The following is a 72,089-nucleotide window of genomic DNA, read 5'->3' on the forward strand; positions in this document are numbered from 1 at the left end:
TTTGTTTAATCCTTTCCTTTAAAATAATCATTAATGTATAGCTGTCTCAAAAATTGAATTGTAAGCTTTTACAAAGGCCTAAAAGCTAATCTACATCAAATTTTAACTTTTACAAGTAAATCAAAGCAAAAAAAAAAGTCATAGCTTCTTTAAAAGTTCCAAATTTAACATTCAATTAAACAAACGCAACAGCTCAAGATACACCGTTTACATAATAAAAACAAAACAAAAATTCAAGTATTCGTTACCTTGACTTTTTCTTTCCCTGCAGACAATCAATGACAGAAAGAGACAGTAGCTCAAGATTTGAAGCTAAAAGTTGAGGTAATGGAGAAATCAGTTGTGGAAGCATAAAAGAAAAAGAGTTTCTGGACTTTGGTCTCCTCTGCAACAATTCTTTTGGCAGCAGTAAACTTTACATATGCTGCAAGACAATTTTGAGTGATTTGCTCAGTTGAAACTTTGTTTTCAGCACAATGTGACAAGTCAACATGTATTGTTTTTCTTAGTGATAAATAATATGTTTTTTTTAAGTAACATCAAGGAATGAGCATGATTTCTATATGCTAATGCCTCATATTTTTGGATTATCCTGGTCTGCTGTCAGCTTGATCTTTACCATGTTGCTTATACTCTATATGTCATCAAATCAATAATATGTTGCTCATATTTTTGAATGGATCAGATTTGTTTTAGATTAGATCAACTCGAGTTTTAAAATTTTTGGATTATTTCTGCTCCAGGTCTTCATTTAAGGTTTGGGAGGCTGAGGTTTTTTTATACCAGGTCAATACAAGTTCGATTATATTAGGTCCAAGCCAGTTTAGGGTTTCAGAGATAAATTCAAAGGTCTAGCTGACAACAACAGCAAGAATAGGACTCTCAAACTTTTGAAAATAATCTAAGCCTACACAGCTACAACTAACAAAGCAAATAATCATGTTGTGATAACAAAGTATTCTAATAGTATGTGCATTCAGATTCTTTAGCAACAACATTCAAAGATATCTCAATCTTAAAATACAATCTCAATAATATTACTCATAGAGAACCAGTAGATCAATGCAATGAAGTTCCTAAATCACATTGACTAACTTAAAAACTATACTAAAATGCAACATTTTCCATTAATTTCTCACTTACTAAGCTGAAGCATTGTCAAAAGACTCACATTTTCAATTCTTTTCCAACTTACCAAGCTTAAGCAAAACACCAAGACTTGCATTATGAAAAAAATACAATATAAAGGACAAACAGAGGATAGAATTAAACATCACAGACATTACCTTATGCAAAATACAACGTGAATAAAACAGCTTAAAAACACAACGAAAAACCATTCTCAGGGCATAGACATTACCTTGATTTTGGAATTGGGAAAAAAAATGGAGGAGGGCACGATAGGGTTAGAGATTTGGAAGATTGTAGGGCAATAAAGCAAAAGTTAAAATTAGCAACATTATTACCTAAAAAATCAAAATACAACGCAAACAAATTATGAACATCAACAAGTAAACAAACGGTCTGCCTTAAATACGAATTTGTTGGCGATTTGGGAATAAACAAACCCTTAAATGCTTGATTCTGGAACTGGGTGGAGGACCGGAGGTAGACCGGAGGTGGACCGGTGGAGGTGGATCGGTGGAGGACGGAGGTAGCTTGATGCCTTGATTTTGGATTTGGGAAAAAAAATGGAGGAGGGGAGATAGGGTTAGGGAAGACTGTCAGCAGTAAAGCAAAACGCAAATGTTGTGGATACAGCTTAAAAATTAGCAACAATAGCAGAGAATATGAGGCAGAGATGATGAGGAGCTGTGGAAATGGTTTCAAGGGTGAATAAATAAGCTGTGGAAAATCTCTTACCGATTTCTAAGGGGTAAGACATTTTCCGGAAATATGGGTTGATTTTCCCGTGTTGCGGAATTGATTTTCCAAAAGGAAAATATTTTCCTCCAATCAAACACTGGAAAATGGGGAAAATCAATTCCGGAAAATATTTTCCCCTATTAAACAAACCCTCAATTGTTTAGTTGAATATAATGGAATAGAACTGTAATAGTATTATTTTGTTTGGTTGAATAGAATATATTTGTAATAGTATAAGGAAAAAAGCTAAAATGACCAGAATACCCTTAGCAAAAAAATTTTAGGTAGATGATTCTTATTATTAAATTTTAATAAGATTATTATTAAATATAATTTAATAAAAATAATATATAATTTAATAGCATTCTTAATATAATTATTTTTATATTAAAATATTTAAAATATTTTATTTATTACATTTTAAAATAATACACTATTATTTAAATCCACTGCTTCTCAAGTTATCTCCATTATAGTTGACACATAATTATGTGTTTATTTTTGTAAAATATTAAAAAACCAAAATATATCCTTTAATTAAATTTAGTGATCATTTTGTAATTTTTTAAAATTAAATGACCAAAATATAAACTTACTAATAATTTAATTACTTGAGTGCAATTTACCCATAAAATCCCACCAAATACCAAAGCCACCGATGCTTCAACCAATGAAACAAAAGCGGGAAACTCTCCTATAAAGCAACAATCAGTAATTAATTTCCTTCGGTTACCTAAATAGTCCCCTTCTCAACCTTCTCCAACCTTTCATTTCCTGCAAAAATGCCCTTTCCAAATCCTACATCCACCCAAGACTCCCGTCCCTTAAATCAGAAAACATATGTTCAAAGCAATAAACATATGCCCTTCTCTGGAAAAATCAAGAACTCCGTCTCACAGGCATTGATGTATCCCTCGTTTTAATCCTTCAATAGCCAACAGATGGGCAACAACATTCTAACATTTTTATTTTATCTAAAATGGTAAAATATGTATCCTTCCATTCTTATCTACTTATTATGCTTAAAAATTTTGAGTGCTTGACATTGAGATGATTGAGTCTCTTTTTTAAAGATAAATGTTAATAAAATTTTGTTTTTTTTTCGGCCATGGTTTACTTACTGCAATGTTTAAATTAAAGTGTTGCTATTTTTTTATTGATTTTCTTTGTTTAACTTTGGAGTTTTTAATTATTTTCTGCATGGGTAAATTGGGTAAAACAAAAAGAAATATATTTCGGGAATTGCAGAATAACCCATTCAAAGGTGGGCGTGCGTAATGGTGATTACGGGACTTTGCCGCTTAGTCCCGGAATGACCATTTGGTTGAATGGTCATTCAGCCAACCAAACACCTGCTTCACTGTGGCGGGGTGAATACACCCGGAATGACTTAGCCATTTAGGTGAACCAAACATTGTGTAAAGCTTCCAGCCTCCACTCTTCGCCATATCAGCAAGCATGCTTCTCGAAGTCCCCTCGCCCCGAGGCCTGCCTTCTCTGCTGCCATTTCACCAAAATGGCAAGGGTATGCTTCTCCCATCGTCGTTGACCACAAACGCCTACAAAGAAAAAAACCAAGACAGATGATAAAAATAGCAGAAACAACAAAAGAAAGAAAAGAAAATATATGTATAATCAACTATAAAAGCTAGAAGATTGAGATGTATTGGTTGCAAAAAGAAAAAATACAAAAAAAACAACAAGTTTTAAAAAAGAGGTAATTTGTTTTTATCTATTTTATTTTTGCGAAAATAAAAATAAAATAATATCTTCTTACCTGCGTCATTTGTTCTTCGCTGTGTGAGGCCAAGGCCGCTGTCTCTGATGAAAGATGTCGAAACCATTTTTTTGAAAAAATAAAAATTTAGTTATCGACTTTAAAAACAAAAATTGGAATCACCACCGATCTGTGATTTAGGTGTGATTGGCCCACCTTAAAAACAAATTTGGTCTACGAAATTTGAGAAAACGGATTCGGGAGTCAGTTACGCACGAGGAAAGGTTAGCACCCTCGTAACGCCCAAAAATCGATACCAAATTGATTATTTAATGTCTTAATGTCGAAGGTTAAAAAGATTTTTGTTAAACTCTAATGTTGAAATCTGAAACGGATAATCAAATGTTCAAGTTAGATAAAGAAATCGAGACCCAATACGTTAGGGTACAATTTCACAACCCCCGAACTTTGAATATCACTTTTGCTTTATAAGTAATTCTTCATTTGGAGGAAGCAATTATGTCATGCCCAATATGTTAGGACATGACAAATTAAGTTCCCAAAAATGATTTTTTACTTATATATTTTAAATAACAAATATTCTCGGTTATTTGGAATTAATAAAGAAAATCGGAACCTAATACGTTAGGGCTCAATTTTCCTCGAAAATTCCTAACCTTGAATATCGTTTTTATTTTTAAAACCTTTGAATCATAAAAGATGATTTTAATGTTTTGACAAAATCAAAATATATTTTAAAAATATATTAAAAATGTTAATGCAGTATAAAACAAATATTTTAATTCAAATTATGCGTATTCATAAGTATGATATATAAACAATTTTAGCAAACATGTATAAGGATGTAAAAAAATGTATAAGTCATAGAAATAAAAACAATGATAAAAAAACATATAAAATATATAAGTATAATGTATTAGTAAATATAAAAATATGGAAAATATTTATAATAGCCTTGAAAAGAATGCAAAAATATATGTACACATTATAAAAATATATAAACATATGAATTATAAAACTTGAAAGTATAAATATTATTATAAAAAAATATGAATGTATATAAAACATATATAAACTATAAAAATAAAATGATATGATAATAAAACATATTTACGTACTGCCTATATATTTGAAACATATATATATATACGCGCACATATATACATATAATAAAGATAATATAGTAATAATTACAATATAAAAAAAAACTAAAAAAAAACAAATTAAGGACTAAATTAAAAAGCCAAACAAAATTTGAGAGCTGAATTTGAAAACAAAAATAAGAAAGGGAGTAATTTAAATACGCGCAACCAGGGGAAGGACCAAAAAACAATTTACCCAAACCACCTAAAGCATTGCGCAATATTGGACCAATTTGAAACAAAAATAAAATGTGCAGTAAAAATTAAAAAAGATAATAAATTTAATTTAAAACACATTATAAAATAGGAAGGATCAAGGAGATAAATATCCCCTCTACTGGAAACGCGCGGATCCAAACTGGTTTATGGGTCGGGTCGCACGGGTCACTAATACGGCGCCGTTTTGATAATATATTAAAACTAAAATTTTCCTTTAAAAAAAATTCATTTTCTGTTTTAAAACAAAAGGAGAGGAAAAAAAGGGGGGGTTGCTCTGCTATGGTTTTGACCCTAGCACCCCCCACGTCGTCGCCGTCAAAGATCCACCGCCACTAGGCCGTCCCTTGGCCTCCGACGACGCTCCGGCAACACCAGGTAAGCCTCCTTTCTCTCCCTCTTCGTTTATCTCTCCCTCTTCGTTTATTTGTTTTAAAGAACAAAGAAGAACATCCAAAAAACAATAAAAGTAAAGAAAAAACAAAATAATCACCTTCAAAAACTCTTTTCTATTTCTTTCTCTTTTGTATTTTCTCTTTTTATTTCAGTACCAAAAATTTCTAACCCTTATACAAAAAATCAATTCGCCTTTTATACAACAAAATTCTCCTATTTTTCGTTTTTCTCTGTCTTATTAGTGCCGTTTGTGATTCCTTTGTTGCAGGTACGTGAGAACAATGAAGTTGCCAGACGTGAGCGACGTGGGCGGTTACTGCAGAGGGAGAACGTGTGCGGCGCGGGGGGAAACTACCTAGGGTTTCTGTTGTTTAGGTTTTTTTGTTCTTTAGGTTAGTGGGTCAGAGTTAAAATGGGATATTGGGCCTTAGTTAGGTCTGTTTTGAGTGGGCCGGGTAAATTTTATTTATTACAAAAGATAGTATCGTCCTCGGATGAGAAACCGAAAGGTTTCTTAAAGATTTCTGATTTTTCATCATTTTTACTTCAAATCAGGGTTAAAAAGGTTTTTAAAAGGTTAAAACGGGGCTAAAACAGGTTGTTTTTTTGGATTCTGGCCATCGGAGGCAGCGGTCGCTGTCGCCGGAACCGATGGCCACAACGGCGGTGACTGCCCTCATGGCCTAACCAAGGAAGCATTGAGAGAAAAAAATAAGAGAGCAAAGTTTTTTTTTTCAGAAACAAGTAAAAATAATTTTTTTAATAAGTTTTTGGTTTATATAGCCCTATAAAACGACGTTGTTTTGGGTTTAACTTTCAGACGCCAAAACGGCGTCATTTCAAGCCAGACCTGTAGACCCAACCCGGATCCCCTAGGATCCACATGTTTTCACAACAAGGGCCTAATTGCGGCCATAGTTCTTCTGCTTTTTAAACACTTATCAATACAGTTCTATTTCTGGTCTTTTTTCTTTTTTTAAATTTATACCATTTAATTTTGGATTTTTTAAATTTTGGTCCCTCTGGGAAATGGTGCGTTTAATGGGTTTGAGAATAATTTCTCATTTGATCCCTACTCCTTTTCACACGTTCTGTTTTGGTCCTTTATTCTGCCTTATTAATTTATTTATTTATTTTATTATAATTTATGCTTTTAATTTCATTTAAATTCCAATTTAATTCTTCATTTATTTAATTTCACCTTTTTATGAATTATTTTTTATTTAATTATCTATTTATTTATTATTTCCTTACCTCTGTTAATACTTAAAGTTCATTTTATTTATATTTCATTTTTATTATGCATTTTTATCCTCTAAATTAAACAATTTTTACTTTATCCTTAATTCATTACTACTATATTTTATTATTATTAAAAATGACATTAATTAAATCATTATCGTCACTATCATTATTATCATCACCAATTTATTGTTAATGGTACCTACTATTATTTTATTCTTATATTATTATTTTACAATACTCATTTCAAATTTTATCTATGTTTTATTTATTTTTATGTAATTATTTTATTTTATTATTATTTTGTTCTTATATTATTATTTTAACCATTTTGCTTAGATATATTTATTCATTCCTGTATTATGCTCAATCGCATATCATATCAAGTGATGCATTCGTTTTTACATAATTCATGAGAAGAAATTAAAACTAATGTGATATTCTTTATTTTGAGGATTTGATAAATTGTGCCCCTAACTTATGGGGTAAGATTTTTTCTTGAACTAAAATAATTGAATACCCCTCCCTTTTTTTAAAAAATAAATAAGATTGTAAGATTTGGGCTATAATTAAACGGAGAGCGTCCTTATTTTCGAGAATTCGAGATTTTGTGCCCCAACTTACAGGACATGATTTTTCGTCTTGATCGGCTCAAAATGAAAACGCATCCTCATTAAAAATTCAATTTAGATCGGATTTCTTTCAATACCATCAAGTAACACGATGCAAAGAAAGATCGTATTTTAAATTTCCTTCGAATTTTCAATTTTCGACATCAGAACATTAAGTAATCAACTAGGTACTAATTTTGGGCGTTATGAGAGTGTTAATCCTTCCTCACACGTAACCAACTCCCGAACCTATTTTCTTAGATTTTGTGGGCCAAAAATCATTGTTTCAGTAAACCTAACTTTTAAGATTAAATTTTAAGGTGATCCAATCATACCTAAATAAAAAAGATTGGTAGCGACTCCATTTTTGTTTTCAAAATAAAGTCGATTTAAAAAAAAAAGGTTTCGACAAAAGTGTATAAAATTAGTTTAGTTATATATTAGTGTAAGTAGATCCCTCCCCTTATAAAACACATTGAAAAATTATGTTCTTATATTGATATAATTAAATTTAGGATAAATTGCACTAAACGTCACTAAACTATTAGTAAGTTTATGCTTTGGTCACTCAACTTCAAAAAGTTATAAAATGATTAGTGGATTATTTAAAAATTTTCATTTAAGTCATTGGGTTGTTAAGATCATTGTTATATGGCCTTATTTGTTTGCACTGCCAACATCAATTGAAAGATCTCCTTCTCATTTTCTTTTATATCTCAGTTTTTTTTTCATGAAATAATTTTGAATGTCATGAATTTATGAACCAAAATCCAAATAGATTTCTTCTTCGATCCCTGACATTAGCCTTCAGATCAACTTGGATATAAGGTGTGTTCTACTCCTCGATAGGTACTGGTCCACTGTACTGATCATCGAACTGTCGCTCGGAGCTCGCTAGCAAGACTTTTTAAAACAAAAAACCTTAACAACCTAATGACTTAAATAAAAACTTTTGAATAGTTCAGTGACTTCAATGAAAAGTTTGAATAATTCAATGACTATTTTGTAACTTTTTGAAGTTGAGTGATCAAAACGTAAACTTACTGATATTTTAGTATCCTTGGGTGCAATTTTCCCTTAAATTTAAATAAAAAGTTTATTATTTAATTTGAATTCTAGTTTACCCAAAGTAAAAGTTTTTCTTATCAAATTTAGCGTAGATTGAGTCAGGCCGACCAGGTCACCCAAAGTAAATCCAAAAGACGCATGCATTCTGTTTTTTGTAAGAAAGTTGCGACCTCTCAACTATCAAGTCATGGCGGAAACCTTTGTTCACTTTCAGCATTTCAGGTATGCCCTTTTACATGCTAGAATTCAATAGTTACATAATCATAGGTGGTTATTTATTAGGTTTATGTCACGATTTGGCATCCGAACTATATCCGTTTTTCTATACGGTGATACTTAAAACTTTTTTTTTGTATTTAAACTATCATTTCGTTATAGTTTTTGTTCCTACAACCAGCTAAAGAGAATGTGTCAACTGGTGTTCTTTTACATATAGCAATTGGTGTTGTGTCATTGATGGGTGTCGAATCCACCAATATAAACCTACGCCTAATTTGTGATTTAAGCAGTATAGGAAGTAGGGTCAATCCCTCAGAGACTGGGTTTACTGCAAATTGTTCCTCTTTTGACCAGATTTATGTCAGGGCAGTTGTTGTGCCCAAGAAGTTCGGGGGGATAAAATTTGAAGACCTGAAATAAATAAATAAAATGCGTGAAAAGAAAAAGTTGAAAACAGAATAATAAAAACAGTTAAATAAATATGAAGAAAAATTAATTAGAATAAGCTCAACTTTAGGCACGAATTTTCCTCGTCTTTGAACCGATCCTCGAAATTAGATGAACTCCTCTTTTCTAATAAGCTAGTTATAGCTACCAAGGACGCCTCGGACACCAACTCTTCCTTGTGTAAATTAGTTATGGAACGTCCAATAACTAACCCTTACCGATCGAACAACCACGAAACGTTCGTGATTTAGAACTCCGGCAGCCTTGCGTTCTAGAAGAGCCTAGCTCGAACCAATGTCCTCAACCGCGCGGGACATTTAAATCCGGTTACTACTTCCCTTGACGGAACCAAACAACTATCTCCACTTGGCACGCCAATGTGTTCACAGAAAACCGATTAGAAACGTTCATTCCGGAATTTCAACTGTACGTCTAACCACACTAACTCAAACGACGTATTTTTTGACTTAGTGTTGATCTGATTTTATGAGCTGACAAAATCATACTCTTAATCTGGAGAAATAATAAGTACTGGAATTTAGGAGTTAATTTGCTCAGGTTCGTAACTCACGGGTTTTAACGAGGCTAACTCCGACCTAAAGCTGAAAATGGATTTAGTTGGCTAAGGTTTGGGGTATGTTGGTATTGGATAAATTAAATAAGGTCAAATGGGTAAAAGAAATGGGTGGCGTGATTTAGTTTGGGGGGCTGGAATTTTGGTGGTGTAATAAAGTGAATTAGCTACTGGAGATGGAAAGAAAGTTTGAAAAGGAAATTGAAAATGGTTTAAGTGGTAACAAGCTGGAAATTAATGGATTGAAAGTAAAGGAAACTAAAAACAACAAATAAATTCGTGAGTAGAAAAGAGAGAATGTATTGAAAGATGAAAGCTTGATATTTCAATTGATTGATCGATTAAAATGAACAATGTAGCCTCTATTTATACTAGTGGCCTTGCTAAATTAAGAGCCAACTAGTATAGAAAATCAAAGAAAAATATTCCACGATATAAAAAAATATCTCAAAATAATCTCCCACTAAGTCAACAATTTCAGCTAATTATTCTTGGAAAAATTCTGCTTTGGCCCTCCTTTTTTGCTTCTTTCTTCAATCTAGCCCAATTGTTTCCTTTTTCTTCTATTTAGCCCCAAATTGTACCCCTGCACAAAATTCAACAAAAACATGGAAAAATTAGTGGTGCACTCTTATAAATTAACCAATTTAATTACATAAAATATGTAACTTTGGAATTTAATCAGTCATTCATTAAAAACATTCAAATTTTTAAAAGAATATATAAAAATATTAAATAAAAATGTAAATTTTAATAAAATATATATATAAAAATATTCTGATCCATAAGGCATTGCAGTTTGAAGTATAAAGTTTCGCTTTCTTTCCACATTTCTTCTGGTTTTTGCATAATTCATGGTGAGCTTTCGCTTCAGTGTTGTATGGATGAGGTCCTGCACTTACTTTCTGAGATATGGTTTTGGGGTATCTGGTGTTTTGCCATTGCTATTAAAGAAAAAGTAAATCATATTTTTTAAGCACACCTTCATGGTATTTCCTGCTACCACTTTTGTCACATTTATCACATTGATTTTGCTGATGAAATCTATAACTCCCCGGCAGAGTAACTGCTGAAGACTTCGGTGTTATGGGATTGAGATATGGATCAGGATGGTTATCAGCTGGAGTCACAGTTATGCCCTTTGCCAGTATGTGTTTTGGATTCATTGTAGTTACTAATAAATCCCTGCTTTTAAATTTGGATTGTTATTATCAGACAAGGTTCCTTATGTTACGAGTTTCTTCATAAGGAATGAAAGTGTATGGAAACAAACTTATATTTCAAAAATTTCTACCATCTGCAGTTAAAGACCAATTGCCAAGGAGTGCATGGCTCGTAAGCAAGTTGGGAAGGTTGACTTTTGGGATTCAGTACGAGCCACAATGTAAGTTGCTCGTAATCATATGCATTTTGCAAATTGAGGGCTTAGCTCATAAAAACTTATGATGCACTGCTAAATCACTCCTTGAATTTGAGAGCTTGTGTGCTTGTTTGTCTTTTTGATAAACTTTAACAAATGTATATCAGGTTTTCTTCTGCATACCTAGTTTTCAAATAAAATAAGTTTAGGGGAGTATTGATTGGTAGATTTAGTGAGATGTAAAATCTCTTACTAGGGAGTTAAAATTGGGAAGACTGCGGTTTTTACTTATACTGACAAAATCTGGATATCAGCCATTAGTATATGCTGTAGTTTGCAGCCATGAGAATTTGCACTACACCAAAACAGGTTTTTAGCGGTGTTTTTTAGGCCTTTAGCGGCACTTTTTAACGCCACTAAAGGTATTTCAAGCGCCACAAAAAATGCCGCTAACGACAACGTCGCTAACTTTTGCGGCGCTTACAGAAAAAAATGCCGCTAAAGATCATGTTCTTTAGCGGCGGTAAGGAAATAAAAGCCGCTAAAGATCATGTTCTTTAGCGGCGCTTAGGAAAAAACGCCGCTAAAGATTATGTTCTTTAGCGGCGCTTGGGAAAAAACGCCGCGAAAAATCATGTTCTTTAGCGGCACTTAGGAAGAAAACGCCGCTAAAAGTAATGTTCTATAGCGGCGCTTGGTCACAAACGCCACTATTTGATATGACTTTTAGTGGCGCTTTTTAAAAAAATGCCACTAATTTTGGGATTTTTTTAAAATAAATTTTTTTGTTTTTTTCAGCCCTCCTGCAACAACAAATCAAAAGCAACCAGGTCTAAACTAACCAAAAACAATAAATTTATATAATATTTCAAATTAAATGACTAAAATAATATTAATTGATATAAATAAAAGTGAATTCATACTTTTCTTTACAAAAACGTTAAAAGTTAAAATGATAAAAATATTTATGCAATATACACTATGACGGCGGAAGTTGCGACTGCTGAAACATCTTCATCATCATCTGAAGCTGCTATTGAAGTTCGTCGTACTTTTTGCTCTGCTCTACTTCTCTCGATGCCGCATCTTTTTGAAGTCGTAGCTGTAGTTCTTCATATTTCTTTTGAACTTCTGTTTCTATCGCTGCTTCTCTCGCTGCTTCTCTCGCTGCGGCCTCTGCTTCTCTCGCTGTAGTATCTGCTTCCCTCGCTGCTGCCTCTACTTTAAGTTGTTGCTAAAGTTCTTCATATTTCCTTTGAACCTCAAATGTGGTCGCTTGCATCTGAGCCATCTGGTCTTTTAACCTCTGAACTTCAGCTTGAGATTGACTCCCCGAAGCCATATATTGGTGCGAGCTGGATCCAAAATATTGGGTTGGGCTGATAAAAGATCCTTGAAATCGAACCCGACCATACTTTTCAGGACCCAAAACTTCAGTAATAATCCAGTTATCAATGTCTTCAAGATAAACAAAACTATCACTAGAAGCAATCGCTTCGTACTCTATCTCTTTTTCCTTTAGTTTTTCCTAATAAATAAATCACATAGTTAGGAACGCAATATATATTAAAAAAAACAAATGCAATATAACAATAGTCGCATTACAAGCAATGAATTCAACCATTAGAAAATAAACACTATAAATAACTAAAACAAGTCAAATCGTATTAAGTAAACGTACCATAATTTCACCAGCTTCAGGAGTCATAGCAGATCCATCTTTCTTCTTATGTGTAATTTCAAAAAGTTGAAGGTGTCCAACTTTTTGAACGGACGACCGTTCCTACAATATAGTAGTAAAAATATTATTTAATAGAAAGTTATACATATTTGAGAATATTAAAAAATTAAAAATACCTCCGCCTCAGCTACACATGCAAAACTTCTCGACCCGGCTGTGTGAGTGAATTTTTGTTGCTGCCGACTGCTTTTTCCAACTCGTTTACGATCCTACGTTATAAAATTTTTACTACGTAAATAGTAAATACTATAAACCAAAATAATTACAATTGTTTGGAAGTACGTCGTACATCGCCTTTCTGAGAATGCCAAAATCTAACCGCATCTTCCTATTTGTACCTCAACATACCCGGCGGGACATTTTGCAATTTCTCATTGAGGGTTGTTTTTGTCTTATAATATTTTTTCTTCAAAGTACTTTTATTGTCTCTCCATCTTTTTCCCAATGCCTTCTTTACAAAAGCATCCGAGACCTCTAAAGCAAACCTCGCCTACAAAAAACACAAGTTAATAAAGTAAATATAAATGAAACTATTTCCCAAGCATTACAGATGACATTAACATTTTGTTACCTTAATATTATCGAGGGCTTGGTTTTTGTTGCTATCGGGCATTTGACGCCATGACTCGTAGTTGATAGGCAACATATTCGCATTTCATGCTAAAATGCCCATGTATCCTGCTAAAAGTCAAGCTTCTGATCCAACAGGCTGACCAAAACTGTTTCTGTATACCTTGACACGCTCGACTGGATCTAACTCGTATAACTCTCTAAGTAGCGTACGTCCTCGACCTCTGCGCGTCCCACTATTTTCAGCTACAAATGGTACATTATAATATAAGAATTTGAAAAATAAATCAATTATAAGTCAACATGCATGTAAATTAAATGTAAAATTACTTTGAACTTCCGTAGGATCCTCAGGTGTAATCGGAACATTCGAAGATCCAATTGCTGTCTGTTGTTTAGTACTATTTGTTTCTGTCGAGTTTGGATCATTTTGAACAATGCTTTCCCTTATAATTTTTCTTCTAGGCATTTTATCTGCAATACACATAAAATGTAATTAAACTTAATAACTAATTACAACAATAACAGCACATATAAAATAGTTGAAATATATAATAAGACCAAGATTTAATACTAATGTAAGTTACATATAATTAAACAATCGTAAAATCTTACTACATCATTATTCGTAAATATATTCATCCGTATCTTGACGAACCCATTGAAATTGTGCACTAGTACTAGGGATATTATCGTTTAAGTTTTGTTCTGGAAATGACAAAGTTTCTGATCTGTCGTCGATGTTATCTCTACTTCCACTGCCCATGTCAAACAAGTCTCTAGGGATGTTACGGAGTACAACGTACCAACCCTCATCAGTTGGATCTTTTGAGTAAAAAACTTGTTTAACTTGAGATGAGAATACATACGGCTCATCTATCAGTTGTTGTCCTGTGTGAATCAATCGGTCAAAGTTCACCATTGTAAAACCAAATTGATATTGCTTGATTCCACGAGCTGTATTAACATCGGCCCAATCACCTCGAAATAAGACAACTTTCCATTTGCCGTAGTAATCCAACTCAATTATGTCAGTAAGATGTCTGAAATATTCCTCATTTCCCTCGACAGGATTATTGTCCCTAGCACTAGCATAACTTGTAATTGCAGAATTAACAACTATTCCACAATTTTGCGTTCTCCTCAACCTCTCGCAATATTTTGTATGAAATCTGAATCCGTTGATGAGGAACGCACTATATCTTTTAACCACTCGATTTGGACCTTGGGAGAGCCATTTAACTTCGTCGTCTACGTTCTTCCCACTCCAAACCTATTGAATGGAAAGTAAACTGAGTAATTAAAAATGTTATGAAAAAATATTATTATTTGTAAGCGGAAGCTGCAACTGCATACCGTTTGGCTTAACCATTCATAAAAAGATTCTGTAAACAACTTATTGATATCTCGATGTTGTGTTCTTCGGGAGCGCGAACGAGATCTCAATATTTGTTTGTACTCACTGTGTTAAAAAAATGTTCACTTTGTTAGAAGATAAATAATTATTAGTTTGATAAATATTTATCAAATTTGTAGAACTTACTTCCGTAAAGGTTCCAATGATTCGTGGTGAAACAAAACATATCGATGTGCTTGTACCCACGATAAATGATCTAATTCTGCAATTTCAACTTTGCCGATTGGTTCTCCAAAACTTTGGAACAAATAAGTATCGGCTAAGTTATGGTCCGCGAGTCCAGCATTCCTATTTGGTATGTTCAACCTTGTTTCAACATCTTCCAAATATCTTGAACAGAAGGTCATACATTCTTCTACCAAGTAGCCTTCAGCAATCGATCCTTCTGGATATCACTTGTTGCGGCAGTACGACTTTAATTTGGATAGGAACCTAAACACAATATACAACATTATCAAAAGTTGTAACTAAAGGCATAGAGGTGAATGAAGGAAAATTTTAAAAATTTTAATTAACACCTTTCTATGGGATACTTCCATCGATAGAAAACGGGTCCGCCAAGAATTGCTTCGTGCGGGAGATGGATTATCAAGTGAACCATAATGGTGAAGAAGGAAGGTGGGAAGATTTTCTCCATGTTGCATAAAGTCAAAACGGCTCGATCCTGTACCTTCTAAAGTTATTGAACATCCAAAACTTTGCCACAAATGGCTTTCATTATATTGGATAATTCAATTATACAAGACGTCACCTTCTTAGACATACAATATCGTAGAGCAACTGGCAGTAAATCTTGCATTAAGATGTGATAGTCATGTGATTTCAGCGAATATAATCTTCGATCTTTAACACTAACACATCGAGATATATTTGATACATACGCATCTGGAACCTTTATATCCTTCAGCACCATGCAAAACAGTTCTTTCTCCGTCTTGGACATTGAGAAAATAGAAGGCGGCAACCGATATTTCCCATTCGGAAGTGGAATGGGATGAAGATCAGGCCGAATTCCCATTTGGACTAAATCAAGTCGACTCTGAAGATTTTTTTTTAATTTTCCGTCGACATTCAAAATTGTACCCACAATATTCTCGCAGACATTTTTCTCAATGTGCATAACATCAAGATTGTGTCGTAAAAGGTGATGCTCCCAATAAGGCAACTGAAAAAAAATACTTCTTTTTTTCCACAAGTCCACCTCATTAGGATCGTCCTCTTCGTCGGAGTCATCATCAGCTTCATCATTTGATCTTCTGTTTCTTTGCATGTTTGGCGGTTGGTTCATCTTCCCATAAATGAAATTCATATCTTCCAACATGAACAAGATTTCAGAGCCACTGGTCTGCGAAGGAGCTTCTCTAAACTCTTCAGTACCGTCAAATACAGAACTCTGAAATCTAAATCTATGATTTTCCGGTAACCACCGACGATGCCCCATGTAAGAGAACTTCTTCCCATTGTACAACCATTGCGAACATGTTTGTGCAGCACAACAAGGACACGCGTAACGACCCTTGGTACTCCAACCGGATAAATTGGCATAAACGAGAAAGTCATTAATGGTCACATCAAAGTTGCACGTAAATTAAAGTTCTCTTTTCTCAGCACATCGTATGTTTCGACACCAGCCCATAATTGTTTTAACTCTTTAATAAGTAGCTGTAAATAAATGTCGATATCATTCCTAGGCCCTTTCTCCCTAGGGATAATCATAGATAAAATAAGGGAAGATTGCTTCATGCAAATCCACGGAGGCAGATTGTAAGGAACAAGCACTACTGGCCAAGTACTGTACGCAGTACTCATGATCTTGAAAAGATTAAATCCATCAGATGCTAGCCCAAGCCTCACACTCCTAGGATCACTTGCAAAGTTTAGAAATTTATTGTCAAATGATTTCCAAGCTAAAGAATCTGCCGGATGCCTCATCTTCCTATCATCGGTTCGTCATCATGGTGCCACGTCATATACTCCGCTGTCTTCGACGACATGAAAAGCCTTTGAAGCCTTGGTATCAGCAGAAAATATCGTAAAATCTTGACCGACTTCTGTCTTGGGTGTGCAACATTTTCATCGTCGTTCCCATCTTCTGTGTTTCTATTTATCCAATGTGATTGGCCGCATATATGACAGCACTGTTGGTTTCTCCGATCGCCCCAATACAACATGCAGTCATTCAGGCAACTATGAATTTTGGTGTACCCAAGACCTAAATCTTTTATCATTTTCTTCATATCTTTGCATGATTGAGAGATTTTTGCAAACGGAAACATTTCTCTCAAAAACTCTAACAGCATTGTCAAAGAGTTCCTGGTCCACCCTCCCAAACATTTTAACTGAAAAAGACGAATACAGAAAGACAATTTTGAGAATTTTTATCCCTCATACAGTTCTTCGTTCATGTCATTAAGTAGCGCGTAGAACTTTGCCGCTTCTCCATTCGGCTTTTCATGATGTACACTTCTTCCAGGTTTAGTAAAAGCATTTCCACCGAGATTACAATCATCAGATGTCACAAAGTCGGGTGGGAACGACTGTAAACCATGACTGTGAATATTAAATGCTTCCCGCAACATCCCTTCCATGTCATCCCCTTTAACAGACTGATGGTAAGCAGTACTATCATAAGATACATCCATCCTTGAAGAGGAAGTACTAGGCGGGCATTCTCCATGAAAAAACCATTGTTTATAACCCCGAACAAACCCATCAACAATTAGATGCTTGTATACAACTTCACAATAATGCCAGTTTATGTTGACACACTTCTTACACGGGCAAAGAATCATGTTCTCTTGGCTTGCATATTGAAATGCAAAATTTAGAAAAGTTTGTACTCCATTTCGATAACCGTCGCTTACCCTTGACAAATTCATCCAAGACCGGTCCATTTCTGTATAATATTAATTAATTAAGTTATGTAAGTTGTAAGTTATGTAAGTTATGTATAATATTAATTAATTAAGTTATGTGATTTATGTATAATATTAATGTAAGTTATGTAATTTATGAATAATTAAAAAAAATGTAAGTTATGTAAGTTGTAAGTCATGTAAGTTGTAAGTTATGTAAGTTATGTATAATATTAATTAATTAAGTTATGTAATTTATGTATTGCATTAATGTAAGTTATGTAATTTATGAATAATTAAAAAATGTAAGTTATGTAAGTTATGTATAATATTAATTAATTAAGTTATGTAATTTATGTATAATATTAATGTAAGTTATGTAATTTATGAATAATTAAAAAAATGTAAGTTATGTAAGTTGTAAGTTATGTATAATATTAATTAATTAAGTTATGTAATTTATGTATTGCATTAATGTAAGTTATGTGATTTATGAATAATTAAAAAAAATGTAAGTTATGTAAGTTGTAAGTTATGTAAGTTATGTATAATATTAATTTATTAAGTTATGTAATTTATGTATAATATTAATGTAAGTTATGTAATTTATGAATAATTAAAAAATGTAAGTTATGTAAGTTATGTATAATATTAATTAATTAAGTTATGTAATTTATGTATAATATTAATGTAAGTTATGTAATTTATTAATTAATTAAGTTATGTAATTTATGTATAATATTAATGTAAGTTATGTAATTTATGTATAATATTAAGTAATTAAGTTATGTAATTTATGTATAATATTAATGTAAGTTATGTAATTTATGTATATTAATTAATTAAGTTATGTAATTTATGTTTAATATTAATGTAAGTTATGTAATTTATGTTTAATATTAATGTAAGTTATGTAAGTTATGTATAATATTAATTAATTAAGTTATATAAGTTATGTATAATACTAATGTAAGTTATGTATTATATAATAACAGCGTCGCTAACTTTGTTTGCTTTTAAACTAATCTAAATTTACAAAATGTACTATATAATTTTAAAAATATTTTTATCTCTTTATATCTTTTATATAAAAATAGAAAATACACACATAGCTTTTAACATCTCTATTTTTCCATTTCAACTAGAACCTCATTTATTTTTTATATTAATTTTTTATAAATATAGTTGTTACATAATTTTATTTTTATTCATATATGACACAATTTAATTATATTTATAATTCCAAGATAATTATGATTTTAAAAGGAAATTTGAAAATTATCCATCGAGAACAGGGACTAGAACATTTGAACTAGCTTTTTCTCACAGTTTTGGTCCTTCTATTATACTTAAATTTAAAATTTAGTCATTAGACTCAAGTTTAAAGTAACTTGGTTCCTTATTTTTATAATGTTTCTAGTTAGTTCAAACAATTAACTAACAGTCAACTCCGTTAGTTAACTATTTTAATACAAAAAGTGGTAAACGAGTTTAATTAAGTTCAAACTCAAGTAACTCAATTATATCTTGAGTGAAGCTAGAACTTAAAAATAAACATTCGATCGAGTTCGAGCTTGACAGTATTGGCTAATTTGCTTTTAAACTAATCTTCCACTGAATTAGGGGTGGAAAGGTACATGTCTTACTCATTTGACAACAAAAGAAACACTACTTTCTGCAGTATATGTTTGCTGACTTTGTTTGCAGAGAAAAGATAAATCTAAATCTAATATAAAAGCATAAAAACCCTGGATTCTAAAGTTGCATGCTTTTCTTTTTTATTTCTACAAGTTTACCACTAAGGTATTTTCATCATTTTCAAACTTATTTATCTTCAAACTTATTTCTACATGATTAACTGACGCTGATACTTTACAACAGAAGAATGAAAATTTACCTTCCACGCCAAAGAATAGACGATTTATGCAGCGAAAGAGGCAGCAAGCTAGCGGGAAGAAATTGACTGCATATGACCAATGAATTTTGTCATATAAACAAATAAGATGTTTCATTAATGAAATGCACTGGATTAAGCATTTCTATATTATTTGACTGCATATGACCAATGAATTTTGTCATCTAACTAAATATTCAACGTTGTTTTAGTGAGGGAGAGCTGAAGGAGGGGCAGGACCAGATTTTTTTTATTTTATTTCATTTAAGCTATATACATATTTTAATTATGCTATATTTTTGGTGATCACAACACGAAACCAAATTTCCAATAATTTCGGTCAAGACTTGACTGAAAACGTGGCTTCTACGTCTCTCAAGTCAAATTTAACAACATCATAAATGATAGGCACTAACATTAATTTCAATTAATTAACTACTTCATACTATAAGAATCAATTTATAGTTAAAAAATTTCGGAGAAGAATCTATCAAATATAAGGGAGGTTAGGTCATTTGGCATGAAAATTTTAAATCTAAAGTTTGATATATTTAATTCAATTGGTGCTCTAAGAATTTAAAAACTGTAATTTCAAACATTATCTACTATTTCAATTTTGTATCCATTTTATCAGTACCATATGATGGTTTCATATTAAATTTTTATTTCATGGTATAAGCTCAAGAAAAGCTTATATTAAACGCAAATTGAAGGTGTATATAATGCTCAAATTCTTCACTAATAGTGCCATCAAAGTATAATGACAAAACAACTATGCATATAAAACGCAGTTTAATTAATCCAGTACTACAAGCCTGCAAATCCTGTAATACAAACAGTTTCAAACTTATGAACCTTAATATTAAGAAAATTATGAACAAACAGTATTACAAGCCTGCAAATTCATTTTCTTATTTACAACAGGATAGTCAAAATTATGAACAAATTTATGAAAAGTTTCAAACTTCTTTTTAAAATACAAACAGGAAATAAACAAATAATGAACTAAATCATGCAACGAGTATAGATAAAATTCTAAGAACAAATTCCCAATTTTTTCTATCCAAAACATGATACTGAAAATTTGTCTAAAACCCATCAACAATTTGCGCATTCAGTTATCAATGAAGGTGTAAAACAATGTATGTGAGGTTGTAAGACAAACGGAACCAGGTGCAAAACTATTTCAGTGAAGGAGAGAAGGAGGAAAACCTTATCTTTTGTTGTACCCTAGCGACGGCAGAAGACTGCGGTGGTATAGGACTGTGACGGACGACGGTTGACGAGCGGCAACAAAAGGGTCGACGAGCAATGTAGCAGAGATGGTTGGGGCGCAGCAGCCTAGGGTTCTAGAATTGGGGGATTTTTGGGGGGAAAATCGGGGGCAATTTTGGGGAGAAATTTGGGGGGAATTTCGGCTAAGTGTTGGGAGTAATTGGGATGAAAGACACGAATTAAAAAACGACAGCGTCTTACCAGAATGAACTCTTGCGGCGTTTTTAACATAGCGCCACTAATGCTGTTAATTTGGCAGATAAAACGACACCGTTTACTTAAAATCGGAAATTTTGCGGCGTTTTCCACATAGCGCCGCTAAATCCAACCTTTAGTGGCTTTTCTACACTTGCGCCGCAAAAGCCATTCAATTCTCAAACAAAACTACACCGTTTTCACCAAATATTTAATAACTTTTTACGGCATTTTTGCTGAAAACGCCGCTAAATCTCACATCTTTTATTTATTTATTTATTTCTTAATTGTATCTTTTATTAATTGTATCTTTTAATTACTTTTGACAATGATAATACAATAATAATAAAAATTTATTAATTATTAAAACATTTGTACACTACTAAAAGTTTACTTTTATATACGTAATTAAATTTTAATATTTTAGACTAAATTGTTATAATTTTTTCTTTTGCTTTTCTAGTTCTTATTTATTATTATACAAATACATAACGAATCAAGTATTATATTTTTGTGATTTAACCCATTTTGATATATTTTTTAAAATATTAATTTATATTTATATTAATCTAGAATATCCAAGCTTAAACACAAAAGTGCTTAATTAATTGTTAAAAGCTAGCCCCAATCTGAAACCCTAAAATCATCAACCATATTATTTATCTGTAACCATCAAACCCCAAACTATAAACCACTATATTGTAAGCCTTAATTAATTGTAAATCCTAAACCCCAAACTATAAACCATTAACCATAAACACCAAACCACAAAATCCAAACCACAATATATCGTAGACATTAACCGTAGATCTTAAACCCTAAATTAACCATAAACATTAAACCCGTAAACCATAAACAACAACCATCAAATCATAAACTCTAAACCCTAAAGTTGGCCAAACCCCTAAAGTCTAAGCCGTAAGTCATAAACCATAATCCTAAACCATATCATTAGAAATTCGGGTGGCCAATGTGTTAGTTTAGTACAGAACATATATTTTGTATTATTTAATTATTTAATATAGGTGTGTTACAACGTGGCATGGATCCCAGTAAAATTAAAATGTTATTCTTTAATTAGTTTTCAAATAGTAGTATATATATCTTTAAACCTTGAACATCAAACCTTCAATCCCTAGCCCAAAATAAAAAATAGTATATATACCATAAACCTTAAAACTCTATAGCAAAAATAAATCCTAAAATAATGGAAAAATAAATTTTCTTGCGGCGTTTTTAATATAAAGCGCCACTAAAAGTTACTCTATAGCAGCGTTTCCAAATAAGCGCCGCTAATGAATCTATACGTGAAGCCGAAACGATACGTTTTGGTCAAATTTTTTGCGGCGCTTAAGCAGAAGCGCCACTAAAAGCTGATCTATAGCGGCGTTTATGGGTAAGCGCCACTAAAGGCGCTATAGCTCAAGACGAAACGTTGAGTTTCGGTTTAAAATTTTTCGGCGTTTGTTAGTTAAACGCCACTATTTATGGGATATAACGGCGTTTTTTGGTAAGCGCCACTAATGCCTTTATACGTCAAACTCGAACGATCATTTTGTTCAAAATATTTGCGGCGATTCAGGAATAGCGCCACGAAAAGCTGATATATAGCGGCGTTTTCAGCTAAGCGCCGCTAAAGGCGCTATAGCTCAAGATGAAACGTTGCGTTTCAGTTTCAAATGTTCCGGCGTTTTTCGTTTACGCGCCGCTAATAGCGGGCTATAGCGGCGTTTTACACAAGCGCCACTATTGGCTCTATGCCTCATTTCTAAACACTGCGTTTTGATTCACATATTTTGTGGCGCTTGTACTATAGCGCCGCTAATTCTGTGCTTCAGCGGCGTTTTTACAGAAGCGCCACTAATTGTACTATACATCAATATTGTACGCTGCGTATTGTTTAACATTTTTTGCGGCGCTTACAGACAAACGCCGCTAATTGTGCTCTATAGTGGTGTTTTTATAATGCGCCGCTACTGCCACTATTCCTGAATATTAAACGATGCGTTTTGTCAGATTTATTACAGCGTTTTTGTTTAAAAATGCCACTAATTATGCTCTTTTGCGGCGTTTTCCTAGAAGCGCCGCTATTGCGGGATCTTTACCGGCGTTTTAGGATTAACGCCGCGAATGCCTGATTTTTAGAGGCGTTTTACCTACAAACGCCACAAAAAATGCCGCTAAAGCCCTCTTTTGGTGTAGTGTTGGAAGGATTTAACATGTCCCTTATATGAGAATGCTTTAAGTAGTGTGGTCGTTTATATGAAAAATCTGTAACATCTTGCTATCATCTGCATAACTTCTTGATTGTTCCGAATATGCTGATTCTTGAATGTCAGCATGTGTTTCTTCTTTTGCATAATTCATGTGTGATTATATTATAAATGAAATTAAATGTTACTTTTGAGTCTTCTATATTCAGATGGAAGCGAAGATGAGATGAGATATAAAAATAAATTAAACTGGAGGCTGTGCCATTGGTTATGGAGTAGGATCAGGCTGTCCCTTGGGTGCCATCATTTACTTTTGGCCTTGAACTTGCCAAAACTTCTTGGGTTTGTTCACAGTTTAATATTCTGACAGATGCCTCTCATGGGGAACTGGCAATTGCTTCATTCCCTAAAGCTTTTAGATTACTATTTAGGGTGGAAGGCCTTTTGATGGACCTGTTTTGTAAATTTAGTCAGATTTCATTTTCTGTTTTTAGAGCCAAGATTGCTGCACATCCAGTCACTAATTTGGTCATATTATAGGAACTTAAACCTTCGAACCATTTCACTGTAAAACTGTTTGATCAGTAAGGACATTATGCTTGAATTGCAGAAAAATACATTGGGCATTGCACGTTGACAACTTGGCATCTGTCCTTTTCTAACAATATGTATTCGTGTTAAACGTAGAAAGCAAGATTAAGATAATGTCACTTAAAGCAAAGGGAATATCTAAGCAAAAAGACAACCACGGCCCAAAGGGGGCCAGCAAATTGGTTGTTATTATTTAAAAAATATAAATAAAAAAGAAAAGGATAAACTTGTTATGTTTAAAGAATTTAATTGTTAGGGTAAATTGCAAAAATAGTCACTTTTGTTTGTCTCAGATTACATTTTAGTCACTTATGTTTGAAGTGTTATGTTTTAATCACTTACATTATCGTTTTGTTACGAAGTGGTCACTCTACGTTAAACTCTGTTACCTCCCTAACGGCGGTCCTACGTGGAAGTCCAAATGGGTTTTAAATGCTAATTTGGATGTCCTATATGGCAGTCCAAATTAAATTTATTTAATTAAAAATATATTTTTATCCCAGCAACTAGATATCCAAGATGGCATTTAAAACCTATTTGGACTGCTACGTAGGACTGCCATTAGAGAGGTAACGGAGTTTAATGGTAGAGTAACCACTTCGTAACAAAACGATAACGTAAGTGACTAAAACGTAACATTTTCAAACATAAATGACTAAAATATAGTTTGAGGCAAATAAAAGTAACTATTTTTATAATTTACCTAATTGTTAATATGAATTGGTGATGAGATATTATCAATTTCGAAGTGAATATAAGTATCAAAGTTACATCCACTTTAAGTATTCTCAGCTTTGAATGTGAATATAGTTATCGAATTGTATTAGTGATTAGATTTTTTGCTTCAAAGGTTAGGACCATCCTCGTAAATATTATTCTTTTGAAAAATTAGAAAAAATGTGACTCTTATTATATAGACACGGTTAGACTTGATAATAGGTCGGGTTGAATCAGATTCAGATCAGGTTAACGTAAAATTTTAGATTCATTTTTTAGGCTTGAGCTTGGCTCAGCTTGAAAATGGAACTAAATTTTGTCCAAGTTTGATTTAGATTAAAAATGCTAAACTCGAGCCCAATCCGCCCGCTCTTATTAATTTTTTATATATAAAAATAAATTTAAAAAATATAATACATACACTACAAACATTAAAATAAATGTTTTCCAACAAATTGAAAAATCTTTATACTTAAAAAACATTAAGATAGTTACAACTTAGCAAATAAATACCTCTAAAATAGTAGCAAAATTAACAATAAAATAAGAGTTATATAATATTCAAACAATAACAACAAAATAATAGCAATATAATAATAAAATAACAACAAACAACAGCAGAAAAGAAAGTTTAGGCTAATTTGAGTCGGGCCGAGCCTAAAAAATCTTACTCGAGGCTCGACTTGTTTAAAAAATAGACATTAATTTTTTTATCTAAACATATTTTTCAAGCCTATATTTTTATCCAAACCCTTTCACTTTTTGAGTGAACTTCCGAACCTGATCAAGTAACTAGACCCAATTGTAACGATATTCGAATCTTTGGTTAATAACTTTTTCACTTTAACACTTCCCTAAGCAAATCGCTTGGTTGTATTTTTTGAGGGTCAAACATATTTATAACGTGTTTACACAATAATTGTAGGTTTACACACGATAATCCTTAGGTAATCAAGTATACAATAAATTGAAATAATGTTATAATAATAACGGGCCATTTTACTTATAAAGGCCCATTTCCAACTTTATTTACGGAAATGGGTCAATTTTTTCATTATTTACCGAAAAGGGCCGAAAATGACAAAATGCGTCCACGTAGGAGCGTTTTTCGGGTGAAATTTCAGCAAATCGCACCTCTAGAAGAGCGATTTTGCCATGTCAGCACAAAACGCGCTGACATGGAAGCGTTTTGATGATGTGGCAAAATCGCTCCCCTAGGGGCGCGATTTGCTCCATGTTTTTCTAGGTTAGGGCTTTTTGCATGTTTAGTCCCTAAGGTTTTTTAGTTTAGGGTCTTAGGGTTTAGGGTTAGGGTTTAGGAATTTTAAAAAATAAATTAAGGTTTAGTATTTTTTTTAAAAATTAATTAAATTAGGGTTTAGGGGTTTTAAATAAATAAATAAAATTAGGGTTTAGAGTTTTTAAGAAAATTATTTAAATTAGGGTTTAGTTTTTTAAAAAAATAAATTTGTGTTTAGGTTTAGGGTTTAGGGAAAATTATATTGACAATAAGGATTTTGTTTTTTTTTCTACAGTTGTTTCAGGAAAATTAATTTTGAGAAGACAGTTCTGAAAAGATAATGTTAAAAACGCTTCAAGCAGGATGCACTGTCACAAAAATTACTAAAAAAAGCTCCCACGTGGATGCTCTTTTTCTACAGTAGTTCTTGAAAAAATAATTTTGAGAAGACGGTTTTAAACAAATAGTATCAAAAATGCTTCAAGCAGGATGCATTGTCAGCAAAATTACTGAAAAAAGCTCCCACGTGGACGCTCTTTTTCTACAATAGTTTCTGAAAAAATAATTTTGAGAAGACGGTTCTGAACAAATAGTGTCAAAAATGCTTCAAGCAGGATGCACTGTCAGCAAAATTGATGAAAAAAGCTCCCATGTGGACGCTCTTTTTCTACAGTAGTTCCTGTTTGGCCTTAGGCTATAAATGAGCCAAATTTCATTCTCAGATTGCATAAGTTACAGTAAGAAAAATTAGAGAGGCTAAGCAGAATAGAAATTGAAGATAAGTAAAGGTATTAATAGAGTTATTTACTATGATGGTAAGGTCCGTGACACCGAGAATGGCGTTGTTATTTTATCGGAGAACACAACGCGTCTGGTTTTTAACCAGAACATAGATTTGACAGAACTTCGTAAAAGAATTAGGCGTAAAATATTCAGAACGATGCCAATGAGGGTTTATTCTATTAAGAATTAATTTTGTGCTTCGATTGATCTCGTGACATATGACTTATTCGATATCAAAGGTGGTCATAGCTTGGAGGCAATGGTGCAGACTCATCTCGCTAGTGGATCACCCTATCTTGAGTTATATATATAATTTTCATTATCAAATAAAGCATTTGTGACTTCAACATTTATTGTTGTTTGAGAGGAATACACGACCTCTACCCGACACTCCATTAGTGGGAGGCAAAACACGGAAGCGTCCGTGTTTAGTGGCAGTATAGAATACACAACTCCTACACATCACTCGGTTAGTGGATGGGACATACACATCGGTGGGTGAATGCTCGATGCTGAAAATATGTATTGGGGAATGACATCAACTTCTAATGGTTAGCAATCCACATCTGATTGGGGACGTTATGAAACATCCACAAGAAAGGATGATGTACTCCCTACAACATCCACCGGTGAGGAGACCCCGTACGTTACAAATGATGGTGGGTTAAATAATAAGTCTGATATGGATCCACCTCGAGAGCCCAGCCCCGATGGTGCAGAAGTAGCATTATTTTCTGAACCAGAGTCTGTTCCATCCGAACCTGAAGACGTTGAAGGGGGTTCAGATGAAGAAGAAGAAGATCCATGATTCAGGGCGTACTCGCCTCTAGACCACATACATAATGTTGATATATTGACAGATGATGCATTGGAGTTTCCAGATCTACCACACAAAAGGCGTGACCGTACAAGTTCGTCATTGGATTCTGGTGAATTGGAAGGGTGTTTAGGGTTTTTGAATAATAATGTTATTACTTAATGTTGCATTATTTAACGTATTTTATTGACAGGTGTTTCACAAGATCATCCCAAGATGAATTTAGGTATAATAGCTAGCTTAATGCTATCGATGGTGAAAGCGGATCCCAAGACTTCTATGTCGGTCTTAATTGCCAATATTCGTAGCTAATTGAGATACACGCCCTCTTACTGCAAAGCTTGGATAGCTAAGCAGAAGGCGTTGGAAAAGATGCATAGTGGATGGGATGCTTCATATAATGAGATGTGCCAGTGGTGTCAGGTGCTGGAGAGGTACGTCCTAGGTTGCATAATAGACCTTGAAATGGTCTCTGCGTACTACAATGACTGATTGCTCCATGGATGCCAAGTGTTCAAGCGTCTGTTCTGGAGCTTTAAGCAATGTCGGAACGCATTTGTGTACTACAAGTCATTGGTACAAATTGACTATACATTTATGTATGGTAGGTATATTCAATTTATTTTGAATGGAATAGTGGTATGTAATTTTCGCTATCAACTTATTTTGGCAAGGTACGAGATTAATAAGGATCGTTTTCATGAGATGTTAGGGATTTTGCGTTCAGTTAACGAACAAGGCTCAGACTACTTCTGTAACATACCTTTCGAACAGTGGACACAAGCATACGACGGCGGCCTACGATATGGTTATACGACCACAAACCTGGCTGAATGCATAAATTCTATTCTAAAAGGAACACATCGTTTGCCGATAACCTCGGTTATGCTAGAGACATATTTTTTTTGCGGTACTATTTCCAAAGCGAGCAGCAAGTTATAAAGGCCAAATACAAGGAGGCCATGTACGGTTCCGGAAGGTATTGTAAGAAATTAACAAAGGTAAAGGCATGGGCCAACACTATGCACACAGTGTGTCACGATTGCAACAACCTATAGTTTCGTGTAACGGTGTTTGACAAACTGAACCAAGGTATTACCGGTGGGCAATATCGTGTACACCTAAGAAATAAGACTTGCAACTGTGGGACGTTTGACGCACTTCGTTATCCATGCGCTCATGCAATTGCAGCTTGTCAGAATCTCCGTTTGGATCCCATGAGATATGTTGAAGAATTGTATAAAATAGAATACATGTACAATGTGTGGAGACACATATTCCCACCGGTCTTAGATGAGCGTAAGTGGTCGTCTATATCGCTTGCTTTGTTTAAGTTGTTACCAGATAGAGAATTGCGTTGTAAGTTAAAAGGTCGACTTTACTCGAGTAGAATACGTAATAATATGGATATCTGAGAAAGAATGAACCAACAAAAGTTGTGCGAATGGTGTAGGAACCTAGGTCATACAATTAGATCATGTCCAAACTGAAATAGTTGATAATTGCTATAATGAAACTATGTTGCATTATTTCTATTACCTTGTTCAAAAAGAATTTCTATTTTATTAAAAACATAAAAATAATTTACTATTAAAATATTAAAAATAACTTTTATTTTATTAAATAAAATAATATAAAAAACAATTTGTACAAATATATTAAAAAGAATCAATGTATGTGCCGGTCGGAATTAGTGCCACATAGAGGTGGTCGACGATTACGCGCTAGATTCCTTCTTGGTTCAGCTTCCGGCAGGGGTTGTGGTTGCTCCGGTTGTGGGTGTTGGGAGGATGACCCACATTAATAGAATAAAGTATGTGGAGGTGTTTGTATCACCCACGACAAATGTATTTGAATTCCGTAAGGTGATGGGGATTGGTAATGAGATGAGCTCCCCGACGGTGCCTCGTGTGATCCCTCCGGTGACAATGGCCTATATATCATCGGTTGAGTCGAAGTTATCGAAAAATGATATGCACTAGGCCATGCATTCTAACTTGGCATAAGATTGGAAAAAAGAAACATATAAGGGTTAAGATACATATAAGGGCTAGGATACGCACCTGGTATAATCCAAAGGGGCTGTGGTGTGAGTGTCGTCGGTTGAGGCGTTGGGCCCGGTGATTATATGGGCACTGTTGATGGGCCCAAGCCGTCATCCCTTTGTCATGGATCTTAAACCATGACATATAATTCGGCACGCACACTAACTGTAGAACAATGACCGGTTTGTGAGTAGCTACATGATCATACTGATTTTCCCAATTTTTGATATATTCTGAGAAGAATACCGACCAATTCGTATTCAATTGTCGTAAGTCAGTTTTGTGCTCATCATCGAGCACCTTAAGTGACTCGAGAATTGGCTATCAAAATCCAAATTGCCGCAACACTTTATCCGTTTGGTTCATCTCGATAGTAGTATAGTTGACCAATGAGACCTTAACATGCCAAATGTTCGGATTTTGAAAGAATTCATCCGGAATTACTGCCCGAATTGCCATATCCTCGTATGATGTCCATTTAAACTATATGAATGTGATAAAAATATTAGTTATATACATAATACTGAATACTAAATATGAAACGACTATTTTATGTATATATATTATTTAATACTTACTTGCGCTTCCGACCGTTGGTTTAATAGAAGCTGTATATCTTCAAGAGCGGTAGGTATTCTAACATAACTTACTGAATGGGTCCACCTAATTAAATAAATTTTTAGTATACAATTTTATTTTAAATTTATGTAACAATTGTAAAATCAAATATAAATTTTACTTCGTTATGAGTGAGAATGTATATGGGTGGTTCACTCGATGACGTAAAAATGAAAAGCGAAATCGAGCCCATGATTGTAGTAGTGATAGGCAACCTTCGATTTTGGCTTTATTTGGTGGCGTCGCCCCGCACATCTCCCGGTGCAATGTTGCCAACATGGTAGACCCCTAACAAAATTCATCAGCTGCTCTAAAATCAACAAGTTTCAGCAGCCACCTCAAATGTATGAGGTTTCGTGACAAGTCCAGTATCAAATAACCTTCAATCATCTCAAGGATGTATGCCCGAGCATATCGTATTCTTACTACTTCAGTCAAACCATTCTCCGGCTTCAGAAATATGTCTCGTAACCAGCCTATCTCGATCCGACCTCCGTAAATATTATCCAAAATCGTACCCAAAAGATCGTAGCATATGGCTTATCAATCAGCAGATTGAACGGACTCGGTGAGTGCGGACCCATCCACCAGCAATCTCAATTGTAACTGCACGTCCTCCGAAGTGATGATACACTCTCCGCATGGAAGATGAAGTGTGTGCGTCTTGGGTCTCCACCTCTCTATTAATGCGCTGATGAGTTTCGGGTCCAACTTGCACCCCCGGCTTATAGTGGTCACGTGCCAAAAACTCGCTTCCCTCAAGTAATTTTCTATCAACGGTGATGAAGGACTAGACATATTACGAATATAACATTGTAACACTCGATCTACAGACTGTTATAAAAAATATAAAATAAAAATTAATTAAAATTACATAAATGAAAAAAATATTGAATAATATTCAAAAAATTAAAATTAACCCTTACCATTTTCATTTGTTCGACGGAGATATGTTTATGATTGAGACGAATTAATTCCCCGACCATTGCTAACACGATCAAATATTTTTGAAAGTATAAAAAAATAATACTATTTTAGAAAAAAAATTAAAGGAAATAATTAATTAAAGAAAGATTTGAGAAATTTAGGGAGAAATTTGAGAGATTTTTTGCCAAATTTTGAAGAAATATTGTGTGAAAAATATAGGAAGGGGTTTTATAGTTTTTTTTTAATCGTTGGAGGGTCCAACGGTCAAAAAATCAAATAGCCGTTGGGAAAAAAATGGAGCAAAATGCGCCACTGGGAAATGATTTTGCCACATCAGCAAAATCCTGCCACGTCAGCGCGTTTTGTGCTGACATGGCAAAATTGCTCCTTCAAAGGCACGTTTTGCTGAAATTTCACCCAAAAATGAAATGCTCCTACATGGACGCATTTTGTCATTTTCGACCATTTTCAGTAAATAATGAAAAAAATGACCCATTTTCGTAAATAAAGTTAGAAATGGACTTTCATAGATAAAATAGTTATAATAACGCTCTCATTTGTTTGCGAAAAGTAAATTAAAAATAAAAATTAATGTTTATATAAAATCAAAATGTATATATTATATTATGAATTAAAAGGGTAAACAAGTTTTTTTTAATTTATAAGATTTTTTTTAATGTTAAAATTAATATATATTTATTTAGATTGGTATCTAAATTGGATGATGTTAACCGATCATGGTGTTAATTGTGACAATTGCATTAACAAATAATGTGACACATGTGTAACATTTATAAACTCGGTTGTCCATGTTATCTAATTTTAATAGAGTTACAATTAGATCTGTTCATGGGTTTAACATTTATAAACTCGGTTGTCCGTGTTATCTAATTTTAATAGAGTTATAATTAGACCTGCTCATGGATCGGGCCATCTGGCCAGTTTTGAAAGTTTGTCCGAAAAGTGAGAGGGTTCCGGTAAAAACATAGGCCCGAAAAATGAGCTTAAAAAAAGTCTGTTTAAATGGGCTAGACCTCAAGTAAGGCTTTTTCGGCCTGACCTGCCTAAATATGTAAAAAAAAAACCTGCAGTTTTTTAAATATTTTTACTATTTTCTTATTGTTTTTTTAGGCAATTTACCAATAAAGCCCTTTTTTTAAAAAATTACCGAAATGGGCCCATTTTTTAATTATTTACCGGAATGGTCCTTTTTCGGGAAATCGCGTCCACGTCAGCGCGATGTCAGTGTACGCGTCGCGATGTCAGCTCGATTTCGGCCTGCGCTTGAACAGTACCCAACAGTCAAAAAAGATTCAAAATTGTTACCAACAAGATTTGAACCAAGGTACTAAGGGAAAAAAGCAAGTATCTTAACCAACTAAGCTAAACTAATTAATTGACATATTATAGATATACTGTTATTATCTTAATTATATTACTTACGTTTTAACGATTTATCGGACATATTCGATACACGTGTCAAATCAGAAAAAATAATACAATAATTCTGTAAAAAAATTCGGTGTTTACTTTAAATAAATAAGGAAAATAATGATTTGAATGTTTCAAAATTCAATTCTAAACCGAAAAAATCGAAATTTAGGGGCAAAAAAGGATCTTTTTCGAAGAAAACTGCGGCAAACCGCCTTCGGCTATTTGTCAGCGCGTATATCTCGAAAAGTTATTCGAAATAAAAAAAATCGTCTCAATCGAACAATCGAGCCAAAAGTTATGGCCTTTCAAAGTTTTCCAAGCTAAAAAACATAAATTGTTCATCCACGTTAGCAAATCGCGTCCTCGTAGGCGCGATTTGTGTCCACATAAGCAAAGCACGCTGACGTGGACGCGATGTTCTGACACGTCCCCTGGCATTGCGCTGACGTGGATGCGATTTCGGGGAAAATGGCCCATTCCGATAACTAATAAAATACCGGGCCCATTTCGGTAAATTTTAAAAAAATAGGGCTTTTTTTGGTGATTTGCCCGTTTTTTTCACTATTTTACTTCCATTTCACTATTATGTTGTTACTATTTTGTGGTTATTGTATAACTCTTATTTTATTGTTAATTTTGTGACTATTTTAGTGTATTTATTTAATTTAATTTAATTTCAATTTGTTGGGAAACATTAATTTTAATATTTTTAACTTTTTTGATGTACTATATAATTTTTTAAAATTTTATATTAAATATAATATAAAAATTAATATTGACCAGGTCGAGCCTGAATTTAACATTTTTATTCGGATCGGGCCTAAATCTAACAAATGAGCCTAAAATTTTAATTGAACTTAACCCGGTCTATGAGCACCTTTAATTATAATATCAATATCCGACTAAACATTCAGGTACTAATCTAAATAAAAATATATATAGACAACAATTTAAAATATAATTAGGAAATTTATAAAAAAAATGAAAAAGAAAATGCCAAAAGTGAGGAATGCAGACAAACAATTCTGGACTCTCCATTTTCTATTCTTAGAATAATAAATTTAAATCGCTGGATTCAATCTTCTTTCTTATCCATCCAAACCCAAAAAATAAGAAAAATAAGAAAAAGCTAGGAATATACTTCCTTCAGTATTTATTCAACCATGAAAGCAGCTGAACCTAAATTTTGAAGTGCCGCTTACATCTATTAAAAATTTTTAATTATTGGAAAAAGAAAAGAGAGAGGCGAATTGAATGGGGACGGGAACATCGAGGAACGCCGATGGAGGGTTGCATGGAGGTGAAGAACGAGAGGAGAGCCTTGACCAAGCCGGTGGCCAACTCTACGTTTCGTTGAAGATGGAGAATTACAAGAAGAAAGGAGACCTTATCCCTCATATTTATGGCTCTGTTCCTCTCGTTGGTTCTTGGGATTCAACCAAAGCTGTAATCTCTCTCTCTCTAGTTTCTTTTTTTTTTTGAATTAATTTTTAGTTATGTAATTGTAATTTTGTTTTTTCTTTTTAAATGGTGATAGCTTTCAATGGAGCGAGAATCGGCTTCGATGTGGGAGCTGAGCTTCGTTGTTCCTCCTAATCATGGTAAAGTGTGTTGCTAGGGTTGCTACTCTTTTTTTTTTTTGTTCTTTCATTTTTGGATATGGTTTTGTTTGGTTACTGGGAAAACTAAATAGAATATGGGTGTTGGGAAAAATAAGATTATCCTTTAACTTACCAACTTTTTAGAAGATGTTATCATTAAATTTTTTATTGAAGCTGAAAAAAACTCCATTGCACTATTGAATTAATACTGTACAGTCTACTAGTCCTCCTTTACGTTTTTAAGAATCAGGTTTCCAAATTTAGAGATTACCTTTGGGGTTTCTGATGTAAAATTTTAAGGCTCTGTTTGGGTTTCTGCTTTTGCTACTTCTATTTTTATTTTTTGATTTTTGTTGGATTCAAAAATAGTAGCTAAAGTGAATCTTAGGAATTCATTGGAGTTTTCTACTTATTTGTGTGTTTTACCTGTTTAAATTTAGAAACTTTGGATTTCAAGTTCTTGTTGAAGCCTAAGCATGGTTACATGCCTTGTATTGTCGAGGAGGGTCCAAACCGGTTGCTTACTGGGGGTACTTTACAAGGGGATGCTAGACATGCTAGACTGGCACTATTTAAGCTAGATAATGAGGAGGTTCTTGAGTATCGGGTGTTCATTAAAGCGGACAGGGTATCGCCCTTTGATCTTGCGGCAAGTTGGAGAGCTTATCAAGATAATCTCCGGCCTTCGACTGTTCGTGGCATTCCTGATGTTAGCATCAATGCAGCTCCAGAGACAGGTCATGAGGTATGTCCTATTTGGTCCATGTTCTCTCAATCTTTTATTTTTAAGAGAAAAGTGCTTTTCAACCTGCAGTATGTATTGAAAATATGGGTTAATGTGTAAATTTTCATTTCTGAATTATTGCTCCAAACTTCCAATATGGTTGTTATTTTGTTGAAATTGAATAGCTCTACAGCTGATTGGAGCTTTGCCTTGATTCTTGAGCCTTATGTTTGTTAAGGTACTTGGATGTAAAATTCCTTTGTTTTACTGTGCAGAATGGCTCTTCTGCTAGTTTGGAGCTTGACCTTGAACATTATGTTGTACCTGCTCCATCCACTTCTGCAAACTCAGGGCTTGTTTATGCAGCCAACTTGGCAGAAAATCCACGGTCTTTAACCTCTTCTGGGGTTTCTGGCGATCGACCTGCAACTATAAAGGTTTATCTGGGTAACCCATCTTGCAAATGTGTAAACTAGATTGTCTTATGGGCCTTGAAAAAGATATTTACATATTATCAGTTTAAGGATGGTAACGCACAATGTTGTCCTGCTACTCTGACACTTTATTTTCTTGAAGTGCCTGTGTCTGACACTTTGGACGGACATGGGCATGGATGTTCAACTCTCCAAAATGCGTGGAAAAGTTTAGACTTGTGCTAGACAGAGACCCTTATCTGACACTCAAGCCCCAGCCTGTATAACACAGGTTTTCTGGTATTTCATGCTGTGTAATTTTTTAGATCATATTATTTAGTAAACATAATCTTACTTCTAAATGTAATGGCAAGTTCCAGAGGCCTATCCATCAAGTGATATGTAAGCAAATTGCTGTTCACATTCATCTTAGATTGCATACTTAATAGGCAGAGATCAATTACAAAGGTTGCCAAACTCCATGGTTTTTATGATAGTTTGCATCTAATGCTATGTACTTACTTTTTCATAGGAGATGGAGGTTATCATACCGGACCCTTCTAAGGTATATTCAGGATCCGGGATGGTTGAATCAAAATCTGTGGGGACCTTTTCACCTTTGCAAAAGCAAGACAGTTACAGGGGGCTGTTCGTGGATAGGGGTGTTGGATCTCCCAGACTGGTCAAATCTTCTAGTTCAAGTACTTTTAGTTTTGATCTTAAATTGGACAGTAAAAATAAGGTTGGATGACATATGTTTCCTCATAGTAACGTATGAGTTGTTCTCTCTTTCTGGTGGTGTTCTTATATTTGCTTCTTTTTCTTTTATTTTTAGAATTCGATGCCAGCAGCTGCTGGAGCTGTTGCAGCTGCTGCTGTAGCTGATCAGATGCTTGGACCAAAGGAGGATAGACATCTAGCCATTGTCCTGGTATTCTTCTTCATAAGTAATTTGTGAGCTTTTTATATGTTATCTCATCTTTCACATCCTTTACTATAATTTAGTTGTCACATTGGTGATATCTAGACTTTAAAATGTTAATCATCTTCATATTCCTAAAATAGAACCATATGGCATGTATTCTACTAATTACTTGAAAGAGAATCAACTGAAGTTTTTAAGAATAAGTGGTGCTAATTAGTTGCTTGACTCTCAGGTTGGTTTGCCAGCTCGAGGAAAGACCTTCACTGCTGTTAAACTTACACGATATCTTCGCTGGTTGGGACATGATACTAAGCATTTTAATGTTGGCAAGGTTAGTGCATTTTACCTTGAATGGTCTTTTTGCTTTGACTTGTTTCAAATGAAAGAAGAATAACTTGGATCTTTCTTTGTCCATAACAGTATCGACGACTCAAACATGGTACAAACCAGGTAAGTCTGAGTATCTCTGTTCAAGTTTATCTTCTGGGAGCATCTCTTGTGAAGCTGCTAGTAAAATTTGTGCTGTTGTTTTGCAGCTTAACAAACTCACTTTCTGTTATTGGCTTTATCTAGTAACTTGATAATTAAAATGGGATATGGTGCAAACTTTTTTTTTTCTGAAATGATTTTTGGTTGGTTATTCACTCTTTCATGCAGAGTGCTGACTTTTTCCGAGCAGACAATCCTGAAGGCATGGAGGCACGTAATGAGGTGAGTGTCTCTGGAAGAGTCTTTGTTTTTTTCTCCAGAATTGAGTTATTTGTTTCAAGTGCCAAGTTGATGCCATTTATGTCGCTGGTTTAATAATTGTTTATGTGGACTAAATTAGTATTAAATTTCTTGGTGTTGTTGAAATTAGTAATGTCTAATGATTACTTTTACATTGGGAGGCAACTGAGTTTTGGATGTTATGGATGTATTTCAATTTTTAAGAATCCAGTTTACGGTGTTAGTGCTCCTTAGAAGGTAGTAGATTTGGAATTTTATTTTATTTTCTAGAGCAGTTTTAGTCATTAAACACATTCAGGAAACATTCTGTGGCACCTAAGTAGAAGCTGGCAATTTTTTCCCTATTATATGCACATCTAGTAAAAACTTCTAACCCATCTTGAAGTTATGTAAATGAAATATTTGTAGGCAGATACCACAAGAGTAAGAGTCACAAGAGGTAGTTTTGAAGTGATTACATGATCCAAAGCAATTTGTGGTTTTCATCTCTTCATGGCTGGAATTGCCGTTGACAAATATACTTTTTCTAATGAAGTTGGTTTTTCTTTGATGATTGATTGATGGTAACCATATTAGTCTTCTGTTTTGTACGTAGTTTTAATAAGTCACTTGTTACTAGGTAGCAGCCCTGGCAATGGATGATATGATAGCCTGGATGCAAGAAGGTGGCCAGGTAAGTTCTTTTGTGACAATTATTTTCTCCCTCGTTCTGCTGACAAATTTGCTGTATTAAATCCCTTTTAAGTGTAGGTTGGAATATTTGATGCAACTAACAGTAGCAGGAGTAGACGGAATATGCTGATGAAAATGGCTGAAGGAAGATGTAAGGTACTGTTATTACATTTCAAGGAACCAGCTATTTGTATCCTGGTAGAGCTGATATGGTTATTGGGTGGAGCATGTATGATATATTACAGATGAAAATAAAAAGCTAATATAACTTAAGGGCGTGACACCTTACTTTTTCTGGTTACTTGGGTCATATACTTGTTGATTCACTCAGGTGGCCATACACAAATATTTGGGTATGAATTAATGCACTTTAGTTAGGTTGGTTAGGACTGCATTTGGGACCTAATAGGGGACTCATATTGTGTGCTATTCATGATTTTGCATATGCTGTTTTACTAGAATCATGATTAACAAATGTACATGTGATGTATTGCTTATGATATAATAAATTAAGCCAGAATGAAATATATCTAGTTTTGATTTTCTAATACGTTTATCTTTGCTTTTGATTGTAGATTATTTTTCTAGAAACAATATGCAACGATGAAAGGATTATTGAAAGAAATATTCGCCTTAAAATTCAACAAAGTCCTGACTATGCGGAAGAGTAAGGCTATTATCAATAACCTTTTACTTCTTGCTCAGATGAAAAGTTCTAGACTTGCTTATCAATCTAGTTTTGCAGGCCAGATTTTGAAGCTGGATTACAAGACTTTACAACCCGGTTAGCTAATTACGAAAAGGTAGCTCCTGAATTGCTTTTGTAGTTCTTCGTTAACATGTTTGCTTCGGATGCGGATTACCATTCTAAGGTGTACCTTTGTGCTTATTGTTACTAGGTTTATGAACCAGTTGATGAAGGGTCTTACATCAAAATGATTGATATGGCTAGTGGGCATGGTGGACAAATACAAGTTAAGTTCAAATCTCCTTCTTTTATATGGCTTTTGTGCTTCATGCATATGCATGTGGGATCAATGTTCATTGTGGCCATAACATGGTGTAACTAGTCTGTATTTTTGTACTTTTAGTTAAAAGTAGTTTGTGTATTTGGCCCTGTCTTGTTTGGCCAATATATGGAGAAAGTTGTCATTATAATGGCATTGTTGTTCTTAAAGCTTTTTCTAGCATGTCTTTTGTTTCTTATTTCCTTAAAGTATTAATTCTTAAATGTTTACCCCTTCTCTTTCTCAACTTCTTAGATGATTTAATGGCTTTGCAATATGATCTAAGATTTTGCATGTTTTAACTGGATTCAGGTTAACAACATGAGTGGCTATCTTCCAGGACGAATCGTCTTCTTCTTGGTATGGTGTACGATAAGAAATGAGCTTATAAAGTCTACTTATTAAGTCCCTTTTCTCAGTTCCTTGTGTTTGTTATATTGGATGCAAAACTTTTTTTGGTTAAAGGAACGACAACTCTTTTAATAAATTGGAGCTCTGAAAAATTTGGAGTCTCTTAAGTATTCTTTTTTCTTCTTGATATGGCTTAAATCATGATTAACATATCAAGTCTGGGTGACATTATATCTGACATGCAACTGCACTTTTGTCTGCGTTATGTTGCAAGATATGGAAGGAAGCTTAAGACTTGTAACATTCAGATTCTACACCTGTTACATTAATTATTCTATATGTATCTTTTGTGACGATTACTCATCTCAGAAGTGCCTTCTTTTTTTTTCCCTCTAGGAAGGCATCTGAACCTTCAATGAAATCTTAGCATCTACCATTTCTGGAGTGATACTTGATTTAAATGTTTACATTTACAATTTTCATATTATAATTTGCAGGTTAATACACATTTGACACCTCGCCCAATACTACTTACCAGGCATGGAGAGAGTCGTGATAATGTTAGAGGCAGAATTGGTGGTGACAGTGTATTGAGGTAGCCTTTTCTATTATTTTGATGGCATTATATAACAGGTGGTTGCAATTTGTTTTCATCTTTCTTTTCTTCATGATATACTTTTATCAGAAGACTTAAGTAATCAATATTTGTTTAATTTCCTGTCAGGAGAGATATCCTCTTATCTTTGATATTATTTTTCTGATTTCATTGTGCTTGTTGAATTAGCATATGCCAGTATCCAGTTTTAACTTATCAGGAAATTTCTTTTCCTGTTGCAACAGTGATACCGGAGAAATTTATATGAAGAAACTCGCAAACTTTGTTGAGAAGCGACTGAAATCTGAAAGGACTGCTTCTGTAAGCTTCACCTTGGTCAATGCTTATTTGTTTACATTTATACCAAGCAAAGTTAATCACTTCTTTCAGAATTCAATTGCATCAATTTTACATTTCTTCCCCGTTCCATGTCCTGGTCCTTTACATTTGGAAGCCTGCTTTATGTACTTGAAAAGTGGAGTTATCCTCTGTTGGGTGTTATTTCTTTTGCTTGAGATAGTGTCATTTGGTAATTTATTGATCTAAATTCAAAAGAAAAAAAGAAAAGAAAAAGAGAATGCATGCAAACTGTAGATCAGTTGAGTATATGTCAAAGATCTACATTTTGGTATCATCTGTTTTTTTTTATCAATTGGCATCATGGTTTGAGTAAACCAAATTGTATAGATGTTATGGGATACTGTTTCTTTAGATGTTATATATTTTGCAGCCTCCGTACTTGAAATAGGCATAGATTACTGAAACTTTATCAAGCTTTACGTGTGTAGAATATGTATAAGCATTATTTATTTTTTGTGATTTTGTTGTAATCTAGATATGGACCAGCACCCTTCAGAGAACGATTCTGACAGCAAGTCCAATTGTTGGATTTCCAAAGGTTAGTGGGAAACCATAAGAAAGTAACTTATATGTCCTTTCTTTCACATTCTAGCCCATTCTGGCTGCTGAATGAAGTATTTATTGATATGTTAACAGAGGTATAATTCTTCACACTTTTGATAGATACAATGGCGTGCACTAGATGAGATAAATGCTGGAGTATGTGATGGAATGACTTATGAAGAAATAAAGAAGAATATGCCAGAGGAATATGAGTAAGGCTTCCTCATCACCCTCATGCTACATTTCTCTTCTTGTTGGTTAAGAAAATTGAATGCAAGAGAATCTAATGTTGTTAATAAGCTCTTATTGTTGGCCTTCAAAATGTTGTTATGTCACATTCACTCGGTTATGGATATTGGATATGAGTATGTATCCTTGTGTTTGACTCTCCTTTCATAAAAAATATTGGATTTGCCGAGTTGGCTAAGAAGTGTCTGGAAATAGGATGTAGGAACGGGGATTCATTCTCTTTTTTTTTTTTGTAAATTTTTCTACAGTTCTAACCTCTTAGGGGATATTACCTTTTATAATTGAATGGCTAATGAACATATTTTTGGAATTATTGTCTTATAGATTACATAAAACTAACTTGAGGCTTTAGTCTAGGTGGATTTTTTTAATCATATTGAAGTTAATGTGACTTGTATCCTAATGGGGGGCCATAACTGAAGTGGTTTTATATTATCACATATGTAATTAGGCTTGTATTATAATTGGGATTTTTTCTTTTACTTTTCTAGAAGACAAGTTAGTTGAAGACCACAATATCCTATAACGTGGACTTGTCTAGATGCTTCCATTATTCTAGTCTTCCTCTCTTTTTTATTCATCAAAGTGGACCAGGATCTCTATTGGAAACCCAATGGAAGAATGTAGAAAGCAGATGACAATGTAAGACAACAAAAGGTTCACACTGAAGCTGGTTTCTAGTTTCAAACCCGTCATCCTTCTCATCTCTATCAAGATTTAATTTTCTTCTTATTTTACTCTTTATCCACCCTCCTTAAATCTTTGGTCCCAGACCATAACTTTCTCAATTCCTCCTCCACCTCATTTTTGTCCAACATACAGATTTAAGTTGCTTTAATTTGATGTCCGTATAACCCAGCATCATCTATTGTCTCTGCTATTCACTTTCTTCATTGCTGATTCAGAATTGCAATTTCTGTAGGAGATGCATATTCTACACCCATAAAGGTGTTGTGTCGAAGATATAAATATTGATATAATTGAAGCCAATCCATTTGGTAAAAAAATAAATAAGTCCTACAATTTAACTGAACTAGTTCCCTAATTTCATCTAGTTTAGAAATGGTTGTCACAAATGATAGAAAAAGAAGGCAGAAAAAAAGTTGGAGAATAAGTTGTAATAGACCAAATTCATAAAAAGATGCGGTAAATTTGACATTATATTGAGAATCTTACATTACCTACGGAAGAGGTGGTAATGAGATTACTCTATATATTACCAAATCTTAAGCACTGTTAGGAATGTAAGATTCCCAACTCAAGGTAATCTTCAAAATCCAAACAAGGGGATGGAATTTCATTAAGGGTTTTGGTGCTCTAATATATTGAGTCCCTCTAACCCCGCTTGTGATGTATCAAAAATGCATGTAATGATTTTTTCCCCTCGATTGCGCTTTGCTTTCTTCATTACTGCAGTCTTAGGTGATTACTTATTGTTGTTATAGATCTCGCAAGAAAGACAAGCTTAGATATCGGTATCCTCGTGGAGAATCTTACCTGGATGTTATTCAAAGGTTAAGAGTTTCTCAACATACTGAACTTTCAATTGTTTGCAAATAATGTTTTACATTTGAACTTGTGAGATTTAATTCATTTTCCACATTAATGCAGGCTTGAACCTGTAATTATTGAGCTTGAACGACAAAGAGCACCCGTTGTAGTGATATCTCACCAGGTTATATTTAACAGCAAAATCTTGTGCTTTATATAATTTCTCATCTTCTGAATTTATTATACATCTTGAATGATTTGTTTTTGATTTCAATTTGCAGGCCGTGTTGAGAGCATTATATGCTTATTTTGCTGATAGGCCCCTCAAAGAAATTCCTCACATTGAGGTAACTAATAGACAAATTGAAATTGGTGCATCTTATTTCTTGTTGTGGGTGACTTATCGTTTGCTTCTCCCTGATCCACGAAGTGGAAAAAGAAAAACAGAATCATATCTTAGTTTCTCTACTTGATTTTTACCATTGAGATAGAGCTATCTTACTTGAACTCAAGGATACAGATGTGTTCGACATGGGTATATTCAACTTTTCCGAAGTTCTGATGCTCCCTTCTCTCTCTGACGATGCATCGATAGAACATCATCTATGATCCACAAAATGGAAAAAGAACACAGAATCATATCTTAGCATCTCTACCTTGATTTTTACCGTTGGGGTAGAGCTATATATTACTTGAACTCAGGTACAAGTGTCGAGTACAAATGTGCTCATGTCTCCTTACGCATGACCGAATATGCTTTCGGATATGGGCACTTTGAGAGAAATAGAGTCAAAGCAACATAGGGGTTGAATGCTCTCCTATAATAGAATTGGAAAGAGAAAAGCTACAAAAAAGTAGGATGAGTTATGGAAACTTGTGTTTTTGAGTTCTTACATCTGTTATGGTTCCAATTTGCAGGTGCCACTTCATACTATCATAGAAATACAAATGGGAGTAACAGGCGTTCAAGAGAAAAGATACAAACTAATGGATTGATCCTATTTTCAAGAAATTTGTTTTTCTTGATATTGGACTTTTCCAAAAGAAAAAACCCATTAAGATGAAAATTTTCATTCATTGTATTTCAATTCTTTGTCAAAATATAACATTAGTAATAATGTAACTGTTGTAACAATAATTACTAATAAAACATGTGTAAGTTTTGCTCTGAACAATTTCAGGTCTCAACCTAAACTTGTATAATGGCCACAATGGCTTGTTGCCAGACTTGTCAATTAGCGTGTGGGGTTTGTATGGTCAGGTTAATTTAGATTTTAAATTTTTTGGGTTATTTTGTTTGATTCGGATTATTTTTCAAGTTTAGGTCATTTTAGGTTTGAGTTGTTTTAATTTCGTATAATTTGAGTTAGAGTCGTCGCTAATTTTGGCTTTAGATAATTATAAATGACATTATATTTGTTAAAAATAAATAAATCAAGTTTATTATATTAAATTTTTTTTTTCCAGTTTTCAAAATATATATGGTCTATAACTACAAATTTTAGTTATATTGTCAACAAATATTGAAATTTTTTATTTTAGCTCTAACAAAATTTTTCTGTTTGACTTAATTTTATTTAATTTTATTTGAAAGAGTCTTAAGGATGATTAAATATGATTCGTCAGTTTAACTAATTTGAAATTGTTTTCAGTCGATGTTTAAGTCTTTAACTTAGTTTAAGGGTTGGGCACTTGGGCTATTTCAGTTTGGCTCGAGTTTGAGCCATTTTGAATTATTTATTTTAAGTATTTTGGATTTAAATTATTTTTATTCAAGTTTTTTCTAGTTTAATTCATTTCAGATTAGCGCTATTTTGAATTTGATACTTGAGTTCGGGTTGTTTTAGGTTACTTCTATAAGTTATTATAAGCACAAATCATTCAAAGATAGAATTATATTTTATTCCAATTATTTTCTAATTTGAGGTTGGACAAGCTTAGAGTTTGACATTTTATTATTAATAGTTGAATAAATTTGAGTTAGAATTTTTGTAGTTATTTAATTGTTGGTAAGTTTTTTTATGGCCATCCAACTATGAAAAGTTATAAAATGATCACCTTACAATTTATTTTTTTCTTTTTTGGTCACCAACCGTTAAGTGGTTAATAAAAGATAGCATGGTAGCTTTTAAAGTTGATATAATAGCAACTTTAACTCTCGACATTTATATATTGTGTCAATTTAATTTTGATTCTAAATAAATTAATTCTCAATGTTTATACATTGAGTAATTTGGGTTTTTTTTTTCAATTTTGCTTTTCTTTGTGATTTTCACTTAAAAAAAGCAAAACAAAAACAAATTATCAACTAAATTTGATTGGTCCTATACAAAAAACGAAAAAATCTAATATAGTAAATTTTATTTTTTCATTCTTTTAGAATTACCCATTAATGTAAAAAATATAAGTAAAACTACAAAGAAGAAGAAGAAGACCACATAACAGAATGTGTAAATGTTGAGGGTTAATTTTCTAAAAAACAAGACTAAATTGTCACAATATATAAATATTGAGGGTTAAAGTTATTATTATATTAATTTTAAAAGCTGCCAAGTTATCTTTCCATTTGTAATTTAATGACTGTGACCAAAAAAGAAAAATTCGAATAATTGAGTGACTATTTTGTAATTATTCATAATTGGATGACCACAAAATATATTTACTAATAATTGGGTAACTGCCATTATAGTTTACCCTAAAATTAATTTTGACGGGTTACCTCCCTAGAATAAATACTAAAATTACATTATTACATATTTTCCAAAAGGGTAAACTACACCTAATGTCACTAAATTATTAGTAAGTTTACGTTTTAGTCATTCAACTTCAAAAAGTTACAAAATGATCATTGAATTATTCGAATGCTTTCATTTAAATCACTGGATTGTTAATATTGCTGCTATATGGCCTTCTTTGTTCGCACTTGCACCAATCAAAAGCTCTCCTTTCTATTCTCTTTTATAATTTAGTTTTTCTGTCATATAGCAGCTTTAAATGACACGAATCTGCGAACTAAAATTCAAACCGACACTAACCGTCAGATCAATTTGGATCTAGTGTATGTTCTTCTATTGGTCGAAAGGTACTGATCCACTGTACTAGTCATCGAATCATTATTTGGAACTCACTAGCTTGACTTTAAAAAAATAAGGACCTTAACAGCGTAATAACTTAAATAAAAACTTTCAAATAGTTTAGTGACTTGAATGAAAACTTTCGAATAATTTAATGATTATTTTATAACTTTTTGAAGTTGAGTCCCAAAATGTAACTTATTAATAATATAGTAAACTTTGCTGTAGTATACCCTTTCCAAAATAACTTTGGATGTGAAGAAGATCATCTCGACATGTTGAAGGTGGTAAATAAGTTGCTATAACAGCTCCTAGTATTTAGGGATTAGTTCCTTGTAATTAAGTACTAAGTATGCTAATTAGTTCCTACCTACCCGTTATATTACAATCAAGCTGTAGCAGCAAGTATGACAGATTTGAAGCATTTTATTCTCTCTTATCTTTTCAATCGTTATCTTAACACGACATTAAAAAATTCTTGACCGATGCCCTGACTAAAACACAGGATAATCCATTGCCTATAGAGGAATGGGTACATTGCTAGTGGGCTTGTGTCAACGAGTCACGAGCGACGAGCCTTGCTTGCACAAAAGTTGGATAACTTGCCCCAAACATGCACCCAAAAAAGGTGGAAACAGAGCAAGTTCAAGTTCAAGTTATTGAGTCAAGAGGGAAACTCAGTCTGGTTGGGTTCACGTGTAGCTTCTGATCCAAAAAAGGAGTTGACCCTTCTCCCTCACTTGTGTTAGGTTACCCACCCCTACCTTTTTTTGCCTTGCCCTTCCACAATTATGTAATCCACAAAAAAGAAAAAAAAAAAAGAGTAATCAAACTTTGGGGTTAATTTGATCAAAACTCTAAAGCCATCGTTCGGATTTTAATTTGGTCCCTGGTCTCCAAATAGTTCCCATTGAATCTTTAAAGTATCAGTACTAGTATCATATCAATCAAGTTCTTTTGTTAGCCTAATTCTAACATGGAATATATTTAAAACAAGTGGATCAAATTATAAATATGTATATCTATATCGCATAGACAATTTAGATTTGACGTATAATAAAAGTATTTAATGTTAATAAAATTCAAGACTACTAATTTTTTTAATATGTTAAATTTACTTCTCCCAAAATGGAAAAAAATAGCTTTTTAGTCCCCTCATAAATGATAAAATTAGAAGTTAATATATGGTAAAATTGCACTTTTAACCTTCTAGAATAAAAATTTTCTATTTAGTCATTCAAAAATGATGAAACCATAAGCTAATAAATTATAAAATTACACTCCAACCTCCCAAAAATTTAAAATTTAATTTTGCCCCTTAAAAAGTTTCTAGCTTCACCCTTGGGTACACACATGTTTATAATTTAATTTGCATTTTTAAATATTTTTCCACATCATATTTGAGTCGGCATTTAATACCCAAATTAATGTCTAAGTTTATAAAAAGATCTAATTGATTACCTAATTCAAAATTTGGGTAATAGTTTGAGGATATTTGATGCAATTGCCCCTTAAACTTTGATGTCGTAGGCATTGGGGATGGGTTCCCCTAAAGCAATCACATGAAGAATCCTATAAACCGGTTGCCTCACCTAAGCTGCCGTCGCCTTCACGAGTCCTTCATTTCATAACCCTTTTTTCTTACCAATGCACCGCTCTCATCTCATTTGCTCCTTGGATTATGGGATTCTCCTGTGACTTAATTACACCACCAATATTATCATATACGTATATAGGTTATATTGTGGTTTTAATCCTTCTACTATGGTCAAATTTGAGATTTAGTTAATAGACTCTATTTTGGCATTATTTGGTCCCTCTATTTTTATAATGTTATTAGTTAATCAAAATAGTTAATTTCGTCAATTATTAGTGGCTGATCTTGGCATCAAGTTTTAGGAGGGAGCTAACTTAAATTTTAAAATTTTTGAGGGATTTAATGAAAATTATCAAAAAATTTAGAGGGACTTGATTAAAAAAAATTTAAGTGTCTAATGAAAATTTTCAAAATCTTTTTGGAGGCCAAGGCACTTGGCTCTAGTGACCATCCATCCTTGTTAAGTATTCCGATTAAAATTTTAATATGGATTTTTCTTAAAAACACTTCTTCCAACACAAAAAAGGAAAATTTATGTCAACATGACAAATTGGAAGAAATTTTTTTAAAGAAAAACCAAACATTTTTTTTCTCAAGATATCCACTGGAACGAGCCCAATGATTAATCCTCCGCGTTCTGTAGGCCCATTAAGGAGTAGATGCTGACCACAAGTTTTAAAGCTGTTTTATATCCAATACAAGGATCAAATCCTCGACCACTGGTTGAAGTAAGAGAAACTCTTGCCATATCACCTAATCCCGTGGTTAAAATCTATACAGAAAAGTTAATAATATTAACAATTTGAATTTAACTAAAGACATTGACATCAAAAGTAAATGACTAAATTATGAGAAATTAAAATTTAGGGACCAAAACTAAAGTTGTACCCACATATTAAGAAAGGGGAGAGGGAGAGGGAGAGGGAGAGGGAGAGGGAGAGGGAGAGGGAGAGGGAGTGTTGTTGACTAACACACGCAAATGCTTAAAAAGGCAGAATCCCCGTAAATTAATCCCCAAAACCCAACAAACAACTTGACTTTCACGGAAACATCTCCTAATAGTAAATATTTTATATTTATAGAAGATTCCAATTCCATTCATTTCATCTCCTTCTTCTTCTTCACTTATTAATCATCATTTAATATTTTATCACAAGTAATCATTCGGTGCACTCTCAAGTATTATTATGTCAGTGTTATTAGAATCGTGTTGGTCGGATCGGCTGGATTAAAAATCTATCACCACATCGATTTAGATATAAAAGTTGAATTGATTTATAAGTAAATCTTTCGGGAGAGGTGAAAGTTCAGAAACTAGGACAACGTTGATAGTTGAACCGGTTGAATTGGTTTTTGAAAGGTATTTTTTATTAGTTTTTATAAATTTTTAATTATTTTTTAAGCGACAATCAACCTGTGTTGAATCGAACTGATGATTTGCCCGGTTCAACTGATTATTAAGACAATGCATTATACTCTTAAGTAGAGAATTCATGTTTGAATTCCAAAAAAGATTAGAGATGACAATGAAAAGGCGTGATTTTTTTATGTGATTCGACCCCAATCCTAACTTGGTATGCCTTTTTATCAAAATAAAATTATATTTTTAAATTATATTTTAACTATTAATTAAATGTTAATATAAAATTTTTTATATTATATAAAAAAAGCGATCTTATTAAAGGCAGTAAATCAATACTAATTGAAAAAAACAACTACAGACCTCGAAAATATTAACCTTAATAAATCATAAAACAGAGATTAAGTGATTACATGAGCTCCAAATAAATGATATATATGAAGGCATTTCCATCCCCGTCACTCAAATAATTCCAAACCCCATCTGCATATTTGCAGCTCACTCATCTTCAAAAAAGAAAAACAAAATGTCAGCTACCATTGAGTCAGAACAGCAGACCCTAAACCCACCATTATCAAATCTCGTGAGCACCATTTCCTCCTACGAAGGCAACGTCCTGCTGGCTGCCATCATCTCATTGCTCCTCGTCATCCTCTTCGTCCTGCTCCTCCATCTCTACGCCAAGTGGTTCTTGGCTCATGCTCGCCAAAGGAGCCGATCTTCCTCCACTCTCTCTCACGTCTTCCCCCACGACCGGTTCCGCCATTTCCACGCCTTTTCCTTCGACAACAACGCCTCCGACTCCTCCCCATCCAAGGGTCTCGATCCTTCCCTCATTTCCTCCATCCCCTTGTTCGTTTTCAAACTAGATGAACACAGCGACAACAACAACAACAACAACAAGAAGTATGGGTTACACAACTTAGACTGTGTCGTGTGTTTAAGTCCGTTCGAGGATAACGATGTTGGAAGGAACTTGCCCAAGTGCGGCCATGGTTTCCACCTTGAATGCATTGATATGTGGCTCCACTCTCACTCCAATTGCCCCATTTGCAGAGCGCCTGTGTTGTTGACCAATGATGCTGAATCTCAAGTCAGTTCAGCGGAGACTGTGGGGGAATCATTAGATTCTGGTCGTCATCATCAAATTGCGGCACCCATTGACGATGATGATGACGATCTTTCAGCTTCGTCTTCCATTGGTTGTTCTTTGAAGAGAATGTTGAGTAGGAACAGATCAGAGAGCAAAGTTTTTCCCACATCAAACGGCGGTGATCTTCAAGTTTGAGGATGATGAACAGAGTGATTTACTTGCTCTCTTTTTCTTTTTTCATGTTCATAAATTACATCACTTTTTTGTGTATAGATGTCGGAAAACTTGTTTATCATCTTTCTCCTACATTGAGCCACGTAATTTTAATCTTGTTTTCCATTCATCCGAAAATCCATTCAATCCGAACCTTAAAACTCCTAAAATTCAATGATTCAAACCCAATGAATCGAAAATGAGGTGATGAGAACTTGAAAAGGAGGAGATTGAGATGGAGCATGGTGGCCGCATATGGTTGTCGCAAAAGCAATAGTATAAGCCCAGGACCATAAAAAAAAAAAAAGATTGTCTGAAATGCAAAAGGGGACAAAAGTCTTTCCTTGTTTTTTGGTCAATGTTAATTAATCAATCATGTGATGTGAGGGACACAAATGGTCAAACAAATGCTGCACATATATTTATTAGATAATCCAAATCCTTGGTCGGATTTTTGGACCATTTGCTTCACCTCAGGCCCATTCATTTCACTTCATTGTCCCATGCTGCTTTTCTCTGTTCTTTTTATTAATATAACTCTTAGTCCCTCAATTTCCGAATTAACTCCATTTTCATAACTTCACATTTCTGTCTACTTAATTAGGTTCAAAATGGATTTAATTACTGTTCAAGGGCTAAATTGAACCCATTCGATAATTGTTGATCATGATAGCTTTTGGTTAAATTTAAAAGATGACAGCCATATATATATATAGCAAACCTGCAGAATCCATGTATTAAACGTTTTAACTCATACCAATGGATTGAATAATTGTTACCATTTGCTCAATTTTGGCATCTGCTTCAGTGTCTAATTTGTTGCAGCAGACAACAGTTCACAAGTCTGTGACTGAAGGACAAACATGTGTCAGAATCACTGTTAAAATTATTTTTGCTTTGCTGTTCTTTTTCTTGGGCAGAATAGGGGTAAAATAATTCCCAACTCCTCAGCTTCCCATCCAATCTGAATTTATAAGGACGAATTCTTGAAATAACCCCTAACTTGATGCCTTATCTTTTTATTTTTATTTTTAACATAACTTGACGGGTTATCTAATAAAATCCCACATTAATTTTATATTTACTAGAAATTTTATCACACGCAAATATAAAAATTTCATCACACGTATGCGTATGGAGACTAAAAATAACATATAATAAATAATGAAACGTATGGCTTGCAACTAATTAATTAAGTGACAATTTAAAGGTCTTATTAATGTAACTGGTTTTTTTAAATAAAAATACTAAATTACCCTCAAATAATATACTTTATTTTAATTAAGGATATTTTCGTAATTTTTTTAACTGAGTTGATGATTTGGTTGAGGGTAACATCAACTCAGTCAAGAACTTAAATAATAATATAGATTTTCTACATCTTTCAATTAGATTTTTTTTAATTTTTATAACTTTTTAGCTAACTTTTATATATTTCATATTTATATTTTAATTTTTTATAGATTTTATAATATTATAAAAATCAATATAATATAATATAGCTAGTTTTTTTTACTCGTGTGATGCGCGAGTTGATTATATGTTTTAATTAAATTATATTTAATTATTTCTTAAAATTTTTAATAGATTTTGTAACATTTTGTTAATAAAATGGTTACGAAATTAAAACATAATACATACATTTAATTTTAAAAATATGGTAATTGATATTAGACTGAATTTAATAAACAATATTTTAAAATTATTTTAAAATATAAATATTATACTAGTAGGTTGTGTGGAATTCAATTTTTATATATAGTTTCTAATTTAATTTTAATTATTAATCCATTAATGTAGATTATTAATTAAATTTAAATATTGTGACCACTAAATATCTATTTCAATTTTAATAGTGGATTTAGTTTTGTAAAACTAGCAATCGATAAACTTAGAAAGACTTTTTTTAAACTGTTTTAAAATTTATGTAAAGTTGTAATTTGAATTATTGAATATAAGTACATTATAAAGACTTATTATAAAAAAAATATAACTGCAAAACACAATTAAAAATTATGAAAAAGGAAGAGGGGTTTATGTTGCAAATTTCTCCTTCACAAATGTTTATTTTCTTCCCTTGTCACATGAACACATTAAAAATTTAAGGTTGGTTTAGATGGGCCATTGGGTGCGGTGCGGTGTGTTTAGCTTACTTTTTGTCTCACGCTACAATATTTAATCTCACTGTTACCGCTGTTTTTACACTAACCGCAGGTAAACGCACCGCACATCCAAGCTCACCCTTAAAAACCTTATACTACCTATCATGATAGAGTCGGGGAATATTATTTTTAATGATTTGAGTATTAAAATTTTAAATAAAACTTAATTTAAATACAATAGAAAGAAGCATCAAATCAAATTTAAAACAATTAAATAGATGTTTTGTCTCGTTCTATTGTCATCCCTACTTTTAACATCAAAACATGAAAAAAATTAAATAAGATGGGAACATTTAAAATTCGGTTGGGCCATGAATGATTCTGGCCCAACATTACATGTTTAAGTAAAGAAGTGGTTTTTAATCTATTATCATATTTATGATACAAATGCTCCAACAATTGTATTTTATACGTTTTATCGCATTTAAACTTAGGTCCTTTTAAATTATTACGTTACTTTCATAACTCACTTCTATTTATTGCAATCAAAATCTTTATTTTAATGGTAAAATCTCAAACTTCATACAAGACAGGAAGCAGAATTTCACCATAAAACACCCATAAATAATATCAATCTTTGATCTAAGCCAAAAGAAAAGAAGATAATGATGTAAGTTGCTCAAAGGGCCTCACACACAAATGAAAAAAAAATAAATTTGAGTGATGACTATGCCATCAATGATCACTTGATTTTCCTTATCTCTCTAGTTGGCTATTCTGAACATTCATTCTTGTTAAGTATTAATCATGTCTGGATCAAATACGAATACGATCTAAATATATAAAAATATAAAAAAAAAATTCAAACAATATTATATGGGATACTCACAACCGTGTCCGAGTAATTTGACTTTCATAGTAATGGAGAAGTGAATGGATTCAAACAAGCTCTACATAGAGGGCAGCTTGATTGAGAACCGAGCCACTTATCAACACATTGAGAATGATAGACATGGTTACATTGTGGCAAGACCTTCACCATCTCTTCTTCTTCAAACACCCCTAGACAGATACAACACTCAGTTTCTTCACCTTTTGTGTGCAAAATGATTGGCAAGTTGTTAATGGCATTAGGGTCCAGCCCTAGGGAAGAACCTGGTGGTGTTGCATTAGCCATCGCAGCAGCTGTTGAGAGGAGACAGTGGCTATACACCCAATGAGCACAAAGGAAGAGAGTGGTGATGAGAAAAAGTAAAGAGAAAAAGATCAGCAACAGGAAAAGGCCTCTAGTGTGTGAGTGGATCATGTTGGTGTGGTTGAGGATGGTGAAGTGCCATTGAAAGATTTTGGAGGCCATAAAAATGGCTAATTGTTTTTTTTTCTTTTGGAGGATGAGATTGAAAATATTAGAATATATAAAGGTGTTGAATGGGCAATTTTTTGGGGGTTTGTAGTATACCCATACTGTTGTTTATCGTGACCTGATTTTCTTCATCATGGTTGGTTGCATTTATTAACATGAAAGGGCTATATTGGTTAGCAGTTACACCGTAGCTTTATAGCTTTGGAGTGGATTCAGTTCCCACGAGAAAGCACCACCTTTGATCTGTATGTTAATCTTTAGGTCCTGAAATTATCACCCAAATCTTAAATTAGTCCTAAATTCCAAAACATTTTAATTTAGTCATTAAAGTATCAATATTGTATCAAATAGGTCATTCTGTCAGCCTAACTATTAGCATAGACATTGAATGCTAGCTCAAACTTGATGTGAAGTATATTTAAAACTCATGGATCAAAATGTAAACATGTATATACCTACTCTGGGCAACTTAAATCTAGTGTGTTTTTAAAAAAAAAAAAACGAAACAGCTTTTTTGAATTTTAATGACATTGTTTTTTTACATGTCAAATTTAAGTTGAACGTGGAGTAGGTATATACATAGGGGCGAATCTAGAAATTCTTTAGGAGGGGCCAAATTTGAATTATAAATTTTTGAAATGTCAACTATAGATTTTATCATGTATTAATTTATTATTTTATCATTTTTAAGGGATTAAATAGAATATTTTTCATGTTTTGGGGGGACAAAACATAATTTTTCCCTATATTAATTTATAATTTGATCATTTAAAGAGGGACTAGAATTAGAATTTTTCAAAATTTTTTTGGGGGGGGGGGGCTTGTATCTGCCTCTGTATATACATGTTTACAATCTTATTTGCATGTTTTAAATATGCTCAATATCATATTCAAATTGACATTTAACACCTAGATTAACGATTATATTGATGCAAGGATTTGATTGATACAATATTGATACTTTGAAGAATTAATAAGAATGTTTTAAAGTTTATAGACCAATTTAAATTTTGGGTGATAATTTGAGGACGCTTGATGGAATTAACCCTAATTATTATAGTCATTGAAATATGGTTAAAATTGCTATACATCCCTATACTTTAGAAAAGTTTAAGATTTAATCCTTATACTTAAAAAAATCTTCTTAAATAAGTTAAAAATCTGAGTCAAGTCATTAACATTATTAATATTTTCTCACAAAAAATTTCAACCTACGATGTTTATATTCCTTCAATTATATTGCACATCATATGTAAATAACCTAATTAACATGCTGTGTCAGCAAATTTTGAAAGAAAATATTAGCTAATTTAACGAATTGATGAAGATTTTAAAATCAAAAGTTTTAATTTTGAAGTACAAAATTTATGGAAGTATAAGCTTAAAAATTGAATATAGAAAATCAATCACTTCGTCATCTTTATATATATTATAGATAAATAAAAGCTCTGGTATTCCAGCCTAGTGGCGCTCCCCATGCAACCCTGCCAGCAGACATTATAATACGTTATAACGAAATTTTATTGTTATAACGAAATGTTGTTATAACAGATAGCAGTTATAGAAAAAGCTAATAGTATATATTATAGATAGATATTATTAGCTCTAAGTTTTGACATATTGATTGAGTGTTTATCCTTTTTAAGGATAACCTAGATTCGAATCATCGTTGAATTAAAAAAATTAAATTAGAGTACTAATTAGATTTCACTTTCAGATATTTTATCTTGGTCCCATCCGTGCTCGAACATTACCATCCCTAATTTCGCTTGATGATAACTAATACTAATTCCAACAGCAAAGCTGCACATACATGTGTGTGTATATATATGTAAGGTTAGTGTGTGACAATTCCATTTGTTTATGTTTTTAAAAAAGGGGTAGACAAATAAATATTTAAGCCCAAAGTGCAAGGATAGACATGGAGGTAGAGCCAAGAGCTAGGGCAATGAAAGAAGCTTTCTTCAACCACGTTTGGGAAGACATGAGCTTGTTGTGGAAGAAATCGAGGGCAATGAGATCAACCATCGCCGTGTAAATGAGTATGCCCGACGACATAGAACCTAACAACCCTTCCATTATCAACGCATTAGGGCTGCTGTCGCCGTACCCCGTCACTGCAAATACTACCATTCCCAAGACTATTCCCATTGGTGTCGTCGCTGAAAACATAAAGCACATGTATGCCACTGTTCCCGTTTTGAATTCCGCCTGAAAAAAAGAAAATCACAATAGGGTAACTGCATTAATTAAAAAATATATTTATTAAAATTTTATATCAAACTTTGGATGCAATGTAACTTTTCTTTAAAAAATCCGACTTCATTTTAATCCCTAAACTTGAAAATATAAAAATGTGATAACATGATACTATTTGATTATGTTACGCCATCACCTGAAAATTAAAAAATATAGAGTGTCACATCATAAAATATTGACGGATTCTAAATTTCGAGATCAAAATGAACCTAATTACTAAATTCAAGTATCAAAGTCCATCATAAAATTAACACTTATTGCTTAAAAATGCCATTTAATATTTAAGAGTGTTATATTTTGACAGATTTTATGATTATACAAATGAAATATTTTGTTTGGAGTTGACCTATTAATGAAGAAAACATTATGTCATTTTTAAACAATAAATATTATTTTGTTAACTATGTTGTAATTTAGTTTTTTTTAATAGTACAATGATTAAATTAATTCATTTAATAGTAAATGGACTAATTAAATTCAGTCCCTCTAATAGAGGGACTTCATAGGTAATTTCGTCGAATATTCTGAGAAAGAGTTAACAAATTTTTTTTTAATAAACAAAATCCTTAAACATATGATGAAAATTATTCCTATCATATATATATATCAATAAGAGGTTAAAAAAAAATTAGTCCCATAGTACTCTCTATTTAAAGCTTTTACTCCTTTTCTTATAATTTTTTAAGTTACTCCATGTCTTTTGTTTTAATTTTTTATATTTTTTTATACGTTAAATATTTGATTTTAAGTAAATTGTTGTTTATTTTAAGATTTTACTTAATTGAAATAATTTTTAATATTATAATACTAAAATTAATAAATTTTTAATTGTTAAGTTTAAAATATAATTTTTTTAAAAATAATACATATTAATAATATTTATCAAATAAAATTTATATTTTTCAAATATAATAATAATTAATTTCATTCCTTGGTTAAAAGTAAAACAAAGATAAATATAAAATTACAAAAAATCAAATTTTAACAATTTTAACATTAAAACAAATTAACAATATATATAAATTAAATAACTTGTAAGAAATTATTAACAATATTATTTAAATTATAAAATATTAATATTAATATTCAAATCATGATGAATTTTTGTATTATTTTAATATTATATGTTTTTAAAATTAAAAAATTAATATAACTAAATGTAAATTAGTTAAATATTTTTAAAAATATTTTATAATTACATTAAATGTTAATTAATTAATTATTTTTTAAAGAAATTCATTAAAAAAATTTAAACAAAAATTAATATTATAAAAAAATTAAAAATTTAATATATATATCGCACAAAAATACAAACATGTAATTAGAAAATTCCAACACCATAAGAATAAAAAAAATCCAAAATAAATATAAAAATAAAATTCCAAAATTAATATAATGCAATGACGGAAAGCTGTAATTTAACCATTTGTAATAAAAAGTAAAAATAAAAAGGGATTTTTTCCCTCTTTTTTGGTTACCTGAGCAATACAGCCACCAAGACCCATGCCTTCAAAGACTTGGTGAAAAGCCAGTGCTGCAACCAGCGGTCTAATCGTACACTGATTTTGCGACATCCCCATCGTCGCTCCGATGACCACTGAATGAAAAATTATCCCAATCTCCAATACCTGCGACACCAGCTTCTGCTTAAGCTTCACCAATTCCTCGTTCGGCAAATCCTTCTCCACTTTCTTTCCGGTCGTCCCCTCCTGTGTTACCACCGGCAAATACTCTCCGGTTGGCTTACTCTGACCGTGCTCCACGTGAGAGCTCGCCGTCAAGTCGACGAAAAGAGCCAGGAGGGCTCCGAGTAACGTGACCAGCCCAGCGAAAGGGAAATCCTTCCACGGATGACGGGAAGCGACGTGGCAATCGGAGAGAGCAGCGAAGGCTTCGGGGAGGACGTGAACTAAGGAGGTCGAGAGGATGACGCCGGCGGCGAAGCACTTGATTACCAAAATCGCCTTGTCGTAAACGGGTTTGCCTTGGAAGTAACGAGCTAGGAAGATAGGGGAAGATATGCCGACGATGCTGGAGATGAAGATTACTACAAGAGAGATGAGCTTTAGGTGTGACGCGGCAGCGCTGTCACGGCAGCCGAGGGTTCGAGCGGCGTCAGTCACGCACGGAGACATGGCTTTAATGGCTACTACTGTAAGAGAAATGGAAGTGGGAGCATGCATCAAGAGGACGAAAATTGATGATTTAATTAGGGATGGGGGTTGATGGGGCCCAATTTGAAGAAAATGTTAGTGTGGTATTAATTAGGGACAAAATTTTCCTCCATTTTTCCTTTTTCCTCTTTGTTTTTAGTGTAGAAAATTAATGAAGAAAATGTTACTTGATATGAATTTTCATTGCAATTAAAAAAGAATCAAAATATATCAAAGTTTGTGCTTCAAAACATTATTCGATATTTAATTCAAGAATTCAACAAAGACAGTGTAAGGTTAAAAATAAAAATAAGAAGTGTTAAAGGTCCTATCTAAAATGGAGTTGAGATTTTGGTGTTTATAGCTAATTATTGGGTTACCCTTTTATTATTGAGATTTAACATATTATCAATGAATAGCTTATTGAGTGGTGTGTTGTATTTGTTTTAAGATCATTATCAATTCATTTTCGATAGGGAAGGGAAGATGAATCTACCTTATGCCACATAGTATCGCTATGCTAGCAAAGGGATTTTTGAAAGTTAGTTGATTTTTACTTGGCAGATATAAGTTCATATATAAAGTAAGTTGCAACTAGATTAAGCGACTAATGTAGAAAAATAAAGATGGACATTAGAACATTGTTCACATAGTTAGGGGTTAAGTTAGAAATTTTTGTTGGAATGGTCAAATTTGAATTATAATTTTTTGAGAGAGCTAAAAATGTTATTTCATCATTGTATTAACATAAAATTTTACAATTTTTCCTAGGATTAAACTATAAACATTTCATTTTGGAGAGGCTATAGTTGAACTTTAAATTTTTAAAAGGGGCTAAATTATAATTTTTACCATTAAATTAACTTAAAACTTGCAATTTCTAAAGAGACTAAAGGGTTAATTTTTCCTTTGAAGGGGGCTAGGGCCACTATCTACCCCCTTTAGCTCTACCCCTACACACAATTCATAAATTTCTTATGTTTCCAAGACCTTACCCAAAGAGATATTCCACTATGCATCAACAAGTACAAGCTACTATTTAAGTCCTACTCACTCACCAAATAACAATATTACTCTATAGTCTAAAAGGATCACTCCCCCTCTAAGTCTTTCCCCTTACAAGCTTAGATGTAAACTAAGTAACTCACTTTAGTTTACTTACAAAATTGCATTCAAAATAACATTTCCTATTTGAACAAACAAAGTGCTCTATTAGCACTTTACTAACCCAAACTAGTTGTGTGTATATACAAGAAATGTGGTTTAACACCCTTAAAATTGTTATACTTTAAAAGCAATAATAGATCGAGATTGAGTACAATTGATTTCTCACTAAAATAAAATAAGGAAATGAAAGTTGTACAAGCCCAAATTTACCCGGGGCCCAATATGGTCCAAATAAAAACCATTACAAACCAACCCACCTAAACACTAACCCACAACCAGCAGAGCCCAAATTACAACCAAACCTAATTAACCCCAAACCCAAAATCTAAAAGCCTAAACCCAATACACCCAACTACCCTAACCCATGTTCAGAAAAGAAAAAGAAAAAAGCAGCAGCAACCCTAGGTGCGCCGCACCTAGGGCCTTCTCACCAACTCCTCTGCTCCGCCGTTCACCTGCTTTCTGCCATTTGCCCAACTGCCCACCTGCAAACGAGTAAAGAAAGCAGCAACCACAAAATGAAAAGAAAAAAAAGCATGTAATGTTGGCTATAAAAGCCAAGTTTATTCACTGTAAAAAGGGTTGGCCCCTTTGTTCTATTGGCCTGAACGAAACAATTTCCCAGAAATAAAAGAAAACAAAGAATTTGAAGGTGATTTTGGTCTTTATTACTCTCTTTTTTTCTTCTTAGATTCGCATTTTTTATCTCTTATTTTTTCATTTATTTTAGATATCAATAATATAAAATAAAAGAGAGAAAAAGGAGAGAAAAATTTTACCTTTGGATTTTCCGACCACCGTGTACGGTGGCCGGCGCGACGCCGTCAACGGCGGAGGATCGCCGGAACCCTTGGCCTGACTTGGGGCCTGAGAGAGAGGGGAGAGAGCTCTTTCTCTGTTTTTTTTTAAAAATGCTGAAACTGATTTGTTTTTGGGGTTTTTTTTTATTTATAGTAAACACAAAACGGCGCCGTTTTAACCTTAGGGTCAGGTGCCAAAACGACGCCGTTTTGGCCCTGACCCGCGCGCGACCCGACCCGCGTCTCAGGATCCGCGTGTTTTGATGATTGGGTTATTTACCCATTTGGCCCTTCCGCCCTTTTGGGGTGTTTCAATCTAGTCCTATTTACATTTTTAGATTTTATAATTTTCGCCCAAATTATTTTTAGCGTTTTTGATTTAGTCTTGCACTCATAGAATGGACACGTGTCCTAATAATTGGGATATTTTCCGTTTTGGCCCTCCGTCCTTTCGCGCGAGTCACATTTTGGTCCGTTTCGTCCTTTTTATTCCAAATTCGCCCAGTATTTTCTTTTTTTATTTTATTTCGATTTAGCTCGCTTTATTATTTTGTTTATTTATTATTATTATTATTATTATTATTATTTACTATTATTATCTTTACTATTATTGTTAGTATTATTACTACTATTATTATTACTATCATTATATTTATACCTATATTTACTTATATAAATCTTAGATAATAGGTGATATATTATATTATTATAAAATTGCGTATATACGTACATGTATATGTATTCTTTTAACTTATTTAATATATACATACAAAATCATATTTTCGTATATTTTATAATTTGTATATACATATACTTATATCTATATTTTCTAATTCTTATAAATATATTTATATGTACATACTTATATTTTTTATATACTTTCTAATTCGTATATACCTATTTACATCTATATTTTTAATATATTTTAAACATATATATAAATATCACTATTTATTTTTTTTATTTTTATTTTTTATTATTATTTTCAAAATTTGATGTATACTTACATATATATATCTTTACATTTTTTATAATTTTATTCATTTATTTATTTACATTTTCATTATTATTTTGAACGAATGCTTTAATTTTATTTGCTTGTATACATTGCTATTTCGTATGTTATTGGTCTGTACCTTTTATTTATCTTATTTTCGTTGCTATTACTTGCATTGTTTTACATCATCGTATTCATATTTATTTAGTTACGCATATTAACATCGTGTCTTATTTTTACTATTTCGTGAATAAAATATTTCATTCAATGTATGAATTATAACTTTTTGAGTAAACAAAATTTCGTGTTTAGATTTAAGAAAGTCGTACCCTAACTTACTGGGTTTCGACTTTCACAATAAATCTAAAGACACGAATCTTTTTAAACTCAAATTTTAAATGATCTCGGGATTAAAAATCGCGTCCTAACTTACTGGTCGTGATCTCATTTTCAAATCCGAGATGGCTAAACCTATCTTAAATAAGCATTTTTATTCGCGTATCGAGAATTCGAGACGTTGTATCCTAACTTACTGGATATGATGTCTTTTCTCGATTAACGTGAAATATGCTACTTTTTCCAAGATTTTCAACTTTTTAATACAAGGATCATATTTTTAAAATTCTTTTAAATTCTCAATTTTCGACATTAAGACATTAAGTAATCAACTAGGTACCAATTTTGGGCGTATCGAGGGTGCTAATCCTTCATCGTGCGTAACCGACTCCCGAACCCGTTTTCTAAATTTCGTGGACCAAAACCGTTGTTTTAATAAAATCAAACCGTTTGTTAAAAACAACCATTTTTCGAGGTAATCCAATCACACCTCATAAAAAAGGGATTGGTGGCGACTCCCTATTTTTGTTTTCATTTCCAAAATCCAAATTGACCCCGTTTTTCATCCAAAAAAATGGTGTCAACAGCTTGGCGACTCCGCTGGGGATGATAAAAGGGTCAAGCCACGTGGTGATTACTTTTTGTCTTTTGTCAAAAATTGAAAATTCGGTTTAAAATTACGATCCTTTCATCGCATTTTATCTGTCTTTATCATAATCATCACCATTGGGGTTTATATTTGCTCTGTTTGTTTAAATTTTGGTATCTTTCTGCATTGCATTGCATGACCGTTGGTCACACCTTTAAGTGGGAGTGAGAAGCTACGCCTTCGTGAGGTTTTCACCTCCGCATGGGATAGTGAATCGCTTTCGGGATATATCCGTACCTATGTCTTCGTGAGATTTTCATCTCCGCATGGCCATAGGGAAATGTATCCCCCTGAATCGAACTTGGTCCGTATGAGCCTATAATGGGTGAGGATCGAGGAATTTGCTGGTTCAGGTACCCTACTTTAGAATCAAACCACATGTAATGAGCCATAGGAACTGACTTAGGTAGAACCTAAATGAATGTTGTATTTATTGTCGCTTATTTTAAATCTTATTCTGTGTTTAATGCTAATTTACTTTGTTTGTGATTGCATGGCATCTTCATTCTAAAAGAGGTGCCGATTTACGTTCAGTTTCTTGGTAGAAAGCTTATCATGGAAAAGGGGTTTGTTGATAAAGTAGAGGATAATGCGGCTGTGCGAATATAGGCTGAAACGACACAACGGGAGAAAGGCGATAGTCTTACCGAAGGGTACGTGTCAGAATTGTGGGATTTTACCCGTATCAGTGTAATCCAGAATGACCTTCGAGAAATGAAAGAAGTCTGGGATCAATGGGATGTCGAGGCCAAGCAGTTGTTCTATTGTAACTACGGTGACCTACCTTATCTGCTTAGTGTCAAAGTGGACAAGTATTTATTTCGAGCCCTTGCTCAGTTTTGGAATCCTGCCTACAGTTGTTTCACTTTTGGGAAGGTAGATTTGACGCCTACTGTGGAGGAGTATACGACCTTGCTTCGGTGCCCAAAAATTCAAGTCGGCAAGGCTTATTCCAGAGCTGCTTGTGTCCCTCCGTTGTTAAAGAAATTAATGAACATCACTGGGATGAGCGAGCAGTGGGTCGCTGCCCGGATCCAACAGAAGGGTGACAGTAAATGTGTTTCTTGGAAAAGTTTGCGAGATTTGGTGCTTGTACATCCTGACTTAAAGAAAAGGGTCGATGTCTTCGCTTTAGGTATCTATGGACTAGTGGTTTTCCCCAAAGCTTTAGGACACATAGACGAGGCTGTATCTGATTTGTTTGATCGGCTTAGTAAAGGGGTTACGCCGGTTCCGGCAATACTCGCTGAAACTTTTAGATCCTTGAATGCGTGTCGAAAAGCAGGGGAGGGAAGATTTATTGGATGCGCGCAGCTCTTATTGGCATGGTTCTATAGCCACTTCTGGAAAGTCGAAAAGGTCTCTTATCGGGTATTCTCTGATAGCTACTCCCCTCTAGGAGAATTGGTGGCCACGCCAAGATGGGATGATATTTCAGAAGAAAAATGGATAGAGATACTCCAGAATCTCCAGGATGAAGATATTGAATGGAGGGCTCCTTGGTTAATTCCTGATGAGATATTGTACCGATGTGGAGATTTTGACTGGGTTCCGCTGCTCGGGATATGGGGAGCTATCGGATATGCTCCTCTACTCGTATCAAGACAGTATAGATCACGACAATTCATACCAGCAACGCAGGGGTTGGCCTATTGTGATTTTTCCTATAGGGAGGACAACTACAAGAAGAAGGTTCGAGAAATATCTAGTGCCTGGAACCAGACTCGTCGAATGAAGATCTTAGCCGTAGGTCCGACAATTACCCCCGAGTATAGTCAGTGGCGTGATCAAAGGATCAACGACAACATCCCGGCGTCAAATTCAGAAACTGCTCGATCTTTAGAGGAACACTTACAAGTTTTGCCTTCTGAGATAGAAATCATCAAACAAGAATTTGAAAAAATAAGTTTAGAATTGGGGAAGAAGATAGAACAACTGGAGGAAGAAAAAATACAGTTAGGACTGGATGTGGACATTCAAAGATTAGAGGCCGATAAATTGAGAAAAGGAAAGAACAAAGCAGAAGAAGATTTGGACAGCCTGAAGACAGATTACAAGAAGTTGCGTAGGTCGGTAAGAGCTGCTGGCTTGGGTAAAACGCCAAAGCAATGGCGACAAGAAATTCAGGAGGAAAAGACGAAAGTTAATCAATGGGAAAAGAAATTTCAGGATACTCGGGCTCGAGAAGTCGCATTGGGAAAGAGTCTACTAGTTTGCCAAGACGAGAAGACGGAGTTGAAGGTCCGGATAACTGAACTAGAAAGATCGCTTCACCAGTACTGTAATCGTAATGCTACGCTTGAATTAAGGGCGAGCTTAGACAAAATTGAAGAATTAAAAGGACAAATAGGAGGGCTAGAGAATGCATTGCAAAATAGTGAAATCCGGATAGAGCTTCTGGAAGAAAATAATGAGCAGTGGCAAAGACAATTCTGTCGGTCTCAAGAGCAGATTAGAGAAAGAGATTATATTATGGGAGAGGCGGTGGCTCAAGTGCGCGAAGTAGCTGATCATCTGCAAACTCTAGCGGTTCAGGCTGATCTATTAAGTTTGAAGTATGAGTTAGAGTCGGACAGGGGCCGAGAGTTAGCTTGGCTTCTTAGAAAGGTTAAGGCTTTGAGTGTAAAGGCAAAGCCATATATGTAGTCTATTTTATGTAAAGAAACTCTTTATCTAGTAAAGTTTTCTAATGAAGTTGAATTAGAATCAGTGCCTCTTTTTCTTTGCATTCTTTTCATGCATTGCATCACATCATATGCATTAATGACCATTAAAAACCTAATCGAATAAAATCATTTCAGTTAACCTGGAAAACCAACAAAGTTACGGCACCCGAGCTAAGACAAAAATTATGGACCAAAGGTTGGAGAAGCTAGAGCGACTTCAAAAAGAAATGCAAGACCAGTTGCAGGCGCAAATGAAAGAGCAAATAGAAAAGATTCAGCGTGACATGGTGCAAAAGATGGAGGAGTCCCAAAATGATCTGGTGGCTAAGATGACGCAATTATTGAAGGGAGTAGATAAGGGTAAAGGTCCTGTGATTGTTAGTGAAGAAGAAAACAATGGTGAACCACTTTATCCTCCAGGTTTCACGCCTCCGCATGCGCAAGTACAGACTGAGCTGCATCCGCGGAGACCCTCTGTGTCGGTTAGGCCCCAGCAGTTCCAAGGCGATGCTTCAATCCCAATGAATTTTCAACCCGGAGTGGGCTTTAATCCCGGTGATAGCCCGAATAATATTGCTGTCCCAGATCTTGACGAGATGGTTGAAAAGGACAAGGCGAAGGAGGAATTTCCAAAACAATTTGAGGAGAAATGGAAATGGATAGAAGAGAAGTTTAGGGCAATAGAAAGCATCGAAAGCTATGGAATAGATGCAAAGGATCTGAGCTTGGTTCCGGACTTGGTGCTCCCTTACAAATTTAAGATGCCGGAATTTGAGAAATACAACGGGACTAGTTGCCCAGGATCCCATATTACTATGTTTTGTAGAAGAATGACGGGGCATATTAATAATGATCAATTATTAATACATTGTTTCAGGAAAGTCTTACGGGAGCGGCGTCAAAGTGGTACAATCAGCTGAGCCGAGCTAAAATGCTACTTGGAGGGATTTAGCACAGGCTTTCCTGAGACAATACAATCATGTCTCAGAAATGATGCCTGACAGGATAACTCTGCAAAATTTAGAGAAGAAATCGAACGAAAGCTTCAGACAATATGCGCAGAGGTGGCGAGAGGTGGCGGTTCAGGTGCAACCACCGCTTTTGGAAAAAGAGATGACGACGCTTTTTATTAATACTTTGAAAGCCCCGTTCATCACTCACATGTTGGGAAGCGCTTCAAAAAATTTCTCGGATATAATCATGAATGGTGAAATGATTGAGCATGCCATTAAAAGTGGAAAAATAGATGGAGGAGAAAATAATAGGAGGGCACCCCCGAGGAAAAGAGAAAATGAAGTGAATAATGTGAATGCTTATGGTAGGTCAATTACCGTGAATCAACCAAAGAAAGTGGTTGCTAATCAACAGGGATCATCAAGACAAGAGTCGGGAGCTAGGCAAACTACTGAAAAGCCCCAATTCACGCCAATCCCGATGTCATACAAGGAGTTGTATCAGACTTTATTCGATGCACATGTTGTTGCTCCTCGTTACTTGAGTCCTCTACAACCCCCGTATCCAAAATGGTATGATATGAACGCGCAATGTGATTATCATGCGGGAATTTCTGGGCACTCGATAGAAAATTGTACTGCCTTCAAGAAGGTAGTAGAAGGACTTATCAATTTAGGTGTCGTCAAACTTGACGACTCACCTAACGCAAAGAATCCATTACCTAATCACGCAGATAAGGGGGTGAATATGGTTAGCGAAGGTACGGGAGAAGAAGTCAAGACTGACATTGCTGAAGTAAAAACTCCATTGAAACGGGTCTGGAAAGAAATGGCGAAAAGAGGGTTGGTTATTTCAGATTCTGAGGAAGGGCATGAGATGGGAAATTATTGTGAATTTCACCATAAAACAGGGCATGAAATCCAAGAATGTGAAGGATTCAAGGCTTTGGTTCAAAGCATGATGGATAATAAGGAGATGAGGTTTTATGAAGATGCGAAAGAAATGAGAAGCATATGCTCGACAGAGTTGGGAACAAAGGCTCCAAAAATAAATCATCCTGTGGTCTTTATCTCACGCCCTAAGGGTAATGAGGTTAGGGCTCAGGTAACACCGAAAATTGTAATCCAGAAACCATCAAATTTCTCTTATAGGGATAACAAAATGGTGCCGTGGAATTACGGGTGTAATGTGACCATTTTGGGAAAAGAAGCAGAAAGAAATCAGGAAATAGGTTCTTACACGCGCAATGGAAAAAGATATGACGCTCAAGCAGAGTCGTCTAGGGAAGAGAATTGGAAGAAAGAACAGAGGAAAGGGAAAGCAGTAGAAGTTGAGCCATTGGTAAATGAACCAATAAAAGAAGAGGAGGCAAATGAGTTTTTGAAGTTTTTGAAACACAGTGAATACAGTGTTGTGGAGCAACTGCACAAACAGCCAGCCCGCATTTCTGTATTAGCTTTACTCTTAAATCAGAAGTACATCGGAATGCACTTTTAAAGGTGCTAAACGAAACATATGTGGCTGACGATATTTCATAAACAAGCTGGATCGGCTGATCAACAATATTGGTGCTGACAATTTTATCTTCTTCAGTGATGATGAAATACCATCCGGAGGAAGAGGTTCTACTAAAGCCCTGCATGTTACTGTCCGATGCAAAGGGTACACACTCCCGGGGGCCTTGGTTGATAATGGATCTGCACTAAATGTATTGCCTTTGTCCACTCTTAGTCGATTACCAATAGACAGTTCGCACATGAAAGCATGCCAGAGCATAGTAAGGGCATTTGATGGAACAAAAAAGGAGGTTATGGGGAGAATTGAGGTACCATTAAGGATTGGCCCAGTCACTTATGAGGTGGATTTCTTGGTAATGGATATTAAACCCTCCTACAACTGTCTATTGGGGAGACCGTGGATACACTCAGCAGGGGCAGTACCTTCATCATTACATCAGAAGGTGAAGTTGGTATCGGAGGATCGGTTGGTAACAATAGATGCAGAGGAGGATATTATCGCAATGATGACTAGCGATGCACCTTATGTGGACATCAACGATGAAGCACTAGAATGTTCTTTTCGGTCGTTAGAATTTGTGAACGCGATGTTTATTGCGGAGGGAAATAGAATTCCAGTACCGAAAATATCCAGGACCACTGAGATGGGATTGCGATTGATGGTAGGAAGAGGAGCCTTACCCGGGAAAGGATTGGGAAAATATCTTCAGGGAAGGATTGAGGCACCAATGCCGAAGGAAAAGTTTGATAGATTTGGTTTAGGGTACAAGCCAGACATGAAGCAGAAGAAGAAAGAAGTAGAGAAGAGACAAGAGAGAAGAAGGGCGGTTTGAATGGACATGAAGCTAAGTGTGAGCCTTTAACCTTTCCCCACATATCTACATCTTTTGTGTCGGGAGGATTTATTCATTCTGAATGTGGAGTGTCCGGTAGCGGCATGGGAGGAATGTTGGAAAACGTTTATACCAACGCCATAGAAGCGACGGAAAGGAGGGCTTTGTTGGAGATCTGCCCTTATGAGCCTGGAAGCGAGCTAAACAATTGGACTGCTGAAGAAATCCCTGTAGTCTTTAGGGCTTATTCAGAGTAATGCTCAAAACATTCCTGTTGTTTGTTGGCTAGAAACGATATGAAATCTTTTGTGAAATAGGCATTGGGCCTAAATATCATTATTTTAATGAAATACGTGTCTATGTTCATCTCGATCAGTCACTTTTTTTTCCTTTTATATTTTTCATTTGGTTGATTGCTTACAAATAATTCTTTCATTTGTAATTCTTTTCACAAACATATTCATAAATTTATATTCTTGGTATATTCTTTGATATGCCCTCATAGGTTTCAGATATCAATGACATGAGTGACGCTGCCTCAAACACGGAGCCTATTTTTGAGCAAGAAGTGTGTTCAGAGGGATCCCACGACTTTGAAAATGACGAAGATTATGATGCATCTCCGGACTTGTTAAGAATGATGAACAAGAGGATAAGCATATCCTACCTCATAGGGAATCGTTAGAAATAGTGAGCCTAGAGGATGGAAAGGAGGTGAAAATTGGAACTGAAATCACCGCAAAGACAAGGCAAGACCTCATTAATTTGCTCCGAGAGTTCAAGATGTTTTCGCGTGGTCGTACCAAGATATGCCTGGGCTAAGTACTAACATTGTGGTGCATCGTCTGCCCATAAAGGAGGATTGTAAACCCGTTCAACAGAAGCTCAGGAGAATGAGACCTGACATTGTGTTGAAAATAAGAGAAGAAGTCAAAAGACAATTCGACGCTGGATTCTTACAAGAGGTCAAGTATTCGGATTGGGTAGCCAACATCGTCCCTGTTCCCAAAAAAGATGGAAAGGTACGAATGTGTGTGGATTATAGGGATTTGAACAAGGCTAGTCCAAAGGACAACTTTCCACTGCCTCACATTGATACTTTGGTAGATAACACGGCGGGCTATTCATTGTTTTCTTTCATGGACGGTTTCTCTGGATACAATCAAATAAAGATGCATCCTGGAGACATGAGGAAAACCACATTCATTACCTTATGGGGAACATTCTGTTACAAGGTAATGCCCTTCGGATTGAAGAATGCGGGAGCAACATATCAAAGAGCTATGGTGACTTTGTTTCACGACATGATGCACAAAGAGATCGAAGTCTATGTTGACGATATGATCGCGAAGTCTAGAACGGAAGAAGAGCATGTTCAGGTCTTGAAAAGGTTATTTTTGAGATTAAAGAAATTTCAGCTCAAGCTTAACCCGGCCAAATGCACGTTTGGAGCCAGATCAGGGAAGTTATTAGGCTTCATAGTTAGCAAAAAGGGGATCGAGGTTGACCCAGACAAAGTAAAGGCAATACGAGATTTACCTCCCCCGCGCACTCAGAAGGAGGTTCGAGGTTTCCTAGGGAGGCTGAATTACATTGCTCGGTTCATCTCACAACTGACAGAGAAATGTGATCCAGTATTCCGGCTCTTAAAGAAACATAATCCGGGGAATGGGATGAAGAGTGTCAGAGGGCTTTCGATAAGATAAAGCAGTACTTGGCTAATACTCCAGTCTTATCACCTCCAAGTCCAGATAGGCCATTGATATTGTATCTAACAGTGTTGGAGAATTCCATGGGATGCGTATTGGGCCAACATGATGAGACGGGAAAGAAAGAAAGGGCAATATACTACTCAGTAAGAAATTTACCGATTGCGAAATGAGGTACTCATCAATTGAGAAGTTGTGTTGTGCTCTAATCTGGGCAACCCGAAGACTGAGGCAGTATATGTTGTATCACACGACTTGGCTGATTTCAAAGTTAGATCCTTTAAATATATGATGGAATCGACTGCTTTGAACGGGAGAATGGCTAGATGGCAGATCTTGCTCTCAGAATTTGATATAGTATATGTCAGTCAGAAGGCCATAAAGGGAAGTGCAATAGCCGATTTCCTAGCTATAGAGCCTTGGAGGACTATGAATCTTTGAATTTCGATTTTCCAAACGAGGACTTGATGTATGTGGCGAATACTGAAGAAAATCCTCAAATGGATCACGTATGGAAGTTAAATTTTGATGGAGCTTCAAATGCTACGGGTAATGGAGTTGGGGCAGTTTTGGTATCCCCAAGTGGAGATCATTATCCTGTTGCTAGCAAGTTGGACTTCGATTGTACAAATAACATGGCAGAATATGAAGCATGTATTATGGGCATTCGTGCAGCCATTGAACGGAACATCAAAGTACTGAGAGTATACGGGGATTCAGCGTTGGTGATATACCAACTCAAAGGGGAGTGGGAGACTAGAGATCCTAAGCTAATCGGTTATAGAAAACTAGTTCTTGAATTGCTGAGGAGTTTGACGATATCACCTTCTATTACCTCCCACGGGAGAAAACCAAATGGCTGATGCATTAGCTACTCTAGCTTCGATGATTCAGGTGAATAGACTTGAGGCAATGAGGCCTGTTCAGATGAGTATCTCTGAGACCCCGGCTAATTGCTGCAATATTGAGGAGGAGGGAAAAGATGATTGTCCTTGGTATCAGAGTATCCTACAATATGTGAAGAATCGGGAATACCCTGATCAAGCGACAGAGAATGACAAAAGAACTCTGAGAAAGATAGCCATTGAATATGTCTTAGATGGAGAAGTGTTATAAAAGAAGGAAGGATCAGTACTGTTAAGATGTGTGGATGCTGTGGAAGCCAAGAAAATTTTGGAAGAAGTCCATGAGGGTATTTGTGGGACGCACGCCAGTGGTTTCACGATGGCCAGACAGATCATGAGATTTGGGTACTATTGGCCCACCATGGAAGGAGATTGTATTGATCATGCCAGGAAGTGCCACAAATGCCAAATTTACGGAGACAAAATACACGCGCCTCCTTCACCTCTTCACGTCATGACCTCTCCTTGGCCGTTTTCCATGTGGGTATGGATGTTATTGGGCCAATATCACCAAAGGCTTCTAATGGGCATCGCTTCATCTTCGTAGTAATTGATTACTTTACCAAGTGGGTGGAGGCTGCTTCATATGCAAATGTCACGAAAGCAGTAGTCAGCAAATTCTTGAAGAAGGAGATCATTTGTCGATATGGAATGCCTGAGAGGATCATATCCGACAATGCGATGAACTTGAATAATAGCACAATAGCTGAAGTTTGTAGCAAATTTAAAATTAAGCATCATAACTCATCGCCGTATCGTCCCAAAATGAATGGTGCAGTGGAGGCGGCCAATAAAAACATTAAAAGGATTGTGGGGAAATGACTGAAACCTACAAGGATTGGCATGAGAAATTATCATTTGCTCTCCTTGCCTATCGAACATCTGTTAGAACTTCTACTGGGGCAACGCCTTTTTCTCTGGTTTATGGAATGGAGGCAGTATTACCCATTGAAGTTGAAATCCCTTCTCTACGGGTGTTATCTGAGCTACAGTTGGATAAGCGATTGGATCCAATCTCGTACGATCAGTTGAACCTAATAGAGGAAAAGAGGCTAAGAGCTATTCACCATGGGCAAATGTACCAGAAACGAATGATGCGAGCCTATAATAAAAAGGTTCGCCCCCGAGAATTCGTGAAGGGACTTGGTACTAAAAAAGATTCTTCCTATGCAAAAAGATTTAGAGGAAAATGGATGCCAAATTGGAAAGGCCCTTATGTTGTAAAGAAGGCCTTTTCGGTGGAGCTTTGATCCTATGCGAGATGGATGGCAAAAGTTTACCAAATCCTGTAAACGCAGACTCCGTCAAGAAATACTTCACTTGAAAGAAAGGGGAACCAAAGTGAAAACCCGTGAAGGGCGCTTTGCTTCCTAAAAAAAAAAAACTTTGGAGAGGCTAAGGTGAAAACCCGTAAAGGGCACTTTGAGACCAAAGAGGGCTTGAGTCGAAAACCCGAAAAGGCGACTCAAGTATTGGGCAGGATTGGAACATCAGGATTGACGGATCAAATTTTGATCAGGGGATATGATGATCTTGCTTTACCAATAAGAAAGGATATGCAACGTCTTGGAACATTGACAGAGTATTGCAGATCTCCTGAACACATGTCAAACTCAGAAGGGTCTTCGGAAAGTTTGTACAGAGAAACTCAAGCTGCGATAACTGGGGCACCTAGTTCTTATGTGTATTCTTGAAAATACATTCTTTTTTTCTTCCTTTCTTTTGTGAAAACGCACATCTCAATCCACTTCTTTGTTACCTTTCTTTCGCCATCTTTGATGTTTATTTGAGTTATGATCAGAACTAGCTTTATTCTTATCATTGTTATGATCTTTTGCAAACATGTTGCATAGGAATAATGATAACGAACTAATAAAACTTTCAGGAAAGAAGTTTTGCACATTACTCTGGAAAATTCTAAATAATATAGGGACCTGAAACATGACTATTGTTTAGAAAATACCAAGTTTAAAGGTGAATACTAAGAAGGAAGAGTCTAAGCTAAAGACTATCCTTTCAGATTTTGTTGTCTAAACATTGATTGAACAAAATGACAAGCTGTCGTGTTAATTACAAAGCTTAAATGAACAAGCAAGCAATGATCATCAGGCAATAGGAAGAGGTTACCTCGGAGAAGAGAGCCTTCACTTGCGCATAAGACTTTGGTACGACACCTTGAGAATGGTGTAGGAAACCAGAACGGTTCAGATCCTATATCCCCGAATTGTGATAAAAGAGGACAGAGGAAAAGCCACATATTTCTACCCTTAGATACTGTGAGAGAATGATGGTACAAATTTTGGCGTCCCAGTGGATATAACTTTGAGGTTTACAATGGGGACAGTCTGGCTAAATGTTTCTCAGAAAAATCAGTCAAGCGAGAAGGCGTTGTAGCACATCAGTCACAAACCTGATAAACTTCGAGTAGTGATAACCTAAGCGAGATCATTCTCGGAAAAATAAAATTCTGC

General features: G+C 34.2%; 3 protein-coding genes across 4 annotated transcripts; 2 read left to right on the forward strand and 1 right to left on the reverse strand.

Annotated features, from left to right (window-relative positions):
* Nucleotides 1-33,185: 33,185 nt before the first annotated feature.
* Nucleotides 33,186-43,046, forward strand: LOC107927071 (6-phosphofructo-2-kinase/fructose-2,6-bisphosphatase). Of its 2 annotated transcripts, XM_041090411.1 has the most exons (23): nt 33,186-33,657; nt 33,749-33,812; nt 34,253-34,557; nt 34,812-34,973; nt 35,482-35,691; nt 35,785-35,880; nt 36,107-36,205; nt 36,295-36,324; nt 36,532-36,585; nt 37,223-37,276; nt 37,354-37,431; nt 37,851-37,942; nt 38,021-38,078; nt 38,175-38,249; nt 38,595-38,642; nt 39,131-39,228; nt 39,474-39,549; nt 40,064-40,126; nt 40,252-40,343; nt 41,826-41,894; nt 41,992-42,055; nt 42,153-42,218; nt 42,790-43,046. In XM_041090411.1, exons 1-23 carry the CDS (start codon nt 33,466-33,468, stop codon nt 42,865-42,867), a joined length of 2,223 nt encoding a protein of 740 aa, XP_040946345.1. In that variant the 5' UTR covers nt 33,186-33,465; the 3' UTR covers nt 42,868-43,046. The 2 variants fall into 2 exon arrangements, 1 of the variants encoding a protein (XP_040946345.1); XR_005911508.1 differs by lacking the exons at nt 42,153-42,218; nt 42,790-43,046 and having other exon boundaries at nt 33,221-33,657; nt 40,225-40,343; nt 41,992-42,022.
* Nucleotides 43,047-47,698: 4,652 nt separating this feature from the next.
* LOC107927028 (RING-H2 finger protein ATL63) lies at nt 47,699-49,338 on the forward strand. The gene has a single exon (XM_016857993.2). It carries the CDS (start codon nt 48,429-48,431, stop codon nt 49,188-49,190), a length of 762 nt encoding a protein of 253 aa, XP_016713482.1. The 5' UTR covers nt 47,699-48,428; the 3' UTR covers nt 49,191-49,338.
* Nucleotides 49,339-54,477: 5,139 nt separating this feature from the next.
* On the reverse strand, nt 54,478-57,161 carry LOC107927072 (zinc transporter 6, chloroplastic). Its single transcript, XM_041090412.1, has 2 exons — nt 56,411-57,161; nt 54,478-54,884 (listed from the first exon to the last, which is right to left on the reverse strand). Exons 1-2 carry the CDS (start codon nt 57,113-57,115, stop codon nt 54,570-54,572), a joined length of 1,020 nt encoding a protein of 339 aa, XP_040946346.1. The 5' UTR covers nt 57,116-57,161; the 3' UTR covers nt 54,478-54,569.
* Between the last annotated feature and the right edge of the window lie 14,928 nt (nt 57,162-72,089).

The sequence above is a fragment of the Gossypium hirsutum genome, chromosome D03, assembly GCF_007990345.1.
Source record: "Gossypium hirsutum isolate 1008001.06 chromosome D03, Gossypium_hirsutum_v2.1, whole genome shotgun sequence".
Taxonomy (NCBI): Eukaryota; Viridiplantae; Streptophyta; class Magnoliopsida; order Malvales; family Malvaceae; genus Gossypium; species Gossypium hirsutum.

Bases quoted from the DNA above. Each gene is read 5' to 3' on its own strand.
- LOC107927071 (XM_041090411.1), top strand. From the start codon at position 33,466: ATGGGGACGGGAACATCGAGGAACGCCGATGGAGGGTTGCATGGAGGT. The intron at 34,558-34,811 runs GTATGTCCTATT...TTTACTGTGCAG, and splicing joins CTCCAGAGACAGGTCATGAG to AATGGCTCTTCTGCTAGTTT. The intron at 39,229-39,473 runs GTAGCCTTTTCT...CTGTTGCAACAG, and splicing joins GGTGGTGACAGTGTATTGAG to TGATACCGGAGAAATTTATA.
- LOC107927072 (XM_041090412.1), bottom strand. From the start codon at position 57,115: ATGCATGCTCCCACTTCCATTTCTCTTACAGTAGTAGCCATTAAAGCC. The intron at 54,885-56,410 runs GTAACCAAAAAA...TCTTTTTTTCAG, and splicing joins TTGGTGGCTGTATTGCTCAG to GCGGAATTCAAAACGGGAAC.
- LOC107927028 (XM_016857993.2), top strand. From the start codon at position 48,429: ATGTCAGCTACCATTGAGTCAGAACAGCAGACCCTAAACCCACCATTA.